Genomic DNA, 72,089 nt, shown 5'->3' with positions numbered 1-72,089 from the left:
GAACGTACCAATGCAGAATTCCACACAAATATGCCCTGAACGTGTACCCGCCCATAACCTCCTTGTCTCACTGGAACGCACCAATGCAGAACTCAACACAAATTTGCCCTGAACCTGTACCCCTCCATAACCTCCCTGTCTCACTGGAACGTACCAATGCAGAACTCCACACAAATGTGCCCTGAACCTGTACCCCTCCATAACCTCCCTGTCTCACTGGAAAGCACGAATGCCGAACTCCACTCAAATATGCCCTGATCCTGTACCGTGCATAACCTCTCTGTCTCACTGGAATGTACCATTGCAGAACACCACACAAATATGCCCTGAATCTGTACCCTCCATAACCTCCCTGTCTCAGTGGAACGTACCAATGCAGAACTACAAACAAATATGCCCTGAACCTGTACCCCTGCATAACCTGCCTGTCTCACTGGAACGTACCAATGCAGAACAACAAAAAATATGCCCTGAACCTGTACCCCTCCATAACCTCCCTGTCTCACTGGAACGTACCAATGCAGAATTCCACACAAATATGCCCTGAACGTGTACCCGCCCATAACCTCCTTGTCTCACTGGAACGCACCCATGCAGAACTCTACACAATTTGCCCTGAACCTGTACCGGACCATAGCCTCCCTGTCTCATTGGATCGTCCCACTGCAGAACTCCACACAAATATGCCATGAACCTGTACCCTCCATAACCTCCCTGTCTCACTGGAAAGTACCAATGCAGAACTCCACACAAATATGCACTGAACCTGTGCCCGACCATAACCTCCCTGTCTCACTGGAACGTACCACTGCAGAACTCCACACAAATATGCCCTGAACCTGTACCCTCCATAACCTCCATGTCTCACTGGAACGTACCAATGCAGAACTACACACAAATATGCCCTGAACCTGTACCCCTCCATAACCTCCCAATCTGACTGGAACGTGCCAATGCAGAACATCACACAAATATGCCCTGAACCTGTACCCTCCATAACCTCCCTGTCTCACTGGAACGTACCAATGCAGAACTACACTCAAATATGCCATGAAACTGTACCGCTCCATAACCTCCATGTCACACCGGAACGCACCATTGCAGAACGCCACACAAATATGCCCTGAACGTGTTCCCGCCCATAACCTCCTTGTCTCACTGGAACGTACCATTGCAGAACACCACACATATATGCCCTGAACCTGTACCCGACCATAATCTCCCTGTCTCACTGGACCGTACCACTGCAGAACTCCACACAAATGTGCCCTGAACCTGTACCCCTCCATAACCTCCCTGTCTCATTAGAACGTACCAATGCAGAACTCCACACAAATATGCCCTGAACCTGTACCCTCCATAACCTCCCTGTCTCACTGGAACGTACCAATGCGGAACTACACACAAATATGCCCTGAACATGTACCCCTCCATAACCTCCCTGTCTCATTGGAACGTACCAATGCAGAACTCAACACAAATGTCCCCTGAACCTGTAACCCTCCATAACCTCCCTGTTTCAGTGGAACGTACCAATGCAGAACTCCACACAAATATGCCCTGAACCTGTACCCTCCATAACCTCCCTGTCTCACTGGAACGTACCAATGCAGAACTACACACAAATATGCCCTGAACATGTACCCCTCCATAACCTCCCTGTCTCATTGGAACGTACCAATGCAGAACTCCACACAAATGTCCCCTGAACCTGTAACCCTCCATAACCTCCCTGTTTCAGTGGAACGTACCAATGCAGAACTCCACACAAATATGCCCTGAACCTGTACCTCTCCATAACCTCCCTGTCACACTGGAACGTACCAATGCAGAACTCCGCACAAATATGCACTGAACCGGTACCCTCCATAACCTCCCTGTCTCACTGGAACGTACCAATGAAGAATTCCACACAAATATGCCCTTTACGTGTACCCGCCCATAACCTCCTTGTCTCACTGGAACGCACCAATGCAGAACGCCACACAAATTTGCCCTGAACCTGTACCCCTCAATAACGTCCCTGTCTCACGGGAACGTACCAATGCAGAATTCCACACAAATATGCCCTGAACGTGTACCCGCCCATAACCTCCTTGTCTCACTGGAACGCACCAATGCAGAACTCAACACAAAATTGCCCTGAACCTGTACCCCTCCATAACCTCCCTGTCTCACTGGAACGTACCAATGCAGAACTCCACACAAATATGCCCTGAACCTGTACCCCTCCATAACCTCCCTGTCTCACTGGAAAGCACGAATGCCGAACTCCACTCAAATATGCCCTGATCCTGTACCGTGCATAACCTCCCTGTCTCACTGGAACGTACCATTGCAGAACACCACACAAATATGCCCTGAACCTGTACCCCTCCATAACCTCCCTGTCTCACTGGAAAGTACCAATGCAGAACGCCACACAAATGTGCCATGAACCTGTACCCCTCCATAACCTCCCTGTCTCATTAGAACGTAGCAATGCAGAACTCCACACAAATATGCCCTGAACCTGTACCCTCCATAACCTCCCTGTTTCAGTGGAACGTACCAATGCAGAACTCCACACAAATATGCCCTGAACCTGTACCTCTCCATAACCTCCCTGTCACACTGGAACGTACCAATGCAGAACTCCGCACAAATATGCACTGCACCGGTACCCTCCATAACCTCCCTGTCTCACTGGAACGTACCAATGCAGAATTCCACACAAATATGCCCTTTACGTGTACCCGCCCATAATCTCCTTGTCTCACTGGAACGCACCAATGCAGATCTCCACACAAATATGCCCTGAACATGTACCCCTCCATAACCTCCCTGTCTCATTAGAACGAACCAATGCAGACCTCCACACAAATATGCCCTGAACATGTACCCGACCATAACCTCCCTGTCTCACTGGACCGTACCACTGCAGAACTCCACACAAATATGCCCTGAACCTGTACCCTCCATAACCTCCCTGTCTCACTGGAACGTACCAATGCAGAACTACACACAAATATGCCCTGAACATATACCCCTCCATAACCTCCCTGTCTCATTGGAACGTACCAATGCAGAACTCCGCACAAATATGCACTGAACCGGTACCCTCCATAACTTCCCTGTCTCACTGGAACGTACAAATGTAGAATTCCACACAAATATGCCCTTTAAGTGTACCCGCCCATAATCTCATTGTCTCACTGGAACGCACCAATGCAGATCTCCACACAAATTTGCCCTGAACCTGTACCCCTCCATAACCTCCCTGTCTCAATGGAACGTACCAATGCAGAACTCCACTCAAATATGCCCTGATCCTGTACCGTGCATAACCTCTTGTCTCACTGGAACGTACCAATGCAGAACTCCACACAAATATGCCCTGAACCTGTACCCTCCATAACCTCCCTGTCTCACTGGAACGTACCAATGCAGAACTACACACAAATATGCCCTGAACCTATACCCCTCCATAACCTCCCTGTCTCACTGGAACGTACCAATGCAGAATACCACACAAATATGCCCTGAACGTGTACCCGCCCATAAACTCTTGTCTCACTGGAACGCACCAATGCAGAACTCCACACAAATTTGCCCTGAACCGGTACCCTCCATAACCTCCCTGTCTCACTGGAACGTACCAATGCAGAATTCCACACAAAAATGCCCTGAACGTGTACCCGCTCATAACCTCCTTGTCTCACTGGAAAGTACCAATGCAGAACTCCACACAAATATGCACTGAACCTGTACCCGACCATAACCTCCCTGTCTCACTGGAACGTACCACTGCAGAACTCCACGCAAATATGCCCTGAACCTGTACCCCTCCATAACCTCCTTGTCTCACTGGAGCGCACCAATGCAGAACTCCACACAAATTTGCCCTGAACCTGTACTCCTCCATAACCTCTCTGTCTCACTGGAACGTACCAATGCAGAACTCCACACAAATATGCCCTGAACCTGTACCCGTCCATAACCTCCCTTTCTCTTTGGATCGTCCCACTGCAGAACTCCACACAAATATGCCATGAACCGGTACCCTCCATAACCTCCCTGTCTCACTGGAAAGTACCAATGCAGAACTCCACACAAATATGCCCTGAACCTGTACCCGACCATAACCTCCCTGTCTCACTGGACCGTACCAATGCAGAACTACACACAAATATGCCCTGAACCTGTACCCCTCCGTAACCTCCCTGTCTCACTGGAACGTACCAATGCAGAATACCACACAAATATGCCCTGAACGTGTACCCGCCCATACCCTCCTTGTCTCACTGGAACGCACCAATGCAGAACTCCACACAAATATGCCCTGAACGTGTACCCGCCCATACCCTCCTTGTCTCACTGGAACGCACCAATGCAGAACTCCACACAAATTTGCCCTGAACCTGTACCCCTCCATAAACTCCCTGTCTCACTGGAACGTACCAATGCAGAACTCCACACAAATATGCCATGAACCTGTACACTCCATAACCTCCCTGTCTCACTGGAAAGTACCAATGCAGAACTCCACACAAATATGCACTGAACCTGTACCCGACCATAAGCTCCCTGTCTCACTGGAACGTACCACTGCAGAACTCCACACAAATATTCCCTGAACTTGTAACCTCCATAACCTCCCTGTCTCACTGGAACGTACCAATGTAGAACTACACACAAATTTGCCCTGAACCTGTACTCCTCCATAACCTCCCTGTCTCACTGGAACGTACCAATGCAGAACTCCACACAAATATGCCCTGAACCTGTACCCGTCCATAACCTCCCTGTCTCATTGGATCGTCCCACTGCAGAACTCCACACAAATAAGCCATGAACCGGTACCCTCCATAACCTCCCTGTCTCACTGGAAAGTACCAATGCAGAACTCCACACAAATATGTCCTGAACCTGTACCCGACCATAACCTCCCTGTCTCACTGGACCGTACCACTGCAGAACTCCACACAAATATGCCCTAAACCTGTACCCTCCGTAACCTCCCTGTCTCACTGGAACGTACCAATGCAGAATTCCACACAAATATGCCCTTTACGTGTACCCGCCCATTATCTCCCTGTCTCACTGGAACGCACCAATGCAGATCTCCAGACAAATTTGCCCTGAACCTGTACCCCTCCATAACCACCCTGTCTCAATGGAACGTACCAATGCAGAACTCCACTCAAATATGCCCTGATCCTGTACCGTGCATAACCTCCCTGTCTCACTGGAACGTACCAATGCAGAACTCCACACAAAGATGCCCTGAACCTGTACCCTCCATAACCTCCCTGTCTCACTGGAACGTACCAATGCAGAACTACACACAAATGTGCACTGAACCTGTACCCCTCCATAACCTCCCTGTCTCACTGGAACGTACCAATGCAGAACTCCACACAAATATGCCCTGAACCTGTACCCCTCCATAACCTCCCTGTCTCACTGGAAAGCACGAATGCCGAACTCCACTCAAATATGCCCTGATCCTGTACCGTGCATAACCTCCCTGTCTCACTGGAACGTACCATTGCAGAACACCACACAAATATGCCCTGAACCTGTACCCCTCCATAACCTCCCTGTCTCACTGGAAAGTACCAATGCAGAACTCCACACAAATGTGCCCTGAACCTGTACCCCTCCATAACCTCCCTGTCTCATTAGAACGTACCAATGCAGAACTCCACACAAATATGCCCTGAACCTGTACCCTCCATAACCTCCCTGTCTCACTGGAACGTACCAATGCAGAACTCCACACAAATGTGCCCTGAACCTGTAACCCTCCATAACCTCCCTGTTTCAGTGGAACGTACCAATGCAGAACTCCACACAAATATGCCCTGAACCTGTACCTCTCCATAACCTCCCTGTCACACTGGAACGTACCAATGCAGAACTCCGCACAAATATGCACTGAACCGGTACCCTCCATAACCTCCCTGTCTCACTGGAACGTACCAATGCAGAATTCTACACAAATATGCCCTTTACGTGTACCCGCCCATAATCTCCTTGTCTCACTGGAACGCACCAATGCAGATCTCCACACAAATATGCCCTGAACATGTACCCCTCCATAACCTCCCTGTCTCATTAGAACGAACCAATGCAGAACTCCACACAAATATGCCCTGAACATGTACCCGACCATAACCTCCCTGTCTCACTGGACCGTACCACTGCAGAACTCCACACAAATATGCCCTGAACCTGTACCCTCCATAACCTCCCTGTCTCACTGGAACGTACCAATGCAGAACTACACACAAATATGCCCTGAACATATACCCCTCCATAACCTCCCTGTCTCATTGGAACGTACCAATGCAGAACTCCACACAAATATGCCCTGAACCTGTACCTCTCCATAACCTCCCTGTCACACTGGAACGTACCAATGCAGAACTCCGCACAAATATGCACTGAACCGGTACCCTCCATAACTTCCCTGTCTCACTGGAACGTACAAATGTAGAATTCCACACAAATATGCCCTTTACGTGTACCCGCCCATAATCTCATTGTCTCACTGGAACGCACCAATGCAGATCTCCACACAAATTTGCCCTGAACCTGTACCCCTCCATAACCTCCCTGTCTCAATGGAACGTACCAATGCAGAACTCCACTCAAATATGCCCTGATCCTGTACCGTGCATAACCTCTTGTCTCACTGGAACGTACCAATGCAGAACTCCACACAAATATGCCCTGAACCTGTACCCTCCATAACCTCCCTGTCTCACTGGAACGTACCAATGCAGAACTACACACAAATATGCCCTGAACCTATACCCCTCCATAACCTCCCTGTCTCACTGGAACGTACCAATGCAGAATACCACACAAATATGCCCTGAACGTGTACCCGCCCATAAACTCCTTGTCTCACTGGAACGCACCAATGCAGAACTCCACACAAATTTGCCCTGAACCGGTACCCTCCATAACCTCCCTGTCTCACTGGAACGTACCAATGCAGAATTCCACACAAAAATGCCCTGAACGTGTACCCGCTCATAACCTCCTTGTCTCACTGGAAAGTACCAATGCAGAACTCCACACAAATATGCACTGAACCTGTACCCGACCATAACCTCCCTGTCTCACTCAAACGTACCAGTGCAGAACTCCACACAAATATGCCCTGAACCTGTACCCCTCCATAACCTCCTTGTCTCACTGGAGCGCACCAATGCAGAACTCCACACAAATTTGCCCTGAACCTGTACTCCTCCATAACCTCTCTGTCTCACTGGAACGTACCAATGCAGAACTCCACACAAATATGCCCTGAACCTGTACCCGTCCATAACCTCCCTTTCTCATTGGATCGTCCCACTGCAGAACTCCACACAAATATGCCATGAACCGGTACCCTCCATAACCTCCCTGACTCACTGGAAAGTACCAATGCAGAACTCCACACAAATATGCCCTGAACCTGTACCCGACCATAACCTCCCTGTCTCACTGGACCGTACCACTGCAGAACTCCACACAAATATGCCCTGAACCTGTACCCTCCATAACCTCCCAGTCTCACTGGAACGTACCAATGCAGAACTACACACAAATATGCCCTGAACATGTACCCCTCCATAACCTCCCTGTCTAATTGGAACGTACCAATGCAGAACTCCACACAAATTTGCCCTGAACCTGTACCCCTCCATAACCTCACTGTCTCAATGGAACGTACCAATGCAGAACTCCACTCAAATATGCCCTGATCCTGAACCGTGCATAACCTCCCTGTCTCACTGGAACGTACCAATGCAGAACTACACACAAATATGCCCTGAACCTGTACCCCTCCATAACCTCCCTGTCTCACTGGAACGTACCAATGCAGAATACCACACAAATATGCCCTGAACGTGTACCCGCCCATAACCTCCTTGTCTCACTGGAACGCACCAATGCAGAACTCCACACAAATATGCCCTGAACATGTACCCGACCATAACCTCCCTGTCTCACTGGACCGTACCACTGCAGAACTCCACACAAATATGCCCTGAACCTGTACCCTCCATAACCTCCCTGTCTCACTGGAACGTACCAATGCAGAACTACACACAAATATGCCCTGAACATATACCCCTCCATAACCTCCCTGTCTCATTGGAACGTACCAATGCAGAACTCCACACAAATATGCCCTGAACCTGTACCTCTCCATAACCTCCCTGTCACACTGGAACGTACCAATGCAGAACTCCGCACAAATATGCACTGAACCGGTACCCTCCATAACTTCCCTGTCTCACTGGAACGTACAAATGTAGAATTCCACACAAATATGCCCTTTACGTGTACCCGCCCATAATCTCATTGTCTCACTGGAACGCACCAATGCAGATCTCCACACAAATTTGACCTGAACCTGTACCCCTCCATAACCTCCCTGTCTCAATGGAACGTACCAATGCAGAACTCCACTCAAATATGCCCTGATCCTGTACCGTGCATAAACTCTTGTCTCACTGGAACGTACCAATGCAGAACTCCACACAAATATGCCCTGAACCTGTACCCTCCATAACCTCCCTGTCTCACTGGAACGTACCAATGCAGAACTACACACAAATATGCCCTGAACCTATACCCCTCCATAACCTCCCTGTCTCACTGGAACGCACCAATGCAGAAATCCACACAAATTTGCCCTGAACCGGTACCCTCCATAACCTCCCTGTCTCACTGGAACGTACCAAAGCAGAATTCCACACAAAAATGCCCTGAACGTGTACCCGCTCATAACCTCCTTGTCTCACTGGAAAGTACCAATGCAGAACTCCACACAAATATGCACTGAACCTGTACCCGACCATAACCTCCCTGTCTCACTCAAACGTACCACTGCAGAACTCCACACAAATATGCCCTGAACCTGTACCCCTCCATAACCTCCTTGTCTCACTGGAGCGCACCAATGCAGAACTCCACACAAATTTGCCCTGAACCTGTACTCCTCCATAACCTCTCTGTCTCACTGGAACGTACCAATGCAGAACTCCACACAAATATGCCCTGAACCTGTACCCGTCCATAACCTCCCTTTCTCATTGGATCGTCCCACTGCAGAACTCCACACAAATATGCCATGAACCGGTACCCTCCATAACCTCCCTGTCTCACTGGAAAGTACCAATGCAGAACTCCACACAAATATGCCCTGAACCTGTGCCCGACCATAACCTCCCTGTCTCACTGGACTGTACCACTGCAGAACTCCACACAAATATGCCCTGAACCTGTACCCTCCATAACCTCCCTGTCTCACTGGAACGTACCAATGCAGAACTACACACAAATATGCCCTGAACATGTACCCCTCCATAACCTCCCTGTCTAATTGGAACGTACCAATGCAGAACTCCACACAAATTTGCCCTGAACCTGTACCCCTCCATAACCTCACTGTCTCAATGGAACGTACCAATGCAGAACTCCACTCAAATATGCCCTGATCCTGAACCGTGCATAACCTCCCTGTCTCACTGGAACGTACCAATGCAGAACACCACACAAATATGCCCTGAACCTGTACCCTCCATAACCTCCCTGTCGCACTGGAACGTACCAATGCAGAACTACACACAAATATGCCCTGAACCTGTACCCCTCCATAACCTCCCTGTCTCACTGGAACGTACCAATGCAGAATACCACACAAATATGCCCTGAACGTGTACCCGCCCATAACCTCCTTGTCTCACTGGAACGCACCAATGCAGATCTCCACACAAATTTGCCCTGAACCTGTACCCCTCCATAACCTCACTGTCTCAATGGAACGTACCAATGCAGAACTCCACACAAATTTGCCCTGAACCTGTACCCCTCCATAACCTCCCTGTCTCATTAGAACGTACCAATGCAGAACTCCACACAAATATGCCCTGAACCTGTACCCTCCATAACCTCCCTGTCTCACTGGAACGTACCAATGCAGAACTCCACACAAATGTGCCCTGAACCTGTAACCCTCCATAACCTCCCTGTTTCAGTGGAACGTACCAATGCAGAACTCCACACAAATATGCCCTGAACCTGTACCTCTCCATAACCTCCCTGTCACACTGGAACGTACCAATGCAGAACTCCGCACAAATATGCACTGAACAGGTACCCTCCATAACCTCCCTGTCTCACTGGAACGTACCAATGCAGAATTCTACACAAATATGCCCTTTACGTGTACCCGCCCATAATCTCCTTGTCTCACTGGAACGCACCAATGCAGATCTCCACACAAATATGCCCTGAACATGTACCCCTCCATAACCTCCCTGTCTCATTAGAACGAACCAATGCAGAACTCCACACAAATATGCCCTGAACATGTACCCGACCATAACCTCCCTGTCTCACTGGACCGTACCACTGCAGAACTCCACACAAATATGCCCTGAACCTGTACCCTCCATAACCTCCCTGTCTCACTGGAACGTACCAATGCAGAACTACACACAAATATGCCCTGAACATATACCCCTCCATAACCTCCCTGTCTCATTGGAACGTACCAATGCAGAACTCCACACAAATATGCCCTGAACCTGTACCTCTCCATAACCTCCCTGTCACACTGGAACGTACCAATGCAGAACTCCGCACAAATATGCACTGAACCGGTACCCTCCATAACTTCCCTGTCTCACTGGAACGTACAAATGTAGAATTCCACACAAATATGCCCTTTACGTGTACCCGCCCATAATCTCATTGTCTCACTGGAACGCACCAATGCAGATCTCCACACAAATTTGCCCTGAACCTGTACCCCTCCATAACCTCCCTGTCTCAATGGAACGTACCAATGCAGAACTCCACTCAAATATGCCCTGATCCTGTACCGTGCATAACCTCTTGTCTCACTGGAACGTACCAATGCAGAACTCCACACAAATATGCCCTGAACCTGTACCCTCCATAACCTCCCTGTCTCACTGGAACGTACCAATGCAGAACTACACACAAATATGCCCTGATCCTATACCCCTCCATAACCTCCCTGTCTCACTGGAACGTACCAATGCAGAATACCACACAAATATGCCCTGAACGTGTACCCGCCCATAAACTCCTTGTCTCACTGGAACGCACCAATGCAGAACTCCACACAAATTTGCCCTGAACCGGTACCCTCCATAACCTCCCTGTCTCACTGGAACGTACCAATGCAGAATTCCACACAAAAATGCCCTGAACGTGTACCCGCTCATAACCTCCTTGTCTCACTGGAAAGTACCAATGCAGAACTCCACACAAATATGCACTGAACCTGTACCCGACCATAACCTCCCTGTCTCACTCAAACGTACCACTGCAGAACTCCACACAAATATGCCCTGAACCTGTACCCCTCCATAACCTCCTTGTCTCACTGGAGCGCACCAATGCAGAACTCCACACAAATTTGCCCTGAACCTGTACTCCTCCATAACCTCTCTGTCTCACTGGAACGTACCAATGCAGAACTCCACACAAATATGCCCTGAACCTGTACCCGTCCATAACCTCCCTTTCTCATTGGATCGTCCCACTGCAGAACTCCACACAAATATGCCATGAACCGGTACCCTCCATAACCTCCCTGTCTCACTGGAAAGTACCAATGCAGAACTCCACACAAATATGCCCTGAACCTGTACCCGACCATAACCTCCCTGTCTCACTGGACCGTACCACTGCAGAACTCCACACAAATATGCCCTGAACCTGTACCCTCCATAACCTCCCTGTCTCACTGGAACGTACCAATGCAGAACTACACACAAATATGCCCTGAACATGTACCCCTCCATAACCTCCCTGTCTAATTGGAACGTACCAATGCAGAACTCCACACAAATTTGCCCTGAACCTGTACCCCTCCATAACGTCACTGTCTCAATGGAACGTACCAATGCAGAACTCCACTCAAATATGCCCTGATCCTGAACCGTGCATAACCTCCCTGTCTCACTGGAACGTACCAATGCAGAACACCACACAAATATGCCCTGAACCTGTACCATCCATAACCTCCCTGTCTCACTGGAACGTACCAATGCAGAACTACACACAAATATGCCCTGAACCTGTACCCGTCCATAACCTCCCTGTCTCACTGGAACGTACCAATGCAGAATACCACACAAATATGCCCTGAACGTGTACCCGCCCATAACCTCCTTGTCTCACTGGAACGCACCAATGCAGAACTCCACACAAATATGCCCTGAACATGTACCCGACCATAACCTCCCTGTCTCACTGGACCGTACCACTGCAGAACTCCACACAAATATGCCCTGAACCTGTACCCTCCATAACCTCCCTGTCTCACTGGAACGTACCAATGCAGAACTACACACAAATATGCCCTGAACATATACCCCTCCATAACCTCCCTGTCTCATTGGAACGTACCAATGCAGAACTCCACACAAATATGCCCTGAACCTGTACCTCTCCATAACCTCCCTGTCATACTGGAACGTACCAATGCAGAACTCCGCACAAATATGCACTGAACCGGTACCCTCCATAACTTCCCTGTCTCACTGGAACGTACAAATGTAGAATTCCACACAAATATGCCCTTTACGTGTACACGCCCATAATCTCATTGTCTCACTGGAACGCACCAATGCAGATCTCCACACAAATTTGCCCTGAACCTGTACCCCTCCATAACCTCCCTGTATCAATGGAACGTACCAATGCAGAACTCCACTCAAATATGCCCTGATCCTGTACCGTGCATAACCTCTTGTCTCACTGGAACGTACCACTGCAGAACTCCACACAAATATGCCCTGAACCTGTACCCTCCATAACCTCCCTGTCTCAATGGAACGTACCAATGCAGAACTCCACTCAAATATGCCCTGATCCTGTACCGTGCATAACCTCTTGTCTCACTGGAACGTACCAATGCAGAACTCCACACAAATATGCCCTGAACCTGTACCCTCCATAACCTCCCTGTCTCACTGGAACGTACCAATGCAGAATACCACACAAATATGCCCTGAACGTGTACCCGCCCATAAACTCCTTGTCTCACTGGAACGCACCAATGCAGAACTCCACACAAATTTGCCCTGAACCGGTACCCTCCATAAACTCCCTGTCTCACTGGAACGTACCAATGCAGAATTCCACCCAAAAATGCCCTGAACGTGTACCCGCTCATAACCTCCTTGTCTCACTGGAAAGTACCAATGCAGAACTCCACACAAATATGCACTGAACCTGTACCCGACCATAACCTCCCTGTCTCACTCAAACGTACCACTGCAGAACTCCACACAAATATGCCCTGAACCTGTACCCCTCCATAACCTCCTTGTCTCACTGGAACGTACCAATGCAGAACTCCACACAAATATGCCCTGAACCTGTACCCGTCCATAACCTCCCTTTCTCATTGGATCGTCCCACTGCAGAACTCCACACAAATATGCCATGAACCGGTACCCTCCATAACCTCCCTGTCTCACTGGAAAGTACCAATGCAGAACTCCACACAAATATGCCCTGAACCTGTACCCGACCATAACCTCCCTGTCTCACTGGACCGTACCACTGCAGAACTCCACACAAATATGCCCTGAACCTGTACCCTCCATAACCTCCCTGTCTCACTGGAACGTACCAATGCAGAACTACACACAAATATGCCCTGAACATGTACCCCTCCATAACCTCCCTGTCTAATTGGAACGTACCAATGCAGAACTCCACACAAATTTGCCCTGAACCTGTACCCCTCCATAACCTCCCTGTCTCACTGGAACGTACCAATGCAGAACTCCACTCAAATATGCCCTGATCCTGAACCGTGCATAACCTCCCTGTCTCACTGGAACGTACCAATGCAGAACACCACACAAATATGCCCTGAACCTGTACCCTCCATAACCTCCCTGTCTCACTGGAACGTACCAATGCAGAACTACACACAAATATGCCCTGAACCTGTACCCCTCCATAACCTCCCTGTCTCACTGGAACGTACCAATGCAGAATACCACACAAATATGCCCTGAACGTGTACCCGCCCATAACCTCCTTGTCTCACTGGAACGCACCAATGCAGAACTCCACACAAATATGCCCTGAACATGTACCCGAGCATAACCTCCCTGTCTCACTGGACCGTACCACTGCAGAACTCCACACAAATATGCCCTGAACCTGTACCCTCCATAACCTCCCTGTCTCACTGGAACGTACCAATGCAGAACTACACACAAATATGCCCTGAACATATACCCCTCCATAACCTCCCTGTCTCATTGGAACGTACCAATGCAGAACTCCACACAAATATGCCCTGAACCTGTAATTCTCCATAACCTCCCTGTCACACTGGAACGTACCAATGCAGAACTCCGCACAAATATGCACTGAACCGGTACCCTCCATAACTTCCCTGTCTCACTGGAACGTACAAATGTAGAATTCCACACAAATATGCCCTTTACGTGTACCCGCCCATAATCTCATTGTCTCACTGGAACGCACCAATGCAGATCTCCACACAAATTTGCCCTGAACCTGTACCCCTCCATAACCTCCCTGTCTCAATGGAACGTACCAATGCAGAACTCCACTCAAATATGCCCTGATCCTGTACCGTGCATAACCTCTTGTCTCACTGGAACGTACCAATGCAGAACTCCACACAAATATGCCCTGAACCTGTACCCTCCATAACCTCCCTGTCTCACTGGAACGTACCAATGCAGAACTACACACAAATATGCCCTGAACCTATACCCCTCCATAACCTCCCTGTCTCACTGGAACGTACCAATGCAGAATACCACACAAATATGCCCTGAACGTGTACCCGCCCATAAACTCCTTGTCTCACTGGAACGCACCAATGCAGAAATCCACACAAATTTGCCCTGAACCGGTACCCTCCATAACCTCCCTGTCTCACTGGAACGTACCAATGCAGAATTCCACACAAAAATGCCCTGAACGTGTACCCGCTCATAACCTCCTTGTCTCACTGGAAAGTACCAATGCAGAACTCCACACAAATATGCACTGAACCTGTACCCGACCATAACCTCCCTGTCTCACTCAAACGTACCACTGCAGAACTCCACACAAATATGCCCTGAACCTGTACCCCTCCATAACCTCCTTGTCTCACTGGAGCGCACCAATGCAGAACTCCACACAAATTTGCCCTGAACCTGTACTCCTCCATAACCTCTCTGTCTCACTGGAACGTACCAATGCAGAACTCCACACAAATATGCCCTGAACCTGTACCCGTCCATAACCTCCCTTTCTCATTGGATCGTCCCACTGCAGAACTCCACACAAATATGCCATGAACCGGTACCCTCCATAACCTCCCTGTCTCACTGGAAAGTACCAATGCAGAACTCCACACAAATATGCCCTGAACCTGTACCCGACCATAACCTCCCTGTCTCACTGGACCGTACCACTGCAGAACTCCACACAAATATGCCCTGAACCTGTACCCTCCATAACCTCCCTGTCTCACAGGAACGTACCAATGCAGAACTACACACAAATATGCCCTGAACATGTACCCCTCCATAACCTCCCTGTCTAATTGGAACGTACCAATGCAGAACTCCACACAAATTTGCCCTGAACCTGTACCCCTCCATAACCTCACTGTCTCAATGGAACGTACCAATGCAGAACTCCACTCAAATATGCCCTGATCCTGAACCGTGCATAACCTCCCTGTCTCACTGGAACGTACCAATGCAGAACACCACACAAATATGCCCTGAACCTGTACGCTCCATAACCTCCCTGTCTCACTGGAACGTACCAATGCAGAACTACACACAAATAAGCCCTGAACCTGTACCCCTCCATAACCTCCCTGTCTCACTGGAACGTACCAATGCAGAATACCACACAAATATGCCCTGAACGTGTACCCGCCCATAACCTCCTTGTCTCACTGGAACGCACCAATGCAGATCTCCACACAAATTTGCCCTGAACCTGTACCCCTCCATAACCTCACTGTCTCAATGGAACGTACCAATGCAGAACTCCACACAAATTTGCCCTGAACCTGTACCCCTCCATAAACTCCCTGTCTCACTGGAACGTACCAATGCAGAACTCCACACAAATATGCCATGAACCTGTACACTCCATAACCTCCCTGTCTCACTGGAAAGTACCAATGCAGAACTCCACACAAATATGCACTGAACCTGTACCCGACCATAAGCACCCTGTCTCACTGGAACGTACCACTGCAGAACTCCACACAAATATTCCCTGAACTTGTAACCTCCATAACCTCCCTGTCTCACAGGAACGTACCAATGTAGAACTACACACAAATATGCCCTGAACATGTACCCCTCCATAACCTCCTTGTCTCACTGGAGCGCACCAATGCAGAACTCCACACAAATTTGCCCTGAACCTGTACTCCTCCATAACCTCCCTGTCTCACTGGAACGTACCAATGCAGAACTCCACACAAATATGCCCTGAACCTGTACCCGTCCATAACCTCCCTGTCTCATTGGATCGTCCCACTGCAGAACTCCACACAAATAAGCCATGAACCGGTACCCTCCATAACCTCCCTGTCTCACTGGAAAGTACCAATGCAGAACTCCACACAAATATGTCCTGAACCTGTACCCGACCATAACCTCCCTGTCTCACTGGACCGTACCACTGCAGAAATCCACACAAATATGCCCTGAACCTGTACCCTCCATAACCTCCCTGTCTCACTGGAACGTACCAATGCAGAATTCCACACAAATATGCCCTTTACGTGTACCCGCCCATTATCTCCCTGTCTCACTGGAACGCACCAATGCAGATCTCCAGACAAATTTGCCCTGAACCTGTACCCCTCCATAACCACCCTGTCTCAATGGAACGTACCAATGCAGAACTCCACTCAAATATGCCCTGATCCTGTACCGTGCATAACCTCCCAGTCTCACTGGAACGTACCAATGCAGAACTCCACACAAAGATGCCCTGAACCTGTACCCTCCATAACCTCCCTGTCTCACTGGAACATACCAATGCAGAACTACACACAAATATGCACTGAACCTGTACCCCTCCATAACCTCCCTGTCTCACTGGAACGTACCAATGCAGAATACCACACAAATATGCCCTGAACGTGTACCCGCCCATAACCTCCTTCTCTCACTGGAACCCACCAATGCAGAACTCCACACAAATTTGCCCTGAACCTGTACCCCTCCATAAACTCCCTGTCTCACTGGAACGTACCAATGCAGAACTCCACACAAAATTGCCCTGAACCGGTACCCTCCATAACCTCCCTGTCTCACTGGAACGTACCAATGCAGAATTCCACACAAATATGCCCTGAACGTGTACCCGCCCATAACCTCCTTGTCTCACTGGAACGTACCAATGCAGAACTCCACACAAATATGCCCTGAACCTGTACCCCTCCATAACCTCCCTGTCTCACTGGAAAGCACGAATGCCGAACTCCACTCAAATATGCCCTGATCCTGTACCGTGCATAACCTCCCTGTCTCACTGGAACGTACCATTGCAGAACACCACACAAATATGCCCTGAACCTGTACCCCTCCATAACCTCCCTGTCTCACTGGAACGTACCAATGCAGAATTCCACACAAATATGCCTTGAACGTGTACCCGCCCATAACCTCCTTGTCTCACTGGAACGCACCCATGCAGAACTCTACACAATTTGCCCTGAACTTGTACCGGTCCATAGCCTCCCTGTCTCATTGGATCGTCCCACTGCAGAACTCCACACAAATATGCCATGAACCTGTACCCTCCATAACCTCTCTGTCTCACTGGAAAGTACCAATGCAGAACGCCACACAAATATGCACTGAACCTGTGCCCGACCATAACCTCCCTGTCTCACTGGAACGTACCACTGCAGAACTCCACACAAATATGCCCTGAACCTGTACCCTCCATAACCTCCCTGTCTCACTGGAACGTACCAATGCAGAACTCCACTCAAATATGCCCTGATCCTGTACCGTGCATAACCTCCCTGTCTCACTGGAACGTACCAATGCAGAATTCCACACAAATATGCCCTGAACGTGTACCCGCCCATAACCTCCTTGTCTCACTGGAACGCACCCATGCACAACTCTACACAATTTGCCCTGAACCTGTGCCGGTCCATAGCCTCCCTGTCTCATTGGATCGTCCCACTGCAGAACTCCACACAAATATGCCATGAACCTGTACCCTCCATAACCTCCCTGTCTCACTGGTAAGTACCAATGCAGAACTCCACACAAATATGCACTGAACCTGTGCCCGACCATTACCTCCCTGTCTCACTGGAACGTACCACTGCAGAACTCCACACAAATATGCCCTGAACCTGTACCCTCCATAACCTCCCTGTCTCACTGGAACGTACCAATGCAGAACTACACACAAATATGCCCTGAACCTGTACCCCTCCATAACCTCCCAATCTGACTGGAACGTGCCAATGCAGAACATCACACAAATATGCCCTGAACCTGTACCCTCCATAACCTCCCTGTCTCACTGGAATTTACCAATGTAGAACTACACTCAAATATGCCATGAAACTGTACCGCTCCATAACCTCCATGTCACACCGGAAAGCACCATTGCAGAACGCCACACAAATATGCCCTGAACGTGTTCCCGCCCATAACCTCCTTGTCTCACTGGAACGTACCATTGCAGAACACCACACATATATGCCCTGAACCTGTACCCGACCATAATCTCCCTGTCTCACTGGACCGTACCACTGCAGAACTCCAAACAAATATGCGCTGAACCTGTACCCTCCTTAACCTCGCTGTCTCACTGGAACGTACCAATGCAGAACTCCACACAAATGTGCCCTGAACCTGTACCCCTCCATAACCTCCCTGTCTCATTAGAACGTACCAATGCAGAACTCCACACAAATATGCCCTGAACCTGTACCCTCCATAACCTCCCTGTCTCACTGGAACGTACCAATGCAGAACTACACACAAATATGCCCTGAACATGTACCCCTCCATAACCTCCCTGTCTCATTGGAACGTACCAATGCAGAACTCCACACAAATGTCCCCTGAACCTGTAACCCTCCATAACCTCCCTGTTTCAGTGGAACGTACCAATGCAGAACTCCACACAAATATGCCCTGAACCTGTACCTCTCCATAACCTCCCTGTCACACTGGAACGTACCAATGCAGAACTCCGCACAAATATGCACTGAACCGGTACCCTCCATAACCTCCCTGTCTCACTGGAACGTACCAATGAAGAATTCCACACAAATATGCCCTTTACGTGTACCCGCCCATAACCTCCTTGTCTCACTGGAACGCACCAATGCAGAACGCCACACAAATATGCCCTGAACCTGTACCCCTCAATAACGTCCCTGTCTCACGGGAACGTACCAATGCAGAATTCCACACAAATATGCCCTGAACATGTACCCGCCCATAACCTCCTTGTCTCACTGGAACGCACCAATGCAGAACTCAACACAAATTTGCCCTGAACCTGTACCCCTCCATAACCTCCCTGTCTCACTGGAACGTACCAATGCAGAACTCCACTCAAATATGCCCTGATCCTGTACCGTGCATAACCTCCCTGTCTCACTGGAACGTACCATTGCAGAACACCACACAAATATGCCCTGAACCTGTACCCCTCCATAACCTCCCTGTCTCACTGGAAAGTACCAATGCAGAACTCCACACAAATGTGCCCTGAACCTGTACCCTCCATAACCTCCCTGTCTCACTGGAAGGTACCAATGCAGAACTCCACACAAATGTGCCCTGAACCTGTAACCCTCCATAACCTCCCTGTTTCAGTGGAACGTACCAATGCAGAACTCCACACAAATATGCCCTGAACCTGTACCTCTCCATAACCTCCCTGTCACACTGGAACGTAGCAATGCAGAACTCCGCACAAATATGCACTGAACCGGTACCCTCCATAACCTCCCTGTCTCACTGGAACGTACCAATGCAGAATTACACACAAATATGCCCTGAACATATACCCCTCCATAACCTCCCTGTCTCATTGGAACGTACCAATGCAGAACTCCACACAAATATGCCCTGAACCTGTACCTCTCCATAACCTCCCTGTCACACTGGAACGTACCAATGCAGAACTCCGCACAAATATGCACTGAACCGGTACCCTCCATAACTTCCCTGTCTCACTGGAACGTACAAATGTAGAATTCCACACAAATATGCCCTTTACGTGTACCCGCCCATAATCTCATTGTCTCACTGGAACGCACCAATGCAGATCTCCACACAAATTTGCCCTGAACCTGTACCCCTCCATAACCTCCCTGTCTCAATGGAACGTACCAATGCAGAACTCCACTCAAATATGCCCTGATCCTGTACCGTGCATAACCTCTTGTCTCACTGGAACGTACCAATGCAGAACTCCACACAAATATGCCCTGAACCTGTACCCTCCATAACCTCCCTGTCTCACTGGAACGTACCAATGCAGAACTACACACAAATATGCCCTGAACCTATACCCCTCCATAACCTCCCTGTCTCACTGGAACGTACCAATGCAGAATACCACACAAATATGCCCTGAACGTGTACCCGCCCATAAACTCCTTGTCTCACTGGAACGCACCAATGCAGAACTCCACACAAATTTGCCCTGAACCGGTACCCTCCATAACCTCCCTGTCTCACTGGAACGTACCAATGCAGAATTCCACACAAAAATGCCCTGAAGGTGTACCCGCTCATAACCTCCTTGTCTCACTGGAAAGTACCAATGCAGAACTCCACACAAATATGCACTGAACCTGTACCCGACCATAACCTCCCTGTCTCACTGGAACGTACCACTGCAGAACTCCACACAAATATGCCCTGAACCTGTACCCCTCCATAACCTCCTTGTCTCACTGGAGCGCACCAATGCAGAACTCCACACAAATTTGCCCTGAACCTGTACTCCTCCATAACCTCTCTGTCTCACTGGAACGTACCAATGCAGAACTCCACACAAATATGCCCTGAACCTGTACCCGTCCATAACCTCCCTTTCTCATTGGATCGTCCCACTGCAGAACTCCACACAAATATGCCATGAACCGGTACCCTCCATAACCTCCCTGTCTCACTGGAAAGTACCAATGCAGAACTCCACACAAATATGCCCTGAACCTGTACCCGACCATAACCTCCCTGTCTCACTGGACCGTACCACTGCAGAACTCCACACAAATATGCCCTGAACCTGTACCCTCCATAACCTCCCTGTCTCACTGGAACGTACCAATGCAGAACTACACACAAATATGCCCTGAACATGTACCCCTCCATAACCTCCCTGTCTAATTGGAACGTACCAATGCAGAACTCCACACAAATGTGCCCTGAACCTGTAACCCTCCATAACCTCCCTGTTTCAGTGGAACGTAACAATGCAGAACTCCACACAAATATGCCCTGAACCTGTACCTCTCCATAACCTCCCTGTCACACTGGAACGTACCAATGCAGAACTCCGCACAAATATGCACTGAACCGGTACCCTCCATAACCTCCCTGTCTCACTGGAACGTACCAATGCAGAATTCCACACAAATATGCCCTTTACGTGTACCCGCCCATAATCTCCTTGTCTCACTGGAACGCACCAATGCAGATCTCCACACAAATTTACCCGGAACCTGTACCCCTCCATAACCTCACTGTCTCAATGGAACGTACCAATGCAGAACTCCACTCAAATATGCCCTGATCCTGAACCGTGCATAACCTCCCTGTCTCACTGGAACGTACCAATGCAGAACACCACACAAATATGCCCTGAACCTGTACCCTCCATAACCTCCCTGTCTCACTGGAACGTACCAATGCAGAACTACACACAAATATGCCCTGAACCTGTACCCCTCCATAACCTCCCTGTCTCACTGGAACGTACCAATGCAGAATACCACACAAATATGCCCTGAACGTGTACCCGCCCATAACCTCCTTGTCTCACTGGAACGCACCAATGCAGAACTCCACACAAATTTGCCCTGAACCTGTACCCCTCCATAAACTCCCTGTCTCACTGGAACGTACCAATGCAGAACTCCACACAAATATGCCATGAACCTGTACACTCCATAACCTCCCTGTCTCACTGGAAAGTACCAATGCAGAACTCCACACAAATATGCACTGAACCTGTACCCGACCATAAGCTCCCTCTCTCACTGGAACGTACCACTGCAGAACTCCACACAAATATTCCCTGAACTTGTAACCTCCATAACCTCCCTGTCTCACTGGAACGTACCAATGTAGAACTACACACAAATATGCCCTGAACATGTACCCCTCCATAACCTCCTTGTCTCACTGGAGCTCACCAATGCAGAACTCCACACAAATTTGCTCTGAACCTGTACTCCTCCATAACCTCCCTGTCTCACTGGAACGTACCAATGCAGAACTCCACACAAATATGCCCTGAACCTGTACCCGTCCATAACCTCCCTGTCTCATTGGATCGTCCCACTGCAGAACTCCACACAAATAAGCCATGAACCGGTACCCTCCATAACCTCCCTGTCTCACTGGAAAGTACCAATGCAGAACTCCACACAAATATGTCCTGAACCTGTACCCGACCATAACCTCCCTGTCTCACTGGACCGTACCACTGCAGAACTCCACACAAATATGCCCTGAACCTGTACCCTCCATAACATCCCTGTCTCACTGGAACGTACCAATGCAGAATTCCACACAAATATGCCCTTTACGTGTACCCGCCCATTATCTCCCTGTCTCACTGGAACGCACCAATGCAGATCTCCAGACAAATTTGCCCTGAACCTGTACCCCTCCATAACCACCCTGTCTCAATGGAACGTACCAATGCAGAACTCGACTCAAATATGCCCTGATCCTGTACCGTGCATAACCTCCCTGTCTCACTGGAACGTACCAATGCAGAACTCCACACAAAGATGCCCTGAACCTGTACCCTCCATAACCTCCCTGTCTCACTGGAACGTACCAATGCAGAACTACACACAAATATGCACTGAACCTGTACCCCTCCATAACCTCCCTGTCTCACTGGAACGTACCAATGCAGAATAACACACAAATATGCCCTGAACGTGTACCCGCCCATAACATCCTTGTCTCACTGGAACGCACCAATGCAGAACTCCACACAAATTTGCCCTGAACCTGTACCCCTCCATAAACTCCCTGTCTCACTGGAACGTACCAATGCAGAACTCCACACAAAATTGCCCTGAACCGGTACCCTCCATAACCTCCCTGTCTCACTGGAACGTACCAATGCAGAATTCCACACAGATATGCCCTGAACGTGTACCCGCCCATAACCTCCTTGTCTCACTGGAACGCACCAATGCAGAACGCCACACATACTTGCCCTGAACCTGTACCCCTCAATAACGTCCCTGTCTCACGGGAACGTACCAATGCAGAATTCCACACAAATATGCCCTGAACGTGTACCCGCCCATAACCTCCTTGTCTCACTGGAACGCACCAATGCAGAACTCAACACAAATTTGCCCTGAACCTGTACCCCTCCATAACCTCCCTGTCTCACTGGAACGTACCAATGCAGAACTCCACACAAATATGCCCTGAACCTGTACCCCTCCATAACCTCCCTGTCTCACTGGAAAGCACGAATGCCGAACTCCACTCAAATATGCCCTGATCCTGTACCGTGCATAACCTCCCTGTCTCACTGGAACGTACCATTGCAGAACACCACACAAATATGCCCTGAACCTGTACCCCTCCATAACCTCCCTGTCTCACTGGAAAGTACCAATGCAGAACTCCACACAAATATGCCCTGAACCTGTACCCGACCATAACCTCCCTGTCTCACTCGAACGTACCACTGCAGAACTCCACACAAATATGCCCTGAATCTGTACCCTCCATAACCTCCCTGTCTCACTGGAACGTACCAATGCAGAACTACAAATAAATATGCCCTGAACCTGTACCCCAGCATAACCTGCCTGTCTCACTGGAACGTACCAATGCAGAACTACAAAAAATATGCCCTGAACCTGTACCCCTCCATAACCTCCCTGTCTCACTGGAACGTACCAATGCAGAATTCCACACAAATATGCCCTGAACGTGTACCCGCCCATAACCTCCTTGTCTCACTGGAACGCACCCATGCAGAACTCTACACAATTTGCCCTGAACTTGTACCGGTCCATAGCCTCCCTGTCTCATTGGATCGTCCCACTGCAGAACTCCACACAAATATGCCATGAACCTGTACCCTCCATAACCTCCCTGTCTCACTGGAAAGTACCAATGCAGAACTCCACACAAATATGCACTGAACCTGTGCCCGACCATAACCTCCCTGTCTCACTGGAACGTACCACTGCAGAACTCCACACAACTATGCCCTGAACCTGTACCCTCCATAACCTCCCTGTCTCACTGGAACGTACCAATGCAGAACTCCACACAAATATGCCCTGAACCTGTACCTCTCCATAACCTCCCTGTCACACTGGAACGTACCAATGCAGAACTCCGCACAAATATGCACTGAACCGGTACCCTCCATAACTTCCCAGTCTCACTGGAACGTACAAATGTAGAATTCCACACAAATATGCCCTTTACGTGTACCCGCCCATAATCTCATTGTCTCACTGGAACGCACCAATGCAGATCTCCACACAAATTTGCCCTGAACCTGTACCCCTCCATAAACTCCCTGTCTCAATGGAACGTACCAATGCAGAACTCCACTCAAATATGCCCTGATCCTGTACCCTCCATAACCTCCCTGTCTCACTGGAACGTACCAATGCAGAACTACACACAAATATGGCCTGAACCTATACCCCTCCATAACCTCCCTGTCTCACTGGAACGTACCAATGCAGAATACCACACAAATATGCCCTGAACGTGTACCCGCCCATAAACTCCTTGTCTCACTGGAACGCACCAATGCAGAACTCCACACAAATTTGCCCTGAACCGGTACCCTCCATAACCTCCCTGTCTCACTGGAACGTACCAATGCAGAATTCCACACAAAAATGCCCTGAACGTGTACCCGCTCATAACCTCCTTGTCTCACTGGAAAGTACCAATGCAGAACTCCACACAAATATGCACTGAACCTGTACCCGACCATAACCTCCCTGTCTCACTGGAACGTACCACTGCAGAACTCCACACAAATATGCCCTGAACCTGTACCACTCCATAACCTCCTTGTCTCACTGGAGCGCACCAATGCAGAACTCCACACAAATTTGCCCTGAACCTGTACTCCTCCATAACCTCTCTGTCTCACTGGAACGTACCAATGCAGAACTCCACACAAATATGCCCTGAACCTGTACCCGTCCATAACCTCCCTTTCTCATTGGATCGTCCCACTGCAGAACTCCACTCAAATATGCCATGAACCGGTACCCTCCATAACCTCCCTGTCTCACTGGAAAGTACCAATGCAGAACTCCACACAAATATGCCCTGAACCTGTACCCGACCATAACCTCCCTGTCTCACTGGACCGTACCACTGCAGAACTCCACACAAATATGCCCTGAACCTGTACCCTCCATAACCTCCCTGTCTCACTGGAACGTACCAATGCAGAACTACACACAAATATGCCCTGAACATGTACCCCTCCATAACCTCCCTATCTAATTGGAACGTACCGATGCAGAAATCCACACAAATGTGCCCTGAACCTGTAACCCTCCATAACCTCCCTGTTTCAGTGGAACGTAACAATGCAGAACTCCACACAAATATGCCCTGAACCTGTACCTCTCCATAACCTCCCTGTCACACTGGAACGTACCAATGCAGAACTCCTCACAAATATGCACTGAACCGGTACCCTCCATAACCTCCCTGTCTCACTGGAACGTACCAATGCAGAATTCCACACAAATATGCCCTTTACGTGTACCCGCCCATAATCTCCTTGTCTCACTGGAGCGCACCAATGCAGATCTCCACACAAATTTACCCGGAACCTGTACCCCTCCATAACCTCACTGTCTCAATGGAACGTACCAATGCAGAACTCCACTCAAATATGCCCTGATCCTGAACCGTGCATAACCTCCCTGTCTCACTGGAACGTACCAATGCAGAACACCACACAAATATGCCCTGAACCTGTACCCTCCATAACCTCCCTGTCTCACTGGAACGTACCAATGCAGAACTACACACAAATATGCCCTGAACCTGTACCACTCCATAACCTCCCTGTCTCACTGGAACGTACCAATGCAGAATAGCACACAAATATGCCCTGAACGTGTACCCGCCCATAACCTCCTTGTCTCACTGGAACGCACCAATGCAGAACTCCACACAAATTTGCCCTGAACCTGTACCCCTCCATAAACTCCCTGACTCACTGGAACGTACCAATGCAGAACTCCACACAAATATGCCATGAACCTGTACACTCCATAACCTCCCTGTCTCACTGGAAAGTACCAATGCAGAACTCCACACAAATATGCACTGAACCTGTACCCGACCATAAGCTCCCTGTCTCACTGGAACGTACCACTGCAGAACTCCACACAAATATTCCCTGAACTTGTAACCTCCATAACCTCCCTGTCTCACTGGAACGTACCAATGTAGAACTACACACAAATATGCCCTGAAAATGTACCCCTCCATAACCTCCTTGTCTCACTGGAGCGCACCAATGCAGAACTCCACACAAATTTGCTCTGAACCTGTACTCCTCCATAACCTCCCTGTCTCACTGGAACGTACCAATGCAGAACTCCACACAAATATGCCCTGAACCTGTACCCGTCCATAACCTCCCTGTCTCATTGGATCGTCCCACTGCAGAACTCCACACAAATAAGCCATGAACCGGTACCCTCCATAACCTCCCTGTCTCACTGGAACGTACCAATGCAGAATTCCACACAAATATGCCCTTTACGTGTACCCGCCCATTATCTCCCTGTCTCACTGGAACGCACCAATGCAGATCTCCAGACAAATTTGCCCTGAACCTGTACCCCTCCATAACCACCCTGTCTCAATGGAACGTACCAATGCAGAACTCCACTCAAATATGCCCTGATCCTGTACCGTGCATAACCTCCCTGTCTCACTGGAACGTACCAATGCAGAACTCCACACAAAGATGCCCTGAACCTGTACCCTCCATAACCTCCCTGTCTCACTGGAACGTACCAATGCAGAACTACACACAAATATGCACTGAACCTGTACCCCTCCATAACCTCCCTGTCTCACTGGAACGTACCAATGCAGAATACCACACAAATATGCCCTGAACGTGTACCCGCCCATAACCTCCTTGTCTCACTGGAACGCACCAATGCAGAACTCCACACAAATTTGCCCTGAACCTGTACCCCTCCATAAACTCCCTGTCTCACTGGAACGTACCAATGCAGAACTCCACACAAAATTGCCCTGAACCGGTACCCTCCATAACCTCCCTGTCTCACTGGAACGTACCAATGCAGAATTCCACACAAATATGCCCTGAACGTGTACCCGCCCATAACCTCCTTGTCTCACTGGAACGCACCAATGCAGAACGCCACACAAATTTGCCCTGAACCTGTACCCCTCAATAACGTCCCTGTCTCACGGGAACGTACCAATGCAGAATTCCACACAAATATGCCCTGAACGTGTACCCGCCCATAACCTCCTTGTCTCACTGGAACGCACCAATGCAGAACTCAACACAAATTTGCCCTGAACCTGTACCCCTCCATAACCTCCCTGTCTCACTGGAACGTACCAATGCAGAACTCCACACAAATATGCCCTGAACCTGTACCCGTCCATAACCTCCCTGTCTCATTGGATCGTCCCACTGCAGAACTCCACACAAATAAGCCATGAACCGGTACCCTCCATAACCTCCCTGTCTCACTGGAAAGTACCAATGCAGAACTCCACACAAATATGCCCTGAACCTGTACCCGACCATAACCTCCCTGTCTCACTGGACCGTACCACTGCAGAACTCCACACAAATATGCCCTGAACCTGTACCCTCCATAACCTCCCTGTCTCACTGGAACGTACCAATGCAGAATTCCACACAAATATGCCCTTTACGTGTACCCGCCCATTATCTCCCTGTCTCACTGGAACGCACCAATGCAGATCTCCAGACAAATTTGCCCTGAACCTGTACCCCTCCATAACCACCCTGTCTCAATGGAACGTACCAATGCAGAACTCCACTCAAATATGCCCTGATCCTGTACCGTGCATAACCTCCCTGTCTCACTGGAACGTACCAATGCAGAACTCCACACAAAGATGCCCTGAACCTGTACCCTCCATAACCTCCCTGTCTCACTGGAACGTACCAATGCAGAACTACACACAAATATGCACTGAACCTGTACCCCTCCATAACCTCCCTGTCTCACTGGAACGTACCAATGCAGAATACCACACAAATATGCCCTGAACGTGTACCCGCCCATAACCTCCTTGTCTCACTGGAACGCACCAATGCAGAACTCCACACAAATTTGCCCTGAACCTGTACCCCTCCATAAACTCCCTGTCTCACTGGAACGTACCAATGCAGAACTCCACACAAAATTGCCCTGAACCGGTACCCTCCATAACCTCCCTGTCTCACTGGAACGTACCAATGCAGAATTCCACACAAATATGCCCTGAACGTGTACCCGCCCATAACCTCCTTGTCTCACTGGAACGCACCAATGCAGAACGCCACACAAATTTGCCCTGAACCTGTACCCCTCAATAACGTCCCTGTCTCACGGGAACGTACCAATGCAGAATTCCACACAAATATGCCCTGAACGTGTACCCGCCCATAACCTCCTTGTCTCACTGGAACGCACCAATGCAGAACTCAACACAAATTTGCCCTGAACCTGTACCCCTCCATAACCTCCCTGTCTCACGGGAACGTACTAATGCAGAATTCCACACAAATATGCCCTGAACGTGTACCCGCCCATAACCTCCTTGTCTCACTGGAACGCACCAATGCAGAATTCCACACAAATATGCCCTGAACGTGTACCCGCCCATAACCTCCTTGTCTCACTGGAACGCACCAATGCAGAACTCCACTCAAATATGCCCTGATCCTGTACCGTGCATAACCTCCCTGTCTCACTGGAACGTACCATTGCAGAACACCACACAAATATGCCCTGAACCTGTACCCCTCCATAACCTCCCTGTCTCACTGGAAAGTACCAATGCAGAACTCCACACAAATATGCCCTGAACCTGTACCCGACCATAACCTCCCTGTCTCACTGGAACGTACCAATGCAGAACTACAAACAAATATGCCCTGAACCTGTACCCCTGCATAACCTGCCTGTCTCACTGGAACGTACCAATGCAGAACTACAAAAAATAAGCCCTGAACCTGTACCCCTCCATAACCTCCCTGTCTCACTGGAACGTACCAATGCAGAATTCCACACAAATATGCCCTCAACGTGTACCCGCCCATAACCTCCTTGTCTCACTGGAACGCACCCATGCAGAACTCTACACAATTTGCCCTGAACTTGTACCGGTCCATAGCCTCCCTGTCTCATTGGATCGTCCCACTGCAGAACTCCACACAAATATGCCATGAACCTGTACCCTCCATAACCTCCCTGTCTCAATGGAACGTACCAATGCAGAACTCGACTCAAATATGCCCTGATCCTGTACCGTGCATAACCTCCCTGTCTCACTGGAACGTACCAATGCAGAACTCCACACAAAGATGCCCTGAACCTGTACCCTCCATAACCTCCCTGTCTCACTGGAACGTACCAATGCAGAACTACACACAAATATGCACTGAACCTGTACCCCTCCATAACCTCCCTGTCTCACTGGAACGTACCAATGCAGAATAACACACAAATATGCCCTGAACGTGTACCCGCCCATAACATCCTTGTCTCACTGGAACGCACCAATGCAGAACTCCACACAAATTTGCCCTGAACCTGTACCCCTCCATAAACTCCCTGTCTCACTGGAACGTACCAATGCAGAACTCCACACAAAATTGCCCTGAACCGGTACCCTCCATAACCTCCCTGTCTCACTGGAACGTACCAATGCAGAATTCCACACAGATATGCCCTGAACGTGTACCCGCCCATAACCTCCTTGTCTCACTGGAACGCACCAATGCAGAACGCCACACAAACTTGCCCTGAACCTGTACCCCTCAATAACGTCCCTGTCTCACGGGAACGTACCAATGCAGAATTCCACACAAATATGCCCTGAACGTGTACCCGCCCATAACCTCCTTGTCTCACTGGAACGCACCAATGCAGAACTCAACACAAATTTGCCCTGAACCTGTACCCCTCCATAACCTCCCTGTCTCACTGGAACGTACCAATGCAGAACTCCACACAAATATGCCCTGAACCTGTACCCCTCCATAACCTCCCTGTCTCACTGGAAAGCACGAATGCCGAACTCCACTCAAATATGCCCTGATCCTGTACCGTGCATAACCTCCCTGTCTCACTGGAACGTACCATTGCAGAACACCACCCAAATATGCCCTGAACCTGTACCCCTCCATAACCTCCCTGTCTCACTGGAAAGTACCAATGCAGAACTCCACACAAATATGCCCTGAACCTGTACCCGACCATAACCTCCCTGTCTCACTCGAACGTACCACTGCAGAACTCCACACAAATATGCCCTGAATCTGTACCCTCCATAACCTCCCTGTCTCACTGGAACGTACCAATGCAGAACTACAAACAAATATGCCCTGACCCTGTACCCCAGCATAACCTGCCTGTCTCACTGGAACGTACCAATGCAGAACTACAAAAAATATGCCCTGAACCTGTACCCCTCCATAACCTCCCTGTCTCACTGGAACGTACCAATGCAGAATTCCACACAAATATGCCCTGAACGTGTACCCGCCCATAACCTCCTTGTCTCACTGGAACGCACCCATGCAGAACTCTACACAATTTGCCCTGAACTTGTACCGGTCCATAGCCTCCCTGTCTCATTGGATCGTCCCACTGCAGAACTCCACACAAATATGCCATGAACCTGTACCCTCCATAACCTCCCTGTCTCACTGGAAAGTACCAATGCAGAACTCCACACAAATATGCACTGAACCTGTGCCCGACCATAACCTCCCTGTCTCACTGGAACGTACCACTGCAGAACTCCACACAAATATGCCCTGAACCTGTACCCTCCATAACCTCCCTGTCTCACTGGAACGTACCAATGCAGAACTCCACACAAATATGCCCTGAACCTGTACCTCTCCATAACCTCCCTGTCACACTGGAACGTACCAATGCAGAACTCCGCACAAATATGCACTGAACCGGTACCCTCCATAACTTCCCTGTCTCACTGGAACGTACAAATGTAGAATTCCACACAAATATGCCCTTTACGTGTACCCGCCCATAATCTCATTGTCTCACTGGAACGCACCAATGCAGATCTCCACACAAATTTGCCCTGAACCTGTACCCCTCCATAAACTCCCTGTCTCAATGGAACGTACCAATGCAGAACTCCACTCAAATATGCCCTGATCCTGTACCCTCCATAACCTCCCTGTCTCACTGGAACGTACCAATGCAGAACTACACACAAATATGGCCTGAACCTATACCCCTCCATAACCTCCCTGTCTCACTGGAACGTACCAATGCAGAATACCACACAAATATGCCCTGAACGTGTACCCGCCCATAAACTCCTTGTCTCACTGGAACGCACCAATGCAGAACTCCACACAAATTTGCCCTGAACCGGTACCCTCCATAACCTCCCTGTCTCACTGGAACGTACCAATGCAGAATTCCACACAAAAATGCCCTGAACGTGTACCCGCTCATAACCTCCTTGTCTCACTGGAAAGTACCAATGCAGAACTCCACACAAATATGCACTGAACCTGTACCCGACCATAACCTCCCTGTCTCACTGGAACGTACCACTGCAGAACTCCACACAAATATGCCCTGAACCTGTACCACTCCATAACCTCCTTGTCTCACTGGAGCGCACCAATGCAGAACTCCACACAAATTTGCCCTGAACCTGTACTCCTCCATAACCTCTCTGTCTCACTGGAACGTACCAATGCAGAACTCCACACAAATATGCCCTGAACCTGTACCCGTCCATAACCTCCCTTTCTCATTGGATCGTCCCACTGCAGAACTCCACTCAAATATGCCATGAACCGGTACCCTCCATAACCTCCCTGTCTCACTGGAAAGTACCAATGCAGAACTCCACACAAATATGCCCTGAACCTGTACCCGACCATAACCTCCCTGTCTCACTGGACCGTACCACTGCAGAACTCCACACAAATATGCCCTGAACCTGTACCCTCCATAACCTCCCTGTCTCACTGGAACGTACCAATGCAGAACTACACACAAATATGCCCTGAACATGTACCCCTCCATAACCTCCCTATCTAATTGGAACGTAGCGATGCAGAACTCCACACAAATGTGCCCTGAACCTGTAACCCTCCATAACCTCCCTGTTTCAGTGGAACGTAACAATGCAGAACTCCACACAAATATGCCCTGAACCTGTACCTCTCCATAACCTCCCTGTCACACTGGAACGTACCAATGCAGAACTCCTCACAAATATGCACTGAACCGGTACCCTCCATAACCTCCCTGTCTCACTGGAACGTACCAATGCAGAATTCCACACAAATATGCCCTTTACGTGTACCCGCCCATAATCTCCTTGTCTCACTGGAACGCACCAATGCAGATCTCCACACAAATTTACCCGGAACCTGTACCCCTCCATAACCTCACTGTCTCAATGGAACGTACCAATGCAGAACTCCACTCAAATATGCCCTGATCCTGAACCGTGCATAACCTCCCTGTCTCACTGGAACGTACCAATGCAGAACACCACACAAATATGCCCTGAACCTGTACCCTCCATAACCTCCCTGTCTCACTGGAACGTACCAATGCAGAACTACACACAAATATGCCCTGAACCTGTACCCCTCCATAACCTCCCTGTCTCACTGGAACGTACCAATGCAGAATAGCACACAAATATGCCCTGAACGTGTACCCGCCCATAACCTCCTTGTCTCACTGGAACGCACCAATGCAGAACTCCACACAAATTTGCCCTGAACCTGTACCCCTCCATAAACTCCCTGTCTCACTGGAACGTACCAATGCAGAACTCCACACAAATATGCCATGAACCTGTACACTCCATAACCTCCCTGTCTCACTGGAAAGTACCAATGCAGAACTCCACACAAATATGCACTGAACCTGTACCCGACCATAAGCTCCCTGTCTCACTGGAACGTACCACTGCAGAACTCCACACAAATATTCCCTGAACTTGTAACCTCCATAACCTCCCTGTCTCACTGGAACGTACCAATGTAGAACTACACACAAATATGCCCTGAAAATGTACCCCTCCATAACCTCCTTGTCTCACTGGAGCGCACCAATGCAGAACTCCACACAAATTTGCTCTGAACCTGTACTCCTCCATAACCTCCCTGTCTCACTGGAACGTACCAATGCAGAACTCCACACAAATATGCCCTGAACCTGTACCCGTCCATAACCTCCCTGTCTCATTGGATCGTCCCACTGCAGAACTCCACACAAATAAGCCATGAACCGGTACCCTCCATAACCTCCCTGTCTCACTGGAACGTACCAATGCAGAATTCCACACAAATATGCCCTTTACGTGTACCCGCCCATTATCTCCCTGTCTCACTGGAACGCACCAATGCAGATCTCCAGACAAATTTGCCCTGAACCTGTACCCCTCCATAACCACCCTGTCTCAATGGAACGTACCAATGCAGAACTCCACTCAAATATGCCCTGATCCTGTACCGTGCATAACCTCCCTGTCTCACTGGAACGTACCAATGCAGAACTCCACACAAAGATGCCCTGAACCTGTACCCTCCATAACCTCCCTGTCTCACTGGAACGTACCAATGCAGAACTACACACAAATATGCACTGAACCTGTACCCCTCCATAACCTCCCTGTCTCACTGGAACGTACCAATGCAGAATACCACACAAATATGCCCTGAACGTGTACCCGCCCATAACCTCCTTGTCTCACTGGAACGCACCAATGCAGAACTCCACACAAATTTGCCCTGAACCTGTACCCCTCCATAAACTCCCTGTCTCACTGGAACGTACCAATGCAGAACTCCACACAAAATTGCCCTGAACCGGTACCCTCCATAACCTCCCTGTCTCACTGGAACGTACCAATGCAGAATTCCACACAAATATGCCCTGAACGTGTACCCGCCCATAACCTCCTTGTCTCACTGGAACGCACCAATGCAGAACGCCACACAAATTTGCCCTGAACCTGTACCCCTCAATAACGTCCCTGTCTCACGGGAACGTACCAATGCAGAATTCCACACAAATATGCCCTGAACGTGTACCCGCCCATAACCTCCTTGTCTCACTGGAACGCACCAATGCAGAACTCAACACAAATTTGCCCTGAACCTGTACCCCTCCATAACCTCCCTGTCTCACTGGAACGTACCAATGCAGAACTCCACACAAATATGCCCTGAACCTGTACCCGTCCATAACCTCCCTGTCTCATTGGATCGTCCCACTGCAGAACTCCACACAAATAAGCCATGAACCGGTACCCTCCATAACCTCCCTGTCTCACTGGAAAGTACCAATGCAGAACTCCACACAAATATGCCCTGAACCTGTACCCGACCATAACCTCCCTGTCTCACTGGACCGTACCACTGCAGAACTCCACACAAATATGCCCTGAACCTGTACCCTCCATAACCTCCCTGTCTCACTGGAACGTACCAATGCAGAATTCCACACAAATATGCCCTTTACGTGTACCCGCCCATTATCTCCCTGTCTCACTGGAACGCACCAATGCAGATCTCCAGACAAATTTGCCCTGAACCTGTACCCCTCCATAACCACCCTGTCTCAATGGAACGTACCAATGCAGAACTCCACTCAAATATGCCCTGATCCTGTACCGTGCATAACCTCCCTGTCTCACTGGAACGTACCAATGCAGAACTCCACACAAAGATGCCCTGAACCTGTACCCTCCATAACCTCCCTGTCTCACTGGAACGTACCAATGCAGAACTACACACAAATATGCACTGAACCTGTACCCCTCCATAACCTCCCTGTCTCACTGGAACGTACCAATGCAGAATACCACACAAATATGCCCTGAACGTGTACCCGCCCATAACCTCCTTGTCTCACTGGAACGCACCAATGCAGAACTCCACACAAATTTGCCCTGAACCTGTACCCCTCCATAAACTCCCTGTCTCACTGGAACGTACCAATGCAGAACTCCACACAAATATGCCCTGAACCTGTACCCCTCCATAACCTCCCTGTCTCACTGGAAAGCACGAATGCCGAACTCCACTCAAATATGCCCTGATCCTGTACCGTGCATAACCTCCCTGTCTCACTGGAACGTACCATTGCAGAACACCACACAAATATGCCCTGAACTTGTACCCCTCCATAACCTCCCTGTCTCACTGGAAAGTACCAATGCAGAACTCCACACAAATATGCCCTGAACCTGTACCCGACCATAACCTCCCTGTCTCACTGGAACGTACCACTGCAGAACTCCACACAAATATGCCCTGAATCTGTACCCTCCATAACCTCCCTGTCTCACTGGAACGTACCAATGCAGAACTACAAACAAATATGCCCTGAACCTGTACCCCTGCATAACCTGCCTGTCTCACTGGAACGTACCAATGCAGAACTACAAAAAATAAGCCCTGAACCTGTACCCCTCCATAACCTCCCTGTCTCACTGGAACGTACCAATGCAGAATTCCACACAAATATGCCCTCAACGTGTAACCGCCCATAACCTCCTTGTCTCACTGGAACGCACCCATGCAGAACTCTACACAATTTGCCCTGAACTTGTACCGGTCCATAGCCTCCCTGTCTCATTGGATCGTCCCACTGCAGAACTCCACACAAATATGCCATGAACCTGTACCCTCCATAACCTCCCTGTCTCACTGGAAAGTACCACTGCAGAACTCCACACAAATATGCGCTGAACCTGTACCCTCCTTAACCTCGCTGTCTCACTGGAACGTACCAATGCAGAACTCCACACAAATGTGCCCTGAACCTGTACCCCTCCATAACCTCCCTGTCTCATTAGAACGTACAAATGCAGAACTCCACACAAATATGCCCTGAACCTGTACCCTCCATAACCTCCCTGTCACACTGGAACGTACCAATGCAGAACTACACACAAATATGCCCTTTACGTGTACCCGTCCATAATCTCCTTGTCTCACTGGAACGCACCAATGCAGATCTCCACACAAATATGCCCTGAACATGTACCCCTCCATAACCTCCCTGTCTCATTAGAACGAACCAATGCAGAACTCCACACAAGTATGCCCTGAACATGTACCCGACCATAACCTCCCTGTCTCACTGGACCGTACCACTGCAGAACTCCACACAAATATGCCCTGAACCTGTACCCTCCATAACCTCCCTGTCTCACTGGAACGTACCAATGCAGAACTACACACAAATATGCCCTGAACATATACCCCTCCATAACCTCCCTGTCTCATTGGAACGTACCAATGCAGAACTCCACACAAATATGCCCTGAACCTGTACCTCTCCATAACCTCCCTGTCACACTGGAACGTACCAATGCAGAACTCCGCACAAATATGCACTGAACCGGTACCCTCCATAACTTCCCTGTCTCACTGGAACGTACAAATGTAGAATTCCACACAAATATGCCCTTTACGTGTACCCGCCCATAATCTCATTGCCTCACTGGAACGCACCAATGCAGATCTCCACACAAATTTGCCCTGAACCTGTACCCCTCCATAACCTCCCTGTCTCAATGGAACGTACCAATGCAGAACTCCACTCAAATATGCCCTGATCCTGTACCGTGCATAACCTCTTGTCTCACTGGAACGTACCAATGCAGAACTCCACACAAATATGCCCTGAACCTGTACCCTCCATAACCTCCCTGTCTCACTGGAACGTACCAATGCAGAACTACACACAAATATGCCCTGAACCTATACCCCTCCATAAACTCCTTGTCTCACTGGAACGCACCAATGCAGAACTCCACACAAATTTGCCCTGAACCGGTACCCTCCATAACCTCCCTGTCTCACTGGAACGTAACAATGCAGAATTCCACACAAAAATGCCCTGAACGTGTACCCGCTCATAACCTCCTTGTCTCACTGGAAAGTACCAATGCAGAACTCCACACAAATATGCACTGAACCTGTACCCGACCATAACCTCCCTGTCTCACTGGAACGTGCCACTGCAGAACTCCACACAAATATGCCCTGAACCTGTACCCCTCCATAACCTCCTTGTCTCACTGGAGCGCACCAATGCAGAACTCCACACAAATTTGCCCTGAACCTGTACTCCTCCATAACCTCTCTGTCTCACTGGAACGTACCAATGCAGAACTCCACACAAATATGCCCTGAACCTGTACCCGTCCATAACCTCCCTTTCTCATTGGATCGTCCCACTGCAGAACTCCACACAAATATGCCATGAACCGGTACCCTCCATAACCTCCCTGTCTCACTGGAAAGTACCAATGCAGAACTCCACACAAATATGCCCTGAACCTGTACCCGACCATAACCTCCCTGTCTCACTGGACCGTACCACTGCAGAACTCCACACAAATATGCCCTGAACCTGTACCCTCCATAACCTCCCTGTCTCACTGGAACGTACCAATGCAGAACTACACACAAATATGCCCTGAACATGTACCCCTCCATAACCTCCCTGTTTCAGTGGAACGTAACAATGCAGAACTCCACACAAATATGCCCTGAACCTGTACCTCTCCATAACCTCCCTGTCACACTGGAACGTACCAATGCAGAACTCCGCACAAATATGCACTGAACCGGTACCCTCCATAACCTCCTTGTCTCACTGCAACGTACCAATGCAGAATTCCACACAAATATGCCCTTTACGTGTACCCGCCCATAATCTCCTTGTCTCACTGGAACGCACCAATGCAGATCTCCACACAAATTTGCCCTGAACCTGTACCCCTCCATAACCTCACTGTCTCAATGGAACGTACCAATGCAGAACTCCACTCAAATATGCCCTGATCCTGAACCGTGCATAACCTCCCTGTCTCACTGGAACGTACCAATGCAGAACACCACACAAATATGCCCTGAACCTGTACCCTCCATAACATCCCTGTCTCACTGGAACGTACCAATGCAGAACTACACACAAATATGCCCTGAACCTGTACCCCTCCATAACCTCCCTGTCTCACTGGAACGTACCAATGCAGAATACCACACAAATATGCCCTGAACGTGTACCCGCCCATAACCTCCTTGTCTCACTGGAACACACCAATGCAGAACTCCACACAAATTTGCCCTGAACCTGTACCCCTCCATAAACTCCCTGTCTCACTGGAACGTACCAATGAAGAACTCCACACAAATATGCCATGAACCTGTACACTCCATAACCTCCCTGTCTCACTGGAAAGTACCAATGCAGAACTCCACACAAATATGCACTGAACCTGTACCCGACCATAAGCTCCCTGTCTCACTGGAACGTACCACTGCAGAACTCCACACAAATATTCCCTGAACTTGTAACCTCCATAACCTCCCTGTCTCACTGGAACGTACCAATGTAGAACTACACACAAATATGCCCTGAAAATGTACCCCTCCATAACCTCCTTGTCTCACTGGAGCGCACCAATGCAGAACTCCACACAAATTTGCTCTGAACCTGTACTCCTCCATAACCTCCCTGTCTCACTGGAACGTACCAATGCAGAACTCCACACAAATATGCCCTGAACCTGTACCCGTCCATAACCTCCCTGTCTCATTGGATCGTCCCACTGCAGAACTCCACACAAATAAGCCATGAACCGGTACCCTCCATAACCTCCCTGTCTCACTGGAAAGTACCAATGCAGAACTCCACACAAATATGTCCTGAACCTGTACCCGACCATAACCTCCCTGTCTCACTGGACCGTACCACTGCAGAACTCCACACAAATATGCCCTGAACCTGTACCCTCCATAACCTCCCTGTCTCACTGGAACGTACCAATGCAGAATTCCACACAAATATGCCCTTTACGTGTACCCGCCCATTATCTCCCTGTCTCACTGGAACGCACCAATGCAGATCTCCAGACAAATTTGCCCTGAACCTGTACCCCTCCATAACCACCCTGTCTCAATGGAACGTACCAATGCAGAACTCCACTCAAATATGCCCTGATCCTGTACCGTGCATAACCTCCCTGTCTCACTGGAACGTACCAATGCAGAACTCCACACAAAGATGCCCTGAACCTGTACCCTCCATAACCTCCCTGTCTCACTGGAACGTACCAATGCAGAACTACACACAAATATGCACTGAACCTGTACCCCTCCATAACCTCCCTGTCTCACTGGAACGTACCAATGCAGAATACCACACAAATATGCCCTGAACGTGTACCCGCCCATAACCTCCTTGTCTCACTGGAACGCACCAATGCAGAACTCCACACAAATTTGCCCTGAACCTGTACCCCTCCATAAACTCCCTGTCTCACTGGAACGTACCAATGCAGAACTCCACACAAAATTGCCCTGAACCGGTACCCTCCATAACCTCCCTGTCTCACTGGAACGTTCCAATGCAGAATTCCACACAAATATGCCCTGAACGTGTACCCGCCCATAACCTCCTTGTCTCACTGGAACGCACCAATGCAGAACGCCACACAAATTTGCCCTGAACCTGTACCCCTCAATAACGTCCCTGTCTCACGGGAACGTACCAATGCAGAATTCCACACAAATATGCCCTGAACGTGTACCCGCCCATAACCTCCTTGTCTCACTGGAACGCACCAATGCAGAACTCAACACAAATTTGCCCTGAACCTGTACCCCTCCATAACCTCCCTGTCTCACTGGAACGTACCAATGCAGAACTCCACACAAATATGCCCTGAACCTGTACCCCTCCATAACCTCCCTGTCTCACTGGAAAGCACGAATGCCGAACTCCACTCAAATATGCCCTGATCCTGTACCGTGCATAACCTCCCTGTCTCACTGGAACGTACCATTGCAGAACACCACACAAATATGCCCTGAACCTGTACCCCTCCATAACCTCCCTGTCTCACTGGAAAGTACCAATGCAGAACTCCACACAAATATGCCCTGAACCTGTACCCGACCATAACCTCCCTGTCTCACTGGAACGTACCACTGCAGAACTCCACACAAATATGCCCTGAATCTGTACCCTCCATAACCTCCCTGTCTCACTGGAACGTACCAATGCAGAACTACAAACAAATATGCCCTGAACCTGTACCCCTGCATAACCTGCCTGTCTCACTGGAACGTACCAATGCAGAACTACAAAAAATAAGCCCTGAACCTGTACCCCTCCATAACCTCCCTGTCTCACTGGAACGTACCAATGCAGAATTCCACACAAATATGCCCTGAACGTGTACCCGCCCATAACCTCCTTGTCTCACTGGAACGCACCCATGCAGAACTCTACACAATTTGCCCTGAACTTGTACCGGTCCATAGCCTCCCTGTCTCATTGGATCGTCCCACTGCAGAACTCCACACAAATATGCCATGAACCTGTACCCTCCATAACCTCCCTGTCTCACTGGAAAGTACCACTGCAGAACTCCACACAAATGTGCCCTGAACCTGTAGCCCTCCATAACCTCCCTGTCTCATTAGAACGTACCAATGCAGAACTCCACACAAATATGCCCTGAACCTGTACCCTCCATAACCTCCCTGTCACACTGGAACGTACCAATGCAGAACTACACACAAATATGCCCTGAACATGTACCCCTCGATAACCTCCCTGTCTGATTGGAACGTACCAATGCAGAACTCCACACAAATGTCCCCTGAACCTGTAACCCTCCATAACCTCCCTGTTTCAGTGGAACGTACCAATGCAGAACTCCACACAAATATGCCCTGAACCTGTACCTCTCCATAACCTCCCTGTCACACAGGAACGTACCAATGCAGAACTCCGCACAAATATGCACTGAACCGGTACCCTCCATAACCTCCCTGTCTCACTGGAACGTACCAATGAAGAATTCCACACAAATATGCCCTTTACGTGTACCCGCCCATAACCTCCTTGTCTCACTGGAACGCACCAATGCAGAACGCCACACAAATTTGCCCTGAACCTGTACCACTCAATAACGTCCCTGTCTCACGGGAACGTACCAATGCAGAATTCCACACAAATATGCCCTGAACGTGTACCCGCCCATAACCTCCTTGTCTCACTGGAACGCACCAATGCAGAACTCAACACAAATTTGCCCTGAACCTGTACCCCTCCATAACCTCCCTGTCTCACTGGAACGTACCAATGCAGAACTCCACACAAATATGCCCTGAACCTGTACCCCTCCATAACCTCCCTGTCTCACTGGAAAGCACGAATGCCGAACTCCACTCAAATATGCCCTGATCCTGTACCGTGCATAACCTCCCTGTCTCACTGGAACGTACCATTGCAGAACACCACACAAATATGCCCTGAACCTGTACCCCTCCATAACCTCCCTGTCTCATTGGAACGTACCAATGCAGAACTCCACACAAATGTCCCCTGAACCTGTAACCCTCCATAACCTCCCTGTTTCAGTGGAACGTACCAATGCAGAACTCCACACAAATATGCCCTGAACCTGTACCTCTCCATAACCTCCCTGTCACACAGGAACGTACCAATGCAGAACTCCGCACAAATATGCACTGAACCGGTACCCTCCATAACCTCCCTGTCTCACTGGAACGTACCAATGAAGAATTCCACACAAATATGCCCTTTACGTGTACCCGCCCATAACCTCCTTGTCTCACTGGAACGCACCAATGCAGAACGCCACACAAATTTGCCCTGAACCTGTACCACTCAATAACGTCCCTGTCTCACGGGAACGTACCAATGCAGAATTCCACACAAATATGCCCTGAACGTGTACCCGCCCATAACCTCCTTGTCTCACTGGAACGCACCAATGCAGAACTCAACACAAATTTGCCCTGAACCTGTACCCCTCCATAACCTCCCTGTCTCACTGGAACGTACCAATGCAGAACTCCACACAAATATGCCCTGAACCTGTACCCCTCCATAACCTCCCTGTCTCACTGGAAAGCACGAATGCCGAACTCCACTCAAATATGCCCTGATCCTGTACCGTGCATAACCTCCCTGTCTCACTGGAACGTACCATTGCAGAACACCACACAAATATGCCCTGAACCTGTACCCCTCCATAACCTCCCAGTCTCACTGGAAAGTGCCAATGCAGAACTCCACACAAATGTGCCCTGAACCTGTACCCCTCCATAACCTCCCTGTCTCATTAGAACGTACCAATGCAGAACTCCACACAAATATGCCCTGAACCTGTACCCTCCATAAGCTCCCTGTCTCACTGGAACGTACCAATGAAGAACTCCACACAAATGTGCCCTGAACCTGTAACCCTCCATAACCTCCCTGTTTCAGTGGAACGTACCAATGCAGAACTCCACACAAATATGCCCTGAACCTGTACCTCTCCATAACCTCCCTGTCACACTGGAACGTACCAATGCAGAACTCCGCACAAATATGCAATGAACCGGTACCCTCCATAACCTCCCTGTCTCACTGCAACGTACCAATGCAGAATTCCACACAAATATGCCATTTACGTGTACCCGCCCATAATCTCCTTGTCTCACTGGAACGCACCAATGCAGATCTCCACACAAATATGCCCTGAACATGTACCCCTCCATAACCTCCCTGTCTCATTAGAACGAACGAATGCAGAACTCCACACAAATATGCCCTGAACATGTACCCGACCATAACCTCCCTGTCTCACTGGACCGTACCACTGCAGAACTCCACACAAATATGCCCTGAACCTGTACCCTCCATAACCTCCCTGTCTCACTGGAAAGTACCAATGCAGAACTACACACAAATATGCCCTGAACATATACCCCTCCATAACCTCCCTGTCTCATTGGAACGTACCAATGCAGCACTCCACACAAATATGCCCTGAACCTGTACCTCTCCATAACCTCCCTGTCACACTGGAACGTACCAATGCAGAACTCCGCACAAATATGCACTGAACCGGCACCCTCCATAACTTCCCTGTCTCACTGGAACGTACAAATGTAGAATTCCAAACAAATATGCCCTTTACGTGTACCCGCCCATAATCTCATTGTCTCACTGAAACGCACCAATGCAGATCTCCACACAAATTTGCCCTGAACCTGTACCCCTCCATAACCTCCCTGTCTCAATGGAACGTACCAATGCAGAACTCCACTCAAATATGCCCTGATCCTGTACCGTGCATAACCTCTTGTCTCACTGGAACGTACCAATGCAGAACTCCACACAAATATGCCCTGAACCTGTACCCTCCATAACCTCCCTGTCTCACTGGAACGTACCAATGCAGAACTACACACAAATATGCCCTGAACCTATACCCCTCCATAAACTCCTTGTCTCACTGGAACGCACCAATGCAGAACTCCACACAAATTTGCCCTGAACCGGTACCCTCCATAACCTCCCTGTCTCACTGGAACGTACCAATGCAGAATTCCACACAAAAATGCCCTGAACGTGTACCCGCTCATAACCTCCTTGTCTCACTGGAAAGTACCAATGCAGAACTCCACACAAATATGCACTGAACCTGTACCCGACCATAACCTCCCTGTCTCACTGGAACGTGCCACTGCAGAACTCCACACAAATATGCCCTGAACCTGTACCCCTCCATAACCTCCTTGTCTCACTGGAGCGCACCAATGCAGAACTCCACACAAATTTGCCCTGAACCTGTACTCCTCCATAACCTCTCTGTCTCACTGGAACGTACCAATGCAGAACTCCACACAAATATGCCCTGAACCTGTACCCGTCCATAACCTCCCTTTCTCATTGGATCGTCCCACTGCAGAACTCCACACAAATATGCCATGAACCGGTACCCTCCATAACCTCCCTGTCTCACTGGAAAGTACCAATGCAGAACTCCACACAAAGATGCCCTGAACGTGTACCCGCCCATAACCTCCTTGTCTCACTGGAACGCACCAATGCAGAACTCAACACAAATTTGCCCTGAACCTGTACCCCTCCATAACCTCCCTGTCTCACTGGAACGTACCAATGCAGAACTCCACACAAATATGCCCTGAACCTGTACCCCTCCATAACCTCCCTGTCTCACTGGAAAGCACGAATGCCGAACTCCACTCAAATATGCCCTGATCCTGTACCGTGCATAACCTCCCTGTCTCACTGGAACGTACCATTGCAGAACACCACACAAATATGCCCTGAACCTGTACCCCTCCATAACCTCCCTGTCTCATTGGAACGTACCAATGCAGAACTCCACACAAATGTCCCCTGAACCTGTAAATCCTCCATAACCTCCCTGTTTCAGTGGAACGTACCAATGCAGAACTCCACACAAATATGCCCTGAACCTGTACCTCTCCATAACCTCCCTGTCACACAGGAACGTACCAATGCAGAACTCCGCACAAATATGCACTGAACCGGTACCCTCCATAACCTCCCTGTCTCACTGGAACGTACCAATGAAGAATTCCACACAAATATGCCCTTTACGTGTACCCGCCCATAACCTCCTTGTCTCACTGGAACGCACCAATGCAGAACGCCACACAAATTTGCCCTGAACCTGTACCACTCAATAACGTCCCTGTCTCACGGGAACGTACCAATGCAGAATTCCACACAAATATGCCCTGAACGTGTACCCGCCCATAACCTCCTTGTCTCACTGGAACGCACCAATGCAGAACTCAACACAAATTTGCCCTGAACCTGTACCCCTCCATAACCTCCCTGTCTCACTGGAACGTACCAATGCAGAACTCCACACAAATATGCCCTGAACCTGTACCCCTCCATAACCTCCCTGTCTCACTGGAAAGCACGAATGCCGAACTCCACTCAAATATGCCCTGATCCTGTACCGTGCATAACCTCCCTGTCTCACTGGAACGTACCATTGCAGAACACCACACAAATATGCCCTGAACCTGTACCCCTCCATAACCTCGCTGTCTCACTGGAAAGTACCAATGCAGAACTCCACACAAATATGCCCTGAACCTGTACCCGACCATAACCTCCCTGTCTCATTAGAACGTACCAATGCAGAACTCCACACAAATATGCCCTGAACCTGTACCCTCCATAAGCTCCCTGTCTCACTGGAACGTACCAATGAAGAACTCCACACAAATGTGCCCTGAACCTGTAACCCTCCATAACCTCCCTGTTTCAGTGGAACGTACCAATGCAGAACTCCACACAAATATGCCCTGAACCTGTACCTCTCCATAACCTCCCTGTCACACTGGAACGTACCAATGCAGAACTCCGCACAAATATGCAATGAACCGGTACCCTCCATAACCTCCCTATCTCACTGCAACGTACCAATGCAGAATTCCACACAAATATGCCCTTTACGTGTACCCGCCCATAATCTCCTTGTCTCACTGGAACGCACCAATGCAGATCTCCACACAAATATGCCCTGAACATGTACCCCTCCATAACCTCCCTGTCTCATTAGAACGAACGAATGCAGAACTCCACACAAATATGCCCTGAACATGTACCCGACCATAACCTCCCTGTCTCACTGGACCGTACCACTGCAGAACTCCACACAAATATGCCCTGAACCTGTACCCTCCATAACCTCCCTGTCTCACTGGAAAGTACCAATGCAGAACTACACACAAATATGCCCTGAACATATACCCCTCCATAACCTCCCTGTCTCATTGGAACGTACCAATGCAGCACTCCACACAAATATGCCCTGAACCTGTACCTCTCCATAACCTCCCTGTCACACTGGAACGTACCAATGCAGAACTCCGCACAAATATGCACTGAACCGGCACCCTCCATAACTTCCCTGTCTCACTGGAACGTACAAATGTAGAATTCCAAACAAATATGCCCTTTACGTGTACCCGCCCATAATCTCATTGTCTCACTGAAACGCACCAATGCAGATCTCCACACAAATTTGCCCTGAACCTGTACCCCTCCATAACCTCCCTGTCTCAATGGAACGTACCAATGCAGAACTCCACTCAAATATGCCCTGATCCTGTACCGTGCATAACCTCTTGTCTCACTGGAACGTACCAATGCAGAACTCCACACAAATATGCCCTGAACCTGTACCCTCCATAACCTCCCTGTCTCACTGGAACGTACCAATGCAGAACTACACACAAATATGCCCTGAACCTATACCCCTCCATAAACTCCTTGTCTCACTGGAACGCACCAATGCAGAACTCCACACAAATTTGCCCTGAACCGGTACCCTCCATAACCTCCCTGTCTCACTGGAACGTACCAATGCAGAATTCCACACAAAAATGCCCTGAACGTGTACCCGCTCATAACCTCCTTGTCTCACTGGAAAGTACCAATGCAGAACTCCACACAAATATGCACTGAACCTGTACCCGACCATAACCTCCCTGTCTCACTGGAACGTGCCACTGCAGAACTCCACACAAATATGCCCTGAACCTGTACCCCTCCATAACCTCCTTGTCTCACTGGAGCGCACCAATGCAGAACTCCACACAAATTTGCCCTGAACCTGTACTCCTCCATAACCTCTCTGTCTCACTGGAACGTACCAATGCAGAACTCCACACAAATATGCCCTGAACCTGTACCCGTCCATAACCTCCCTTTCTCATTGGATCGTCCCACTGCAGAACTCCACACAAATATGCCATGAACCGTACCCTCCATAACCTCCCTGTCTCACTGGAAAGTACCAATGCAGAACTCCACACAAAGATGCCCTGAACGTGTACCCGCCCATAACCTCCTTGTCTCACTGGAACGCACCAATGCAGAACTCAACACAAATTTGCCCTGAACCTGTACCTCTCCATAACCTCCCTGTCTCACTGGAACGTACCAATGCAGAACTCCACACAAATATGCCCTGAACCTGTACCCCTCCATAACCTCCCTGTCTCACTGGAAAGCACGAATGCCGAACTCCACTCAAATATGCCCTGATCCTGTACCGTGCATAACCTCCCTGTCTCACTGGAACGTACCATTGCAGAACACCACACAAATATGCCCTGAACCTGTACCCCTCCATAACCTCCCTGTCTCATTGGAACGTACCAATGCAGAACTCCACACAAATGTCCCCTGAACCTGTAACCCTCCATAACCTCCCTGTTTCAGTGGAACGTACCAATGCAGAACTCCACACAAATATGCCCTGAACCTGTACCTCTCCATAACCTCCCTGTCACACAGGAACGTACCAATGCAGAACTCCGCACAAATATGCACTGAACCGGTACCCTCCATAACCTCCCTGTCTCACTGGAACGTACCAATGAAGAATTCCACACAAATATGCCCTTTACGTGTACCCGCCCATAACCTCCTTGTCTCACTGGAACGCACCAATGCAGAACGCCACACAAATTTGCCCTGAACCTGTACCACTCAATAACGTCCCTGTCTCACGGGAACGTACCAATGCAGAATTCCACACAAATATGCCCTGAACGTGTACCCGCCCATAACCTCGTTGTCTCACTGGAACGCACCAATGCAGAACTCAACACAAATTTGCCCTGAACCTGTACCCCTCCATAACCTCCCTGTCTCACTGGAACGTACCAATGCAGAACTCCACACAAATATGCCCTGAACCTGTACCCCTCCATAACCTCCCTGTCTCACTGGAAAGCACGAATGCCGAACTCCACTCAAATATGCCCTGATCCTGTACCGTGCATAACCTCCCTGTCTCACTGGAACGTACCATTGCAGAACACCACACAAATATGCCCTGAACCTGTACCCCTCCATAACCTCCCTGTCTCACTGGAAAGTGCCAATGCAGAACTCCACACAAATGTGCCCTGAACCTGTACCCCTCCATAACCTCCCTGTCTCATTAGAACGTACCAATGCAGAACTCCACACAAATATGCCCTGAACCTGTACCCTCCATAAGCTCCCTGTCTCACTGGAACGTACCAATGAAGAACTCCACACAAATGTGCCCTGAACCTGTAACCCTCCATAACCTCCCTGTTTCAGTGGAACGTACCAATGCAGAACTCCACACAAATATGCCCTGAACCTGTACCTCTCCATAACCTCCCTGTCACACTGGAACGTACCAATGCAGAACTCCGCACAAATATGCAATGAACCGGTACCCTCCATAACCTCCCTGTCTCACTGCAACGTACCAATGCAGAATTCCACACAAATATGCCCTTTACGTGTACCCGCCCATAATCTCCTTGTCTCACTGGAACGCACCAATGCAGATCTCCACACAAATATGCCCTGAACATGTACCCCTCCATAACCTCCCTGTCTCATTAGAACGAACCAATGCAGAACTCCACACAAATATGCCCTGAACATGTACCCGACCATAACCTCCCTGTCTCACTGGACCGTACCACTGCAGAACTCCACACAAATATGCCCTGAACCTGTACCCTCCATAACCTCCCTGTCTCACTGGAACGTACCAATGCAGAACTACACACAAATATGCCCTGAACATATACCCCTCCATAACCTCCCTGTCTCATTGGAACGTACCAATGCAGCACTCCACACAAATATGCCCTGAACCTGTACCTCTCCATAACCTCCCTGTCACACTGGAACGTACCAATGCAGAACTCCGCACAAATATGCACTGAACCGGTACCCTCCATAACTTCCCTGTCTCACTGGAACGTACAAATGTAGAATTCCAAACAAATATGCCCTTTACGTGTACCCGCCCATAATCTCATTGTCTCACTGAAACGAACCAATGCAGATCTCCACACAAATTTGCCCTGAACCTGTACCCCTCCATAACCTCCCTGTCTCAATGGAACGTACCAATGCAGAACTCCACTCAAATATGCCCTGATCCTGTACCGTGCATAACCTCTTGTCTCACTGGAACGTACCAATGCAGAACTCCACACAAATATGCCCTGAACCTGTACCCTCCATAACCTCCCTGTCTCACTGGAACGTACCAATGCAGAACTACACACAAATATGCCCTGAACCTATACCCCTCCATAAACTCCTTGTCTCACTGGAACGCACCAATGCAGAACTCCACACAAATTTGCCCTGAACCGGTACCCTCCATAACCTCCCTGTCTCACTGGAACGTACCAATGCAGAATTCCACACAAAAATGCCCTGAACGTGTACCCGCTCATAACCTCCTTGTCTCACTGGAAAGTACCAATGCAGAACTCCACACAAATATGCACTGAACCTGTACCCGACCATAACCTCCCTGTCTCACTGGAACGTGCCACTGCAGAACTCCACACAAATATGCCCTGAACCTGTACCCCTCCATAACCTCCTTGTCTCACTGGAGCGCACCAATGCAGAACTCCACACAAATTTGCCCTGAACCTGTACTCCTCCATAACCTCTCTGTCTCACTGGAACGTACCAATGCAGAACTCCACACAAATATGCCCTGAACCTGTACCCGTCCATAACCTCCCTTTCTCATTGGATCGTCCCACTGCAGAACTCCACACAAATATGCCATGAACCGGTACCCTCCATAACCTCCCTGTCTCACTGGAAAGTACCAATGCAGAACTCCACACAAAGATGCCCTGAACCTGTACCCGACCATAACCTCCCTGTCTCACTGGACCGTACCACTGCAGAACTCCACACAAATATGCCCTGAACCTGTACCCTCCATAACCTCCCTGTCTCACTGGAACGTACCAATGCAGAACTACACACAAATATGCCCTGAACATGTACCCCTCCATAACCTCCCTGTCTAATTGGAACGTACCAATGCAGAACTCCACACAAATGTGCCCTGAACCTGTAACCCTCCATAACCTCCATGTTTCAGTGGAACGTAACAATGCAGAACTCCACACAAATATGCCCTGAACCTGTACCTCTCCATAACCTCCCTGTCACACTGGAACGTACCAATGCAGAACTCCGCACAAATATGCACTGAACCGGTACCCTCCATAACCTCCCTGTCTCACTGCAACGTACCAATGCAGAATTCCACACAAATATGCCCTTTACGTGTACCCGCCCATAATCTCCTTGTCTCACTGGAACGCACCAATGCAGATCTCCACACAAATTTGCCCTGAACCTGTACCCCTCCATAACCTCACTGTCTCAATGGAACGTACCAATGCAGAACTCCACTCAAATATGCCCTGATCCTGAACCGTGCATAACCTCCCTGTCTCACTGGAACGTACCAATGCAGAACACCACACAAATATGCCCTGAACCTGTACCCTCCATAACCTCCCTGTCTCACTGGAACGTACCAATGCAGAACTACACACAAATATGCCCTGAACCTGTACCCCTCCATAACCTCCCTGTCTCACTGGAACGTACCAATGCAGAATACCACACAAATATGCCCTGAACGTGTACCCACCCATAACCTCCTTGTCTCACTGGAACGCACCAATGCAGAACTCCACACAAATTTGCCCTGAACCTGTACCCCTCCATAAACTCCCTGTCTCACTGGAACGTACCAATGCAGAACTCCACACAAATATGCCATGAACCTGTACACTCCATAACCTCCCTGTCTCACTGGAAAGTACCAATGCAGAACTCCACACAAATATGCACTGAACCTGTACCCGACCATAAGCTCCCTGTCTCACTGGAACGTACCACTGCAGAACTCCACACAAATATTCCCTGAACTTGTAACCTCCATAACCTCCCTGTCTCACTGGAACGTACCAATGTAGAACTACACACAAATATGCCCTGAACATGAACCCCTCCATAACCTCCTTGTCTCACTGGAGCGCACCAATGCAGAACTCCACACAAATTTGCCCTGAACCTGTACTCCTCCATAACCTCCCTGTCTCACTGGAACGTACCAATGCAGAACTCCACACAAATATGCCCTGAACCTGTACCCGTCCATAACCTCCCTGTCTCATTGGATCGTCCCACTGCAGAACTCCACACAAATAAGCCATGAACCGGTACCCTCCATAACCTCCCTGTCTCACTGGAACGTACCAATGCAGAATTCCACACAAATATGCCCTTTACGTGTACCCGCCCATTATCTCCCTGTCTCACTGGAACGCACCAATGCAGATCTCCAGACAAATTTGCCCTGAACCTGTACCCCTCCATAACCACCCTGTCTCAATGGAACGTACCAATGCAGAACTCCACTCAAATATGCCCTGATCCTGTACCGTGCATAACCTCCCTGTCTCACTGGAACGTACCAATGCAGAACTCCACACAAAGATGCCCTGAACCTGTACCCTCCATAACCTCCCTGTCTCACTGGAACGTACCAATGCAGAACTACACACAAATATGCACTGAACCTGTACCCCTCCATAACCTCCCTGTCTCACTGGAACGTACCAATGCAGAATACCACACAAATATGCCCTGAACGTGTACCCGCCCATAACCTCCTTGTCTCACTGGAACGCACCAATGCAGAACTCCACACAAATTTGCCCTGAACCTGTACCCCTCCATAAACTCCCTGTCTCACTGGAACGTACCAATGCAGAACTCCACACAAAATTGCCCTGAACCGGTACCCTCCATAACCTCCCTGTCTCACTGGAACGTACCAATGCAGAATTCCACACAAATATGCCCTGAACGTGTACCCGCCCATAACCTCCTTGTCTCACTGGAACGCACCAATGCAGAACGCCACACAAATTTGCCCTGAACCTGTACCCCTCAATAACGTCCCTGTCTCACGGGAACGTACCAATGCAGAATTCCACACAAATATGCCCTGAACGTGTACCCGCCCATAACCTCCTTGTCTCACTGGAACGCACCAATGCAGAACTCAACACAAATTTGCCCTGAACCTGTACCCCTCCATAACCTCCCTGTCTCACTGGAACGTACCAATGCAGAACTCCACACAAATATGCCCTGAACCTGTACCCGTCCATAACCTCCCTGTCTCATTGGATCGTCCCACTGCAGAACTCCACACAAATAAGCCATGAACCGGTACCCTCCATAACCTCCCTGTCTCACTGGAAAGTACCAATGCAGAACTCCACACAAATATGCCCTGAACCTGTACCCGACCATAACCTCCCTGTCTCACTGGACCGTACCACTGCAGAACTCCACACAAATATGCCCTGAACCTGTACCCTCCATAACCTCCCTGTCTCACTGGAACGTACCAATGCAGAATTCCACACAAATATGCCCTTTACGTGTACCCGCCCATTATCTCCCTGTCTCACTGGAACGCACCAATGCAGATCTCCAGACAAATTTGCCCTGAACCTGTACCCCTCCATAACCACCCTGTCTCAATGGAACGTACCAATGCAGAACTCCACTCAAATATGCCCTGATCCTGTACCGTGCATAACCTCCCTGTCTCACTGGAACGTACCAATGCAGAACTCCACACAAAGATGCCCTGAACCTGTACCCTCCATAACCTCCCTGTCTCACTGGAACGTACCAATGCAGAACTACACACAAATATGCACTGAACCTGTACCCCTCCATAACCTCCCTGTCTCACTGGAACGTACCAATGCAGAATACCACACAAATATGCCCTGAACGTGTACCCGCCCATAACCTCCTTGTCTCACTGGAACGCACCAATGCAGAACTCCACACAAATTTGCCCTGAACCTGTACCCCTCCATAAACTCCCTGTCTCACTGGAACGTACCAATGCAGAACTCCACACAAATATGCCCTGAACCTGTACCCCTCCATAACCTCCCTGTCTCACTGGAAAGCACGAATGCCGAACTCCACTCAAATATGCCCTGATCCTGTACCGTGCATAACCTCCCTGTCTCACTGGAACGTACCATTGCAGAACACCACACAAATATGCCCTGAACTTGTACCCCTCCATAACCTCCCTGTCTCACTGGAAAGTACCAATGCAGAACTCCACACAAATATGCCCTGAACCTGTACCCGACCATAACCTCCCTGTCTCACTGGAACGTACCACTGCAGAACTCCACACAAATATGCCCTGAATCTGTACCCTCCATAACCTCCCTGTCTCACTGGAACGTACCAATGCAGAACTACAAACAAATATGCCCTGAACCTGTACCCCTGCATAACCTGCCTGTCTCACTGGAACGTACCAATGCAGAACTACAAAAAATAAGCCCTGAACCTGTACCCCTCCATAACCTCCCTGTCTCACTGGAACGTACCAATGCAGAATTCCACACAAATATGCCCTCAACGTGTAACCGCCCATAACCTCCTTGTCTCACTGGAACGCACCCATGCAGAACTCTACACAATTTGCCCTGAACTTGTACCGGTCCATAGCCTCCCTGTCTCATTGGATCGTCCCACTGCAGAACTCCACACAAATATGCCATGAACCTGTACCCTCCATAACCTCCCTGTCTCACTGGAAAGTACCACTGCAGAACTCCACACAAATATGCGCTGAACCTGTACCCTCCTTAACCTCGCTGTCTCACTGGAACGTACCAATGCAGAACTCCACACAAATGTGCCCTGAACCTGTACCCCTCCATAACCTCCCTGTCTCATTAGAACGTACAAATGCAGAACTCCACACAAATATGCCCTGAACCTGTACCCTCCATAACCTCCCTGTCACACTGGAACGTACCAATGCAGAACTACACACAAATATGCCCTTTACGTGTACCCGTCCATAATCTCCTTGTCTCACTGGAACGCACCAATGCAGATCTCCACACAAATATGCCCTGAACATGTACCCCTCCATAACCTCCCTGTCTCATTAGAACGAACCAATGCAGAACTCCACACAAGTATGCCCTGAACATGTACCCGACCATAACCTCCCTGTCTCACTGGACCGTACCACTGCAGAACTCCACACAAATATGCCCTGAACCTGTACCCTCCATAACCTCCCTGTCTCACTGGAACGTACCAATGCAGAACTACACACAAATATGCCCTGAACATATACCCCTCCATAACCTCCCTGTCTCATTGGAACGTACCAATGCAGAACTCCACACAAATATGCCCTGAACCTGTACCTCTCCATAACCTCCCTGTCACACTGGAACGTACCAATGCAGAACTCCGCACAAATATGCACTGAACCGGTACCCTCCATAACTTCCCTGTCTCACTGGAACGTACAAATGTAGAATTCCACACAAATATGCCCTTTACGTGTACCCGCCCATAATCTCATTGCCTCACTGGAACGCACCAATGCAGATCTCCACACAAATTTGCCCTGAACCTGTACCCCTCCATAACCTCCCTGTCTCAATGGAACGTACCAATGCAGAACTCCACTCAAATATGCCCTGATCCTGTACCGTGCATAACCTCTTGTCTCACTGGAACGTACCAATGCAGAACTCCACACAAATATGCCCTGAACCTGTACCCTCCATAACCTCCCTGTCTCACTGGAACGTACCAATGCAGAACTACACACAAATATGCCCTGAACCTATACCCCTCCATAAACTCCTTGTCTCACTGGAACGCACCAATGCAGAACTCCACACAAATTTGCCCTGAACCGGTACCCTCCATAACCTCCCTGTCTCACTGGAACGTAACAATGCAGAATTCCACACAAAAATGCCCTGAACGTGTACCCGCTCATAACCTCCTTGTCTCACTGGAAAGTACCAATGCAGAACTCCACACAAATATGCACTGAACCTGTACCCGACCATAACCTCCCTGTCTCACTGGAACGTGCCACTGCAGAACTCCACACAAATATGCCCTGAACCTGTACCCCTCCATAACCTCCTTGTCTCACTGGAGCGCACCAATGCAGAACTCCACACAAATTTGCCCTGAACCTGTACTCCTCCATAACCTCTCTGTCTCACTGGAACGTACCAATGCAGAACTCCACACAAATATGCCCTGAACCTGTACCCGTCCATAACCTCCCTTTCTCATTGGATCGTCCCACTGCAGAACTCCACACAAATATGCCATGAACCGGTACCCTCCATAACCTCCCTGTCTCACTGGAAAGTACCAATGCAGAACTCCACACAAATATGCCCTGAACCTGTACCCGACCATAACCTCCCTGTCTCACTGGACCGTACCACTGCAGAACTCCACACAAATATGCCCTGAACCTGTACCCTCCATAACCTCCCTGTCTCACTGGAACGTACCAATGCAGAACTACACACAAATATGCCCTGAACATGTACCCCTCCATAACCTCCCTGTTTCAGTGGAACGTAACAATGCAGAACTCCACACAAATATGCCCTGAACCTGTACCTCTCCATAACCTCCCTGTCACACTGGAACGTACCAATGCAGAACTCCGCACAAATATGCACTGAACCGGTACCCTCCATAACCTCCTTGTCTCACTGCAACGTACCAATGCAGAATTCCACACAAATATGCCCTTTACGTGTACCCGCCCATAATCTCCTTGTCTCACTGGAACGCACCAATGCAGATCTCCACACAAATTTGCCCTGAACCTGTACCCCTCCATAACCTCACTGTCTCAATGGAACGTACCAATGCAGAACTCCACTCAAATATGCCCTGATCCTGAACCGTGCATAACCTCCCTGTCTCACTGGAACGTACCAATGCAGAACACCACACAAATATGCCCTGAACCTGTACCCTCCATAACATCCCTGTCTCACTGGAACGTACCAATGCAGAACTACACACAAATATGCCCTGAACCTGTACCCCTCCATAACCTCCCTGTCTCACTGGAACGTACCAATGCAGAATACCACACAAATATGCCCTGAACGTGTACCCGCCCATAACCTCCTTGTCTCACTGGAACACACCAATGCAGAACTCCACACAAATTTGCCCTGAACCTGTACCCCTCCATAAACTCCCTGTCTCACTGGAACGTACCAATGAAGAACTCCACACAAATATGCCATGAACCTGTACACTCCATAACCTCCCTGTCTCACTGGAAAGTACCAATGCAGAACTCCACACAAATATGCACTGAACCTGTACCCGACCATAAGCTCCCTGTCTCACTGGAACGTACCACTGCAGAACTCCACACAAATATTCCCTGAACTTGTAACCTCCATAACCTCCCTGTCTCACTGGAACGTACCAATGTAGAACTACACACAAATATGCCCTGAAAATGTACCCCTCCATAACCTCCTTGTCTCACTGGAGCGCACCAATGCAGAACTCCACACAAATTTGCTCTGAACCTGTACTCCTCCATAACCTCCCTGTCTCACTGGAACGTACCAATGCAGAACTCCACACAAATATGCCCTGAACCTGTACCCGTCCATAACCTCCCTGTCTCATTGGATCGTCCCACTGCAGAACTCCACACAAATAAGCCATGAACCGGTACCCTCCATAACCTCCCTGTCTCACTGGAAAGTACCAATGCAGAACTCCACACAAATATGTCCTGAACCTGTACCCGACCATAACCTCCCTGTCTCACTGGACCGTACCACTGCAGAACTCCACACAAATATGCCCTGAACCTGTACCCTCCATAACCTCCCTGTCTCACTGGAACGTACCAATGCAGAATTCCACACAAATATGCCCTTTACGTGTACCCGCCCATTATCTCCCTGTCTCACTGGAACGCACCAATGCAGATCTCCAGACAAATTTGCCCTGAACCTGTACCCCTCCATAACCACCCTGTCTCAATGGAACGTACCAATGCAGAACTCCACTCAAATATGCCCTGATCCTGTACCGTGCATAACCTCCCTGTCTCACTGGAACGTACCAATGCAGAACTCCACACAAAGATGCCCTGAACCTGTACCCTCCATAACCTCCCTGTCTCACTGGAACGTACCAATGCAGAACTACACACAAATATGCACTGAACCTGTACCCCTCCATAACCTCCCTGTCTCACTGGAACGTACCAATGCAGAATACCACACAAATATGCCCTGAACGTGTACCCGCCCATAACCTCCTTGTCTCACTGGAACGCACCAATGCAGAACTCCACACAAATTTGCCCTGAACCTGTACCCCTCCATAAACTCCCTGTCTCACTGGAACGTACCAATGCAGAACTCCACACAAAATTGCCCTGAACCGGTACCCTCCATAACCTCCCTGTCTCACTGGAACGTTCCAATGCAGAATTCCACACAAATATGCCCTGAACGTGTACCCGCCCATAACCTCCTTGTCTCACTGGAACGCACCAATGCAGAACGCCACACAAATTTGCCCTGAACCTGTACCCCTCAATAACGTCCCTGTCTCACGGGAACGTACCAATGCAGAATTCCACACAAATATGCCCTGAACGTGTACCCGCCCATAACCTCCTTGTCTCACTGGAACGCACCAATGCAGAACTCAACACAAATTTGCCCTGAACCTGTACCCCTCCATAACCTCCCTGTCTCACTGGAACGTACCAATGCAGAACTCCACACAAATATGCCCTGAACCTGTACCCCTCCATAACCTCCCTGTCTCACTGGAAAGCACGAATGCCGAACTCCACTCAAATATGCCCTGATCCTGTACCGTGCATAACCTCCCTGTCTCACTGGAACGTACCATTGCAGAACACCACACAAATATGCCCTGAACCTGTACCCCTCCATAACCTCCCTGTCTCACTGGAAAGTACCAATGCAGAACTCCACACAAATATGCCCTGAACCTGTACCCGACCATAACCTCCCTGTCTCACTGGAACGTACCACTGCAGAACTCCACACAAATATGCCCTGAATCTGTACCCTCCATAACCTCCCTGTCTCACTGGAACGTACCAATGCAGAACTACAAACAAATATGCCCTGAACCTGTACCCCTGCATAACCTGCCTGTCTCACTGGAACGTACCAATGCAGAACTACAAAAAATAAGCCCTGAACCTGTACCCCTCCATAACCTCCCTGTCTCACTGGAACGTACCAATGCAGAATTCCACACAAATATGCCCTGAACGTGTACCCGCCCATAACCTCCTTGTCTCACTGGAACGCACCCATGCAGAACTCTACACAATTTGCCCTGAACTTGTACCGGTCCATAGCCTCCCTGTCTCATTGGATCGTCCCACTGCAGAACTCCACACAAATATGCCATGAACCTGTACCCTCCATAACCTCCCTGTCTCACTGGAAAGTACCACTGCAGAACTCCACACAAATGTGCCCTGAACCTGTAGCCCTCCATAACCTCCCTGTCTCATTAGAACGTACCAATGCAGAACTCCACACAAATATGCCCTGAACCTGTACCCTCCATAACCTCCCTGTCACACTGGAACGTACCAATGCAGAACTACACACAAATATGCCCTGAACATGTACCCCTCGATAACCTCCCTGTCTGATTGGAACGTACCAATGCAGAACTCCACACAAATGTCCCCTGAACCTGTAACCCTCCATAACCTCCCTGTTTCAGTGGAACGTACCAATGCAGAACTCCACACAAATATGCCCTGAACCTGTACCTCTCCATAACCTCCCTGTCACACAGGAACGTACCAATGCAGAACTCCGCACAAATATGCACTGAACCGGTACCCTCCATAACCTCCCTGTCTCACTGGAACGTACCAATGAAGAATTCCACACAAATATGCCCTTTACGTGTACCCGCCCATAACCTCCTTGTCTCACTGGAACGCACCAATGCAGAACGCCACACAAATTTGCCCTGAACCTGTACCACTCAATAACGTCCCTGTCTCACGGGAACGTACCAATGCAGAATTCCACACAAATATGCCCTGAACGTGTACCCGCCCATAACCTCCTTGTCTCACTGGAACGCACCAATGCAGAACTCAACACAAATTTGCCCTGAACCTGTACCCCTCCATAACCTCCCTGTCTCACTGGAACGTACCAATGCAGAACTCCACACAAATATGCCCTGAACCTGTACCCCTCCATAACCTCCCTGTCTCACTGGAAAGCACGAATGCCGAACTCCACTCAAATATGCCCTGATCCTGTACCGTGCATAACCTCCCTGTCTCACTGGAACGTACCATTGCAGAACACCACACAAATATGCCCTGAACCTGTACCCCTCCATAACCTCCCTGTCTCATTGGAACGTACCAATGCAGAACTCCACACAAATGTCCCCTGAACCTGTAACCCTCCATAACCTCCCTGTTTCAGTGGAACGTACCAATGCAGAACTCCACACAAATATGCCCTGAACCTGTACCTCTCCATAACCTCCCTGTCACACAGGAACGTACCAATGCAGAACTCCGCACAAATATGCACTGAACCGGTACCCTCCATAACCTCCCTGTCTCACTGGAACGTACCAATGAAGAATTCCACACAAATATGCCCTTTACGTGTACCCGCCCATAACCTCCTTGTCTCACTGGAACGCACCAATGCAGAACGCCACACAAATTTGCCCTGAACCTGTACCACTCAATAACGTCCCTGTCTCACGGGAACGTACCAATGCAGAATTCCACACAAATATGCCCTGAACGTGTACCCGCCCATAACCTCCTTGTCTCACTGGAACGCACCAATGCAGAACTCAACACAAATTTGCCCTGAACCTGTACCCCTCCATAACCTCCCTGTCTCACTGGAACGTACCAATGCAGAACTCCACACAAATATGCCCTGAACCTGTACCCCTCCATAACCTCCCTGTCTCACTGGAAAGCACGAATGCCGAACTCCACTCAAATATGCCCTGATCCTGTACCGTGCATAACCTCCCTGTCTCACTGGAACGTACCATTGCAGAACACCACACAAATATGCCCTGAACCTGTACCCCTCCATAACCTCCCAGTCTCACTGGAAAGTGCCAATGCAGAACTCCACACAAATGTGCCCTGAACCTGTACCCCTCCATAACCTCCCTGTCTCATTAGAACGTACCAATGCAGAACTCCACACAAATATGCCCTGAACCTGTACCCTCCATAAGCTCCCTGTCTCACTGGAACGTACCAATGAAGAACTCCACACAAATGTGCCCTGAACCTGTAACCCTCCATAACCTCCCTGTTTCAGTGGAACGTACCAATGCAGAACTCCACACAAATATGCCCTGAACCTGTACCTCTCCATAACCTCCCTGTCACACTGGAACGTACCAATGCAGAACTCCGCACAAATATGCAATGAACCGGTACCCTCCATAACCTCCCTGTCTCACTGCAACGTACCAATGCAGAATTCCACACAAATATGCCCTTTACGTGTACCCGCCCATAATCTCCTTGTCTCACTGGAACGCACCAATGCAGATCTCCACACAAATATGCCCTGAACATGTACCCCTCCATAACCTCCCTGTCTCATTAGAACGAACGAATGCAGAACTCCACACAAATATGCCCTGAACATGTACCCGACCATAACCTCCCTGTCTCACTGGACCGTACCACTGCAGAACTCCACACAAATATGCCCTGAACCTGTACCCTCCATAACCTCCCTGTCTCACTGGAAAGTACCAATGCAGAACTACACACAAATATGCCCTGAACATATACCCCTCCATAACCTCCCTGTCTCATTGGAACGTACCAATGCAGCACTCCACACAAATATGCCCTGAACCTGTACCTCTCCATAACCTCCCTGTCACACTGGAACGTACCAATGCAGAACTCCGCACAAATATGCACTGAACCGGCACCCTCCATAACTTCCCTGTCTCACTGGAACGTACAAATGTAGAATTCCAAACAAATATGCCCTTTACGTGTACCCGCCCATAATCTCATTGTCTCACTGAAACGCACCAATGCAGATCTCCACACAAATTTGCCCTGAACCTGTACCCCTCCATAACCTCCCTGTCTCAATGGAACGTACCAATGCAGAACTCCACTCAAATATGCCCTGATCCTGTACCGTGCATAACCTCTTGTCTCACTGGAACGTACCAATGCAGAACTCCACACAAATATGCCCTGAACCTGTACCCTCCATAACCTCCCTGTCTCACTGGAACGTACCAATGCAGAACTACACACAAATATGCCCTGAACCTATACCCCTCCATAAACTCCTTGTCTCACTGGAACGCACCAATGCAGAACTCCACACAAATTTGCCCTGAACCGGTACCCTCCATAACCTCCCTGTCTCACTGGAACGTACCAATGCAGAATTCCACACAAAAATGCCCTGAACGTGTACCCGCTCATAACCTCCTTGTCTCACTGGAAAGTACCAATGCAGAACTCCACACAAATATGCACTGAACCTGTACCCGACCATAACCTCCCTGTCTCACTGGAACGTGCCACTGCAGAACTCCACACAAATATGCCCTGAACCTGTACCCCTCCATAACCTCCTTGTCTCACTGGAGCGCACCAATGCAGAACTCCACACAAATTTGCCCTGAACCTGTACTCCTCCATAACCTCTCTGTCTCACTGGAACGTACCAATGCAGAACTCCACACAAATATGCCCTGAACCTGTACCCGTCCATAACCTCCCTTTCTCATTGGATCGTCCCACTGCAGAACTCCACACAAATATGCCATGAACCGGTACCCTCCATAACCTCCCTGTCTCACTGGAAAGTACCAATGCAGAACTCCACACAAAGATGCCCTGAACGTGTACCCGCCCATAACCTCCTTGTCTCACTGGAACGCACCAATGCAGAACTCAACACAAATTTGCCCTGAACCTGTACCCCTCCATAACCTCCCTGTCTCACTGGAACGTACCAATGCAGAACTCCACACAAATATGCCCTGAACCTGTACCCCTCCATAACCTCCCTGTCTCACTGGAAAGCACGAATGCCGAACTCCACTCAAATATGCCCTGATCCTGTACCGTGCATAACCTCCCTGTCTCACTGGAACGTACCATTGCAGAACACCACACAAATATGCCCTGAACCTGTACCCCTCCATAACCTCCCTGTCTCATTGGAACGTACCAATGCAGAACTCCACACAAATGTCCCCTGAACCTGTAAATCCTCCATAACCTCCCTGTTTCAGTGGAACGTACCAATGCAGAACTCCACACAAATATGCCCTGAACCTGTACCTCTCCATAACCTCCCTGTCACACAGGAACGTACCAATGCAGAACTCCGCACAAATATGCACTGAACCGGTACCCTCCATAACCTCCCTGTCTCACTGGAACGTACCAATGAAGAATTCCACACAAATATGCCCTTTACGTGTACCCGCCCATAACCTCCTTGTCTCACTGGAACGCACCAATGCAGAACGCCACACAAATTTGCCCTGAACCTGTACCACTCAATAACGTCCCTGTCTCACGGGAACGTACCAATGCAGAATTCCACACAAATATGCCCTGAACGTGTACCCGCCCATAACCTCCTTGTCTCACTGGAACGCACCAATGCAGAACTCAACACAAATTTGCCCTGAACCTGTACCCCTCCATAACCTCCCTGTCTCACTGGAACGTACCAATGCAGAACTCCACACAAATATGCCCTGAACCTGTACCCCTCCATAACCTCCCTGTCTCACTGGAAAGCACGAATGCCGAACTCCACTCAAATATGCCCTGATCCTGTACCGTGCATAACCTCCCTGTCTCACTGGAACGTACCATTGCAGAACACCACACAAATATGCCCTGAACCTGTACCCCTCCATAACCTCGCTGTCTCACTGGAAAGTACCAATGCAGAACTCCACACAAATATGCCCTGAACCTGTACCCGACCATAACCTCCCTGTCTCATTAGAACGTACCAATGCAGAACTCCACACAAATATGCCCTGAACCTGTACCCTCCATAAGCTCCCTGTCTCACTGGAACGTACCAATGAAGAACTCCACACAAATGTGCCCTGAACCTGTAACCCTCCATAACCTCCCTGTTTCAGTGGAACGTACCAATGCAGAACTCCACACAAATATGCCCTGAACCTGTACCTCTCCATAACCTCCCTGTCACACTGGAACGTACCAATGCAGAACTCCGCACAAATATGCAATGAACCGGTACCCTCCATAACCTCCCTATCTCACTGCAACGTACCAATGCAGAATTCCACACAAATATGCCCTTTACGTGTACCCGCCCATAATCTCCTTGTCTCACTGGAACGCACCAATGCAGATCTCCACACAAATATGCCCTGAACATGTACCCCTCCATAACCTCCCTGTCTCATTAGAACGAACGAATGCAGAACTCCACACAAATATGCCCTGAACATGTACCCGACCATAACCTCCCTGTCTCACTGGACCGTACCACTGCAGAACTCCACACAAATATGCCCTGAACCTGTACCCTCCATAACCTCCCTGTCTCACTGGAAAGTACCAATGCAGAACTACACACAAATATGCCCTGAACATATACCCCTCCATAACCTCCCTGTCTCATTGGAACGTACCAATGCAGCACTCCACACAAATATGCCCTGAACCTGTACCTCTCCATAACCTCCCTGTCACACTGGAACGTACCAATGCAGAACTCCGCACAAATATGCACTGAACCGGCACCCTCCATAACTTCCCTGTCTCACTGGAACGTACAAATGTAGAATTCCAAACAAATATGCCCTTTACGTGTACCCGCCCATAATCTCATTGTCTCACTGAAACGCACCAATGCAGATCTCCACACAAATTTGCCCTGAACCTGTACCCCTCCATAACCTCCCTGTCTCAATGGAACGTACCAATGCAGAACTCCACTCAAATATGCCCTGATCCTGTACCGTGCATAACCTCTTGTCTCACTGGAACGTACCAATGCAGAACTCCACACAAATATGCCCTGAACCTGTACCCTCCATAACCTCCCTGTCTCACTGGAACGTACCAATGCAGAACTACACACAAATATGCCCTGAACCTATACCCCTCCATAAACTCCTTGTCTCACTGGAACGCACCAATGCAGAACTCCACACAAATTTGCCCTGAACCGGTACCCTCCATAACCTCCCTGTCTCACTGGAACGTACCAATGCAGAATTCCACACAAAAATGCCCTGAACGTGTACCCGCTCATAACCTCCTTGTCTCACTGGAAAGTACCAATGCAGAACTCCACACAAATATGCACTGAACCTGTACCCGACCATAACCTCCCTGTCTCACTGGAACGTGCCACTGCAGAACTCCACACAAATATGCCCTGAACCTGTACCCCTCCATAACCTCCTTGTCTCACTGGAGCGCACCAATGCAGAACTCCACACAAATTTGCCCTGAACCTGTACTCCTCCATAACCTCTCTGTCTCACTGGAACGTACCAATGCAGAACTCCACACAAATATGCCCTGAACCTGTACCCGTCCATAACCTCCCTTTCTCATTGGATCGTCCCACTGCAGAACTCCACACAAATATGCCATGAACCGTACCCTCCATAACCTCCCTGTCTCACTGGAAAGTACCAATGCAGAACTCCACACAAAGATGCCCTGAACGTGTACCCGCCCATAACCTCCTTGTCTCACTGGAACGCACCAATGCAGAACTCAACACAAATTTGCCCTGAACCTGTACCCCTCCATAACCTCCCTGTCTCACTGGAACGTACCAATGCAGAACTCCACACAAATATGCCCTGAACCTGTACCCCTCCATAACCTCCCTGTCTCACTGGAAAGCACGAATGCCGAACTCCACTCAAATATGCCCTGATCCTGTACCGTGCATAACCTCCCTGTCTCACTGGAACGTACCATTGCAGAACACCACACAAATATGCCCTGAACCTGTACCCCTCCATAACCTCCCTGTCTCATTGGAACGTACCAATGCAGAACTCCACACAAATGTCCCCTGAACCTGTAACCCTCCATAACCTCCCTGTTTCAGTGGAACGTACCAATGCAGAACTCCACACAAATATGCCCTGAACCTGTACCTCTCCATAACCTCCCTGTCACACAGGAACGTACCAATGCAGAACTCCGCACAAATATGCACTGAACCGGTACCCTCCATAACCTCCCTGTCTCACTGGAACGTACCAATGAAGAATTCCACACAAATATGCCCTTTACGTGTACCCGCCCATAACCTCCTTGTCTCACTGGAACGCACCAATGCAGAACGCCACACAAATTTGCCCTGAACCTGTACCACTCAATAACGTCCCTGTCTCACGGGAACGTACCAATGCAGAATTCCACACAAATATGCCCTGAACGTGTACCCGCCCATAACCTCGTTGTCTCACTGGAACGCACCAATGCAGAACTCAACACAAATTTGCCCTGAACCTGTACCCCTCCATAACCTCCCTGTCTCACTGGAACGTACCAATGCAGAACTCCACACAAATATGCCCTGAACCTGTACCCCTCCATAACCTCCCTGTCTCACTGGAAAGCACGAATGCCGAACTCCACTCAAATATGCCCTGATCCTGTACCGTGCATAACCTCCCTGTCTCACTGGAACGTACCATTGCAGAACACCACACAAATATGCCCTGAACCTGTACCCCTCCATAACCTCCCTGTCTCACTGGAAAGTGCCAATGCAGAACTCCACACAAATGTGCCCTGAACCTGTACCCCTCCATAACCTCCCTGTCTCATTAGAACGTACCAATGCAGAACTCCACACAAATATGCCCTGAACCTGTACCCTCCATAAGCTCCCTGTCTCACTGGAACGTACCAATGAAGAACTCCACACAAATGTGCCCTGAACCTGTAACCCTCCATAACCTCCCTGTTTCAGTGGAACGTACCAATGCAGAACTCCACACAAATATGCCCTGAACCTGTACCTCTCCATAACCTCCCTGTCACACTGGAACGTACCAATGCAGAACTCCGCACAAATATGCAATGAACCGGTACCCTCCATAACCTCCCTGTCTCACTGCAACGTACCAATGCAGAATTCCACACAAATATGCCCTTTACGTGTACCCGCCCATAATCTCCTTGTCTCACTGGAACGCACCAATGCAGATCTCCACACAAATATGCCCTGAACATGTACCCCTCCATAACCTCCCTGTCTCATTAGAACGAACCAATGCAGAACTCCACACAAATATGCCCTGAACATGTACCCGACCATAACCTCCCTGTCTCACTGGACCGTACCACTGCAGAACTCCACACAAATATGCCCTGAACCTGTACCCTCCATAACCTCCCTGTCTCACTGGAACGTACCAATGCAGAACTACACACAAATATGCCCTGAACATATACCCCTCCATAACCTCCCTGTCTCATTGGAACGTACCAATGCAGCACTCCACACAAATATGCCCTGAACCTGTACCTCTCCATAACCTCCCTGTCACACTGGAACGTACCAATGCAGAACTCCGCACAAATATGCACTGAACCGGTACCCTCCATAACTTCCCTGTCTCACTGGAACGTACAAATGTAGAATTCCAAACAAATATGCCCTTTACGTGTACCCGCCCATAATCTCATTGTCTCACTGAAACGAACCAATGCAGATCTCCACACAAATTTGCCCTGAACCTGTACCCCTCCATAACCTCCCTGTCTCAATGGAACGTACCAATGCAGAACTCCACTCAAATATGCCCTGATCCTGTACCGTGCATAACCTCTTGTCTCACTGGAACGTACCAATGCAGAACTCCACACAAATATGCCCTGAACCTGTACCCTCCATAACCTCCCTGTCTCACTGGAACGTACCAATGCAGAACTACACACAAATATGCCCTGAACCTATACCCCTCCATAAACTCCTTGTCTCACTGGAACGCACCAATGCAGAACTCCACACAAATTTGCCCTGAACCGGTACCCTCCATAACCTCCCTGTCTCACTGGAACGTACCAATGCAGAATTCCACACAAAAATGCCCTGAACGTGTACCCGCTCATAACCTCCTTGTCTCACTGGAAAGTACCAATGCAGAACTCCACACAAATATGCACTGAACCTGTACCCGACCATAACCTCCCTGTCTCACTGGAACGTGCCACTGCAGAACTCCACACAAATATGCCCTGAACCTGTACCCCTCCATAACCTCCTTGTCTCACTGGAGCGCACCAATGCAGAACTCCACACAAATTTGCCCTGAACCTGTACTCCTCCATAACCTCTCTGTCTCACTGGAACGTACCAATGCAGAACTCCACACAAATATGCCCTGAACCTGTACCCGTCCATAACCTCCCTTTCTCATTGGATCGTCCCACTGCAGAACTCCACACAAATATGCCATGAACCGGTACCCTCCATAACCTCCCTGTCTCACTGGAAAGTACCAATGCAGAACTCCACACAAAGATGCCCTGAACCTGTACCCGACCATAACCTCCCTGTCTCACTGGACCGTACCACTGCAGAACTCCACACAAATATGCCCTGAACCTGTACCCTCCATAACCTCCCTGTCTCACTGGAACGTACCAATGCAGAACTACACACAAATATGCCCTGAACATGTACCCCTCCATAACCTCCCTGTCTAATTGGAACGTACCAATGCAGAACTCCACACAAATGTGCCCTGAACCTGTAACCCTCCATAACCTCCATGTTTCAGTGGAACGTAACAATGCAGAACTCCACACAAATATGCCCTGAACCTGTACCTCTCCATAACCTCCCTGTCACACTGGAACGTACCAATGCAGAACTCCGCACAAATATGCACTGAACCGGTACCCTCCATAACCTCCCTGTCTCACTGCAACGTACCAATGCAGAATTCCACACAAATATGCCCTTTACGTGTACCCGCCCATAATCTCCTTGTCTCACTGGAACGCACCAATGCAGATCTCCACACAAATTTGCCCTGAACCTGTACCCCTCCATAACCTCACTGTCTCAATGGAACGTACCAATGCAGAACTCCACTCAAATATGCCCTGATCCTGAACCGTGCATAACCTCCCTGTCTCACTGGAACGTACCAATGCAGAACACCACACAAATATGCCCTGAACCTGTACCCTCCATAACCTCCCTGTCTCACTGGAACGTACCAATGCAGAACTACACACAAATATGCCCTGAACCTGTACCCCTCCATAACCTCCCTGTCTCACTGGAACGTACCAATGCAGAATACCACACAAATATGCCCTGAACGTGTACCCACCCATAACCTCCTTGTCTCACTGGAACGCACCAATGCAGAACTCCACACAAATTTGCCCTGAACCTGTACCCCTCCATAAACTCCCTGTCTCACTGGAACGTACCAATGCAGAACTCCACACAAATATGCCATGAACCTGTACACTCCATAACCTCCCTGTCTCACTGGAAAGTACCAATGCAGAACTCCACACAAATATGCACTGAACCTGTACCCGACCATAAGCTCCCTGTCTCACTGGAACGTACCACTGCAGAACTCCACACAAATATTCCCTGAACTTGTAACCTCCATAACCTCCCTGTCTCACTGGAACGTACCAATGTAGAACTACACACAAATATGCCCTGAACATGAACCCCTCCATAACCTCCTTGTCTCACTGGAGCGCACCAATGCAGAACTCCACACAAATTTGCCCTGAACCTGTACTCCTCCATAACCTCCCTGTCTCACTGGAACGTACCAATGCAGAACTCCACACAAATATGCCCTGAACCTGTACCCGTCCATAACCTCCCTGTCTCATTGGATCGTCCCACTGCAGAACTCCACACAAATAAGCCATGAACCGGTACCCTCCATAACCTCCCTGTCTCACTGGAAAGTACCAATGCAGAACTCCACACAAATATGCCCTTTACGTGTACCCGCCCATTATCTCCCTGTCTCACTGGAACGCACCAATGCAGATCTCCAGACAAATTTGCCCTGAACCTGTACCCCTCCATAACCACCCTGTCTCAATGGAACGTACCAATGCAGAACTCCACTCAAATATGCCCTGATCCTGTACCGTGCATAACCTCCCTGACTCACTGGAACGTACCAATGCAGAACTCCACACAAAGATGCCCTGAACCTGTACCCTCCATAACCTCCCTGTCTCACTGGAACGTACCAATGCAAAACTACACACAAATATGCACTGAACCTGTACCCCTCCATAACCTCCCTGTCTCACTGGAACGTACCAATGCAGAATACCACACAAATATGCCCTGAACGTGTACCCGCCCATAACCTCCTTGTCTCACTGGAACGCACCAATGCAGAACTCCACACAAATTTGCCCTGAACCTGTACCCCTCCATAAACTCCCTGTCTCACTGGAACGTACCAATGCAGAACTCCACACAAAATTGCCCTGAACCGGTACCCTCCATAACCTCCCTGTCTCTCTGGAACGTACCAATGCAGAATTCCACACAAATATGCCCTGAACGTGTACCCGCCCATAACCTCCTTGTCTCACTGGAACGCACCAATGCAGAACGCCACACAAATTTGCCCTGAACCTGTACCCCTCAATAACGTCCCTGTCTCACGGGAACGTACCAATGCAGAATTGCACACAAATATGCCCTGAACGTGTACCCGCCCATAACCTCCTTGTCTCACTGGAACGCACCAATGCAGAACTCAACACAAATTTGCCCTGAACCTGTACCCCTCCATAACCTCCCTGTCTCACTGGAACGTACCAATGCAGAACTCCACACAAATATGCCCTGAACCTGTACCCCTCCATAACCTCCCTGTCTCACTGGAAAGCACGAATGCCGAACTCCACTCAAATATGCCCTGATCCTGTACCGTGCATAACCTCCCTGTCTCACTGGAACGTACCATTGCAGAACACCACACAAATATGCCCTGAACCTGTACCCCTCCATAACCTCCCTGTCTCACTGGAAAGTACCAATGCAGAACTCCACACAAATATGCCCTGAACCTGTACCCGACCATAACCTCCCTGTCTCACTGGAACGTACCACTGCAGAACTCCACACAAATATGCCCTGAATCTGTACCCTCCATAACCTCCCTGTCTCACTGGAACGTACCAATGCAGAACTACAAACAAATATGCCCTGAACCTGTACCCCTGCATAACCTGCCTGTCTCACTGGAACGTACCAATGCAGAACTACAAAAAATATGCCCTGAACCTGTACCCCTCCATAACCTCCCTGTCTCACTGGAACGTACCAATGCAGAATTCCACACAAATATGCCCTGAACGTGTACCCACCCATAACCTCCTTGTCTCACTGGAACGCACCAATGCAGAACTCCACACAAATTTGCCCTGAACCTGTACCCCTCCATAAACTCCCTGTCTCACTGGAACGTACCAATGCAGAACTCCACACAAATATGCCATGAACCTGTACACTCCATAAACTCCCTGTCTCACTGGAAAGTACCAATGCAGAACTCCACACAAATATGCACTGAACCTGTACCCGACCATAAGCTCCCTGTCTCACTGGAACGTACCACTGCAGAACTCCACACAAATATTCCCTGAACTTGTAACCTCCATAACCTCCCTGTCTCACTGGAACGTACCAATGTAGAACTACACACAAATATGCCCTGAACATGAACCCCTCCATAACCTCCTTGTCTCACTGGAGCGCACCAATGCAGAACTCCACACAAATTTGCCCTGAACCTGTACTCCACCATAACCTCCCTGTCTCACTGGAACGTACCAATGCAGAACTCCACACAAATATGCCCTGAACCTGTACCCGTCCATAACCTCCCTGTCTCATTGGATCGTCCCACTGCAGAACTCCACACAAATAAGCCATGAACCGGTACCCTCCATAACCTCCCTGTCTCACTGGAAAGTACCAATGCAGAACTCCACACAAATATGCCCTTTACGTGTACCCGCCCATTATCTCCCTGTCTCACTGGAACGCACCAATGCAGATCTCCAGACAAATTTGCCCTGAGCCTGTACCCCTCCATAACCACCCTGTCTCAATGGAACGTACCAATGCAGAACTCCACTCAAATATGCCCTGATCCTGTACCGTGCATAACCTCCCTGACTCACTGGAACGTACCAATGCAGAACTCCACACAAAGATGCCCTGAACCTGTACCCTCCATAACCTCCCTGTCTCACTGGAACGTACCAATGCAGAACTACACACAAATATGCACTGAACCTGTACCCCTCCATAACCTCCCTGTCTCACTGGAACGTACCAATGCAGAATACCACACAAATATGCCCTGAACGTGTACCCGCCCATAACCTCCTTGTCTCACTGGAACGCACCAATGCAGAACTCCACACAAATTTGCCCTGAACCTGTACCCCTCCATAAACTCCCTGTCTCACTGGAACGTACCAATGCAGAACTCCACACAAAATTGCCCTGAACCGGTACCCTCCATAACCTCCCTGTCTCACTGGAACGTACCAATGCAGAATTCCACACAAATATGCCCTGAACGTGTACCCGCCCATAACCTCCTTGTCTCACTGGAACGCACCAATGCAGAACGCCACACAAATTTGCCCTGAACCTGTACCCCTCAATAACGTCCCTGTCTCACGGGAACGTACCAATGCAGAATTGCACACAAATATGCCCTGAACGTGTACCCGCCCATAACCTCCTTGTCTCACTGGAACGCACCAATGCAGAACTCAACACAAATTTGCCCTGAACCTGTACCCCTCCATAACCTCCCTGTCTCACTGGAACGTACCAATGCAGAACTC

Source organism: Hemitrygon akajei, unplaced genomic scaffold (genome assembly GCF_048418815.1).
Source record: "Hemitrygon akajei unplaced genomic scaffold, sHemAka1.3 Scf000066, whole genome shotgun sequence".
NCBI classification, from domain to species: domain Eukaryota; kingdom Metazoa; phylum Chordata; class Chondrichthyes; order Myliobatiformes; family Dasyatidae; genus Hemitrygon; species Hemitrygon akajei.
Note: the sequence above shows the minus strand (reverse complement) of the source record.